We start from the raw sequence: 60,948 nt of genomic DNA on the forward strand, positions 1-60,948 counted from the left end.
TATAATAGGTACCGAAATTGATATATATTTTACTAAACAGGAGCCACAGGAAACAAGAGGAGGATTGCCATTTTCAAATATTTAATCAAGTTTGACTGGTTTTAATAATGACACGTATATAAATAAAATTTCATGAAAAGTTCTGCGCGTGGCTAAGCGTGCGCATGCGGGCCAATGGCCCGATCACTTTTTATCTATTAATCATCTAGAAACAAACAAAATGATCAGTTCAGGAACAGCTACAGTGACATTTGCTTGATCAAATAATCTAATAGCTACTTAGTTTTCGTAGATAATACGGTTCCGTCATACTTTCTTATGTATATAATTATTCTAAGGTTGGTCAGTAACACTCTGACAAAAGATACAATGTTTTCATTAATTAATACCATCGCTTGAAAGTCAAAACAAAACAATTACTCTAGTTTCTTGAAAAAGACACTACATACAAAACACCTTTGATATTTTATTAAATTTATCTGTCATTTTTTTAAGTTAAAAACAACTTAAAATTGCTTACATTTTGCAAATAAAAAGTGTATTTTTATCGAAATTTTGCGAAAACTAGCAAGGGTGCAATTTACTCGACAAACCTCATCATCGGAAAATCGTCGGCAAGTTCCTGATTGGCTGTTAAAAGGAAAAATTTACGAAGCCAGCTATCTTTAAAATAGGGAACCGGGGAACGGGGGATAGCTGGGGTTGTCCCCGGTAGCTCAGGTCCCCCGTTTCCCCGTTCCCCCCTTCCCAGTTCGCCCATCCCCCTGCTCCTCTGTTAAATTTGCCTGTGCCTGTGGAACCAGCAGTGCGTGCAAAGGTTTTTCAAAAAATAGTTTCTCTTGCATGATTGCATCAGACTTATTCTAATCCCGAAAAATAGTGTTACATTGCGTAACCCCCGTACGTGGTGTTACTTTAAATCCAACTATGGAGATATTAAATTTTGTAACACCCTATTACACCCCCATGCAGAATCCCCTAGAAGTGGTATTAAAAAAACACCACGAAAGCATAAAAGAAAAATTATGCAATTTAAAAATATAGAAGCTCACAACTAATTGGTTCGTTAATTGCACCAAAAAAAAAGTTCTCTTCTTATAAGTCTATCAGACAACAACCACTTTGAAAACGCCAACGCGCGTGTGAAACTATTTACAAGTTCGTTGTTTATCTTGAGTTAGCACCAGGAGGCCAGAAAAAAACCTTTCACCTCTTGACAGGAAATCTGGTCGGGACCAAGGCACTAATTAGCTAGCTGCCCGCACAGCAAAGTTGTGAAAAGTTAATTCGACAGGAAACCGAATCCATGAATGCACCAAAAAAACTTTGAACTGTCTACATGCTCTCACCACAGTTCTTTCACTGACAATGCCACCGATGAACTGCTACGCTCTTTTATACCTTGAATAGCTTCAGCCGGAAACGCCCCGAGGAAATACTTTCTGACGTATAATGAATACGCCTACCTACTATACATCCTAGCGTAGGACAATATTAAGAAAATCGTAAGTTGCAAAACTAACGTTAGAATTGATTTTTGATAGAGTTTGACCAAGCTATCGCACGATTTAATTCACAGCTTTAGTTTCATACTTCTATCAGTGCAGGACTTGAAGTAGGGGCCGGAAGCTAGACGTTTTCACACAGGGATACTTTCTAAAAGGAAAAATTTTAATGTGTAGAAAAGTTTCCTTTCATGAATAATCATATCTTATTAACTTTGAAAACTGGTTCGCGTATATGAATTGTTTTATTGAAAATTATCCCTTGATATATATGATTATTCCTTGTGAGAATTGATTCAATCTTTCTTTAAATTTATCTTTATGCATTGATCTAATAAGTAATAAATGAAGTTTTCGTTTGTATAATAATAAGATAATAATAGTAAGAATGGTTTATTAGCACATGTTCTTGCAATAAACATGTTGTAAAATCAGTGCAGTCACTGCAGGCTGTGACATGTTCGTGATTAATTGTTTTGTTATGCACTGCTTTAATTAGGCTCAAAGGTGAAAATATGCGATTGTGACTAACATTTTTTATCAGCCTCGTATGTGCTCATTTTTTCACCATTTGGTATTAAAAGCATGTCAAAGCAAGCCTGATCTTTCCGAATGTGAAAAAATTTCGTTCATAGACTGAGTAATTAACGTACAATGGCGTGTTGAAGTTGGATTGCCTTTTTTTTATACACCCTGTATATATAGATAAATACCGCCAATCGCCTTTCATTTGACAGGGCCTAAGTTCCAGGAAATCACGGCGCTATTATTTAATAATGCATGATATGTGTCGCAGATGAAATACATAAGTAGGGTAACAACCGCGTAAGAAGAATGCTTCCTGCTTGAACAAGATGTAATATGCTCCCGTTCAAGCTGCTTGAAATGGAAATGTCCCGGTCACTTTACTTGAGCAATTTGCATCCTAGTATTACCCTTGAGGATTTGATAATATACTTTCAATCGAAACACTCTGGCGGCGATGACGTGGATTCCGATGCTTGCAAAATAGAAGGCAACCGAGCAATCGTTGTGTTTGAGACAAGAGAACGTAAGTAGCCGATTAGAGATTGATATTTATGCAGTTTTCACTGTAGGTATTATTTCATCGTAGCTTTTTTAAATGTGATTCTAAAATACGTCCATGATAATGCAAAGTTTAGGCACAGCTTTATGACGCAATAAAAATGCAATTTCAATATCAAAATATTACGATAGGTGCATGTATATGTTACATTAGCTAAGTAGATGAGAATCATAGCATAATAATGCCTAACACGCGAATTCCAAAATGAATTTATTGTTAGTGTTTGGTACTTGGTAGTGATTTTCATGCTTGAATTTAAAAAGTACTTTCACTTTGCATGCATGAGATGTTTTGATGAGGGAGCAGTGTTAGCACTGAGCAGGTGGTCGCTGCTTAAAGAAAAGAAAAAATGCCTTTATAATTTAATAAATCGCTTTGAAATTGAAGCTAAAAAACCCTAGCTTCGGAAGCTCAAAAAGCAGAGCAAAAAAGCTCCAAGAGCCGCTGGATGACAAGCGAAATTTAAATTCAAAAGATGCTTGGCAACTCTAAACAAATCCAAGCCGTGATGCAGATTAAAGAAGCGTAGCCTTCTGGCCTTCAAATCTTGCTTCATATCTCTCTATATATGTCATTCCTTCATTTTATCCGATCTTGGTATAGTTGCTCGAGATTAAAAAAAAATTCATTGAGAAAAGAGTGAATTTTACTCAACTTTCACTTTCGAAAATTATGCACATCATAAATGTATAAATTCCAATATAACCAAGGAGCAGCGTGGCAGCGTCTTCAAACAACTTAGCATCAAATGTGGTATAACAACTGCCTAACGCTTGAAAACACTTCTCGACGTTTCGACCTGAGGGCCTTCGTCATGAGAGTTAGTATGATCATACTAGTAACTAGTATGATCATACTAACTCTCCTGACGAAGGCCCTCAGGTCGAAACGTCGAGAACTGTTTTGTCTATTTAGAAGTATAGGCCGCCAAACGATTGCAATATATTTTATTTAGTAAAAATGCTTTATTAGATACAACGTGAGCGAATATCTAATTATTTTTTACTTTCAAAATAAGTAGAAAACCAAAGAAGTGAACAATAAAATGGCCACAAAATACGTGGCAATACTGGCTGAGCTTGACTATAATAACACAACATGACGTCATTATGTATCTGATTACTAATTACTTTCGTTATCATTCGGGTTGTTACCAAATTTGGAAATTGTATGCTGTTTAGCGAGAAATTGAGTGCATCCGACTTCCGGGAAAAAAGAATAGACAACTTTTATTTTTGAAGCGATTCCAAATACTGTAAGAAACAAATTGAAAAAAATGTAATCTGCTCACTTTACATGAATATATTAGCCTGGACGATTTGATTATGTATTTTCTATCCACAAAGTCAGATGGCGGAGACGTAGATAAGAAGGCTTGCAAATTGGTTGACGACAAAGCAACTGTTGTATTGTCGTAGCTTGTTGTAGCAGTGTTAGCACTGAGCAGGTAGTGGCGGCTTAAAGAAGAGAAAAAATGCCTTTATAGTTTAATAAATTGCCTTGAAAGCTAAAAAATTAATGCTTGGCAACTCCAAACAAATCCATGCAGATTAAAGAAGCTTCGCCTTCTGGCCTTCATATTTTTCTATATGCCATTCCTTCATATCATCCTATCTTGGTATAGTTGCTCGAGATTAAAAAAATTCATTGAATAAAGAGTGAATTTTACTCAACTTTCACTTTCGAAAATTATGCACATCATAAATATAATATGCAATTATTGGATGAGGTTTTTGTGATATGCAGAGTTATCAAGGTCGAGGTAACACTGCATGAAAAACCGCGTATTCACAGGTGAATACGTGCGAATATGAGTTCGAATATGGTCCATATTCACACGTATTCACAGATATTCACTGTGAATATCCTCGGAATATTGGGGGTATTCCGATGTGAATACCTGTGAATAAAACACACCGCGTATTCTGACCTAGAATACCTTCGAATACTCTGTGAATATTTTTCAAGACCTAGTATTCACACTTCGGCATAGAAAATGTGATTGTACGCATGAATACGGGATAATCAACGAGTTATATTGTGTAAATATTGCAGGAAATGCGTTTATATACCACGGAATAGGCAAAGGTTGTTTCAGTTCAATGCCGGTGTCAACTAGCTGTTATCCAGCATTTCTTCTCATCAGTCATCACGGTCAGAAATTGAAATTGCACTTGATTTGTTTAGGCGAAAGACAATAAAGACAATAAATGTTACCAAACGCACGATGATTTTTATTTGATTAATTTTTTTGCTGCCGCAGGGATGTCGAGTATCGTATATCCTCAGTCGATGAGCGCTGAGTAGCCTCGTAAGTCGTAAAAAAGCTGTATAAAAAGAGAAATATCCATCAATTTCTTTAATTACTTGTGTAAAAGAAGTTATATATAAAAAAATACTTTTATTTTTGCTTGGATACGTAAACACATGGGTAGAAAGTTGATGATTCTGTATCGTCAAAAGCATCCGTAATATATACAGTTCAGTGTTGGGAAATCGTAGGAAATTTCCTTTGGGAAATTTCCTCTTCGACATGTTAGTGACAATTTTTGCGCCAAGGAATTGCGGCGAAATTGCGAATAAATGGCGAAATTCGGAGGTCGTATAACAATAACAAATAAATGTCTTTAAATGATTCCTCGCAAAAGTTGTCCAGTTCCCTTTGTTTACAAAACGATAACATGGCACAAATGTCAATTGGTTTCAACCAGGGCGCTTATATATAAATGCGTGGTTTCAACAGAAGTTCAAGCTGTTCAACTTTGAATTGTTAAAGATGTTCGCGATGCCCCAAAATAATTCTTGTGGCGGCGCTAAAATCAGGTAAGTTATTTAATAATAACAAGAGTTATGTCATACTATAGTCCTGAAACAACACAACACAACAACAATAGATGCGAGGCCAACGCTTTTACGGCTGGGCTCATCACTTTTTTTGTTTTTATTAATATAAATAGATTACGATTGTGTTTATTGTAGCTAATTTGTACACAGCTAACTGTACCTGCTTGTAAATAAATAAATTGTATGATGGTTTTCATCAATCCTACCTCCATCACACACTAATTATAGTAGGTACAAATGTTTGCCATTTCAAAGCCATACTCAATACAAACAAAATTTAAAAGTTTGCCAATACTGAAAAGGGACATTACTTTCTTACCTACCACAAATATTCAGAAAGCTGCTGTAATCATAACTTTAACATAACATAACCCTTAGATAGACGTTTCAAGATGCATTGAAATGAGGTGCATTGGTGCATTTCATGAGGGTTTTTTATATTTTAGGCAAAATTTATATATTATAGATATATATTGTTATATAATTGTCACAGAATAGCTAATGATTGATTGCCAAAAGATTGAAATCTTAACAATCAGCTGCCCAAAGACAGAAGTCTTAACAGCTTAGAAATCAAAGCCAGACTGTGTTTTTTAGTTATATATAATACATATTTTTTAACAAAATAATGGCCTATATTTTTCCTTTTAGCATATATGAATTATATTTACACTAATATTTACCACAGAGTAGCTATTGAACTGGTTGCCAAAAGATAGGAATCTTAACAACCAGCTGCCCAAAGACAGAAATCTTAACAGCTTAGAAGTTCATGCTAGACTGTGTTTTTAAGTGAAGCCTTTTAACATTGCCCTCATCATAATTTATAACTGAGACTGTTTACTGATTTGTTTGCAATTACTTTTCCGTACATAAATTATAATCACAATACTTAAAGAATATACCATTAAAGTGTAGATGAGTTTACTACAGCTTCTCGATGTTTGCATACTAGGAGTAGCTATGTGTATATACAGCTTTAAGTTCATGGAAGAATTTGTTTCCATTTTTACCCTAATTGACCGGTAGCTTCCAAATTATATGAATGGTGTGTACATTGTACATTGTACATATACATTCTCCTAGGAATATTATAATTTCATTACACTGCATAAATTCTATGCACAACAATAAAAACAAATGGCATGCAACATCAGCTTTTACCATTATCATTAACCTTTCGGATAATAATCTATTATAGCTTAAGAAAGTTTGCTATGTATTTTGTTCAATAATTGCTTTAAGGTGGTTTTAATTGTTTTTAGCCATCAGGGGTTGCAATATTGAGAAAATTCCTAAAAGAGTTGGCCTTAACTTTGCTAAAGATGAAGAGGATTTTTCACCCAGTGAAAGAAGTTCCTGATTCATTATCTGCTCACCTATAGTTTTTAATATCTTACCAAGTGAAAAAACATCACTTGCTTTGCTCAACAATTTACTATTAAGTATCATTTCTGACATACTCCAGGAGCAATGTTTCATATATACTAAAACAACATTGCTTATAAATTAACAAAGATTGAAAATCATAACAGCTTAGTAGAAGTTCATGATAGGCTGTGTTTTTGCTACATATTTTTGAACAATTTGTGATGTTCCAATAATATTTTATAAAATGTGAAATGTTGTAACCCATCACATGTACATGATCTGTTAAGGACTGTATAAAATTTAAATAATTGACTGAAATCTTAGTATTGCATTTGATCAACCTTGATAAAACACATTAACTGTGGATAAACCTACCATTGCAATGTGTATGACTGCTATGCAAATTAACATGGCAACCTAAAGATTATGCATGTTTGTTCATATTGATATTTTCCTTAATGGACAGACTTGAGGGACAATAAATGCCTAAACATTCGCACAGGCTGCGAACGCATAACCCATTAACCTCTTATCACCAGTTAATTTGTTAATAAAATGTTGAGATTACTCCCAACATGGTCATAGGGTATAGTCTATAGGCCGGCTATTGAATTCAACTGCACGATATTTAGTCACTCACCGAAGAGGTCCCTTACGCACAAACAGTATATGCGTTTTCGGTTTTGAACAATAAAAAATCCTTGAAATACGGTTAATATTCGTTATCATTTTACACGTATTACGAACATAAGGTGCTGTGGAAATCGCGTCATGCAATCTCATTTCTATTTCGCGCATTTTCTTCATCAGACTTCGTGGGAATCGTAGCATACAAATACTCGCCGGCATGCTCTTTAACTGCGACCAGAGTTTCCAGACTTTACCAAGCCCTTGGCATCCTTCACTCTCTTCCCTTATTTATAAGCGCCAAAAAGATTTCTTACAGCCACAAACGCACGATCTCCTCGTTCAATGTTTATTAAACTCGAAAGCGCGCTTTTTGGTTTTTGCGCCAAATTATTTATAAAATTCCACTTCAATTTTTCAGCATTCAAAATAAAGTTTAAAAATGTCAGCTGATGAATTTATTTTGTGGAAACACGGATTAAGTGAGAAGTGAGATATTCCAAGTGTGAATATTGGTCAGAATACGCGGCATATTCACGGCGTATCCACACTTAGAATACTGAAGAATACGATGCCGTATTCACACTAATATTCCATGTCGGAATACGCTTGCAATATGTGTTTTATTCACACCCGTATTCACATGTGAATACCTTGGAATACGGCGCTTTTCATGCAGTGAAGCGAGATAACGCTTACCAAGACCTTGATAACTCTGCAATCTGCATATCACAAAAACCGAATTCAATAATTGTTTTATTATACATTTGAAGAATAGTAAACATAGTATCAACGAATGAAAAACCTTATTTATTAGCAACATCCAAAAATACATCAATTATTAATACATAAATACATTCAAATGAATACCGCTTGTTAACCACCGCGGGCTCACTTGCAGATAACTCAGTTATCTGCTAGCAGATAACTGAATTTTGCGTGATTGCGCGATTTATCTGTCAACTATTAGCCAATCAAATTACATTGACTACCATAATGTAATAACAGTGATTATATGCTTGCCCGTAACCGAAGTAGATTCAGGTTTGCTTCTGCTAAAAAGGAAAGGTTATCCATATATAAATATATAAATAAAAAATATATCGAAATAAAAATATTTTAATGTATAGGTTGAAGAAGAATGATTCGCAGCCTTGCACATACAGCTTATTGCAGCGAAATTATAAATTCATGTCATTTAGGGTGCTCCTAAAATGAGAAGGATAAATTTGTGACGTAATTACCGGATAGTTCTTTGTAAAAGAAATTAAAGCCTTTTTAGATTTGAAGTTTGACGCTTAAAATTGCCTAATGGAAGCGCAACATTTTGTCCAGTGCAAGTCGACTGGTAGTTGCACAGAACAAGCTAATTTTCAGTGCCTGTTAGTGTTACACTGAGCGATGGTGGAGGTTTTAGCTTGCATAATTATATATTACTGTTCTTTTCTGCCTATTTTTTTCTGCTAGTTAAGCCGTCGCAATTGTTAGCGTTACATTTTCGTGGATGAGATCTAGATCATGAGGAACACTTTCTAATTTTTTTGTTCTTTATCATAGCTTTGCTTCGTGTTTTACAAAAAGATCACACAATTAAAAATCACAGATTAGAAATATCTCATGAGCCGGCTGAAGCGAAGAAGCCAGAAGCCAAAGAGGATGAGGTCAGTTATAAAAAATTAAAACTGAACAATTATAATTGATTATAAATCTATTTATTTTAATGTGCAATTTACTTCAAAATTTTATTTAAATGTGGTTGTTGTGGCTTATAATTATAATATATCCTATATTGCTTGATTATATTAACCTGCGCAGCATGAATGTATATATAGGCTATTTGTACAGCTAGATATCAAACTGGGTGACGGATTTTTAGCTCATCTCAGTCATTTTTAACGTCCCACTTTAATTTTACCTACTTCACTATCAGAGTTGCAAAAAGAGTTCAACCTTCCTCCGGTAGGATTTCAAGTTTTGAAAACCTTCCTCAAAATGACGTTACGTCACTGAGTCAAGTGGCAACCAGCATAAAGAAATATGTGGTTTTTTGGTACATGCATGTGATCAATTAGAGTGTTCAACTTTGAACGTTCCTCACAAATATCATTCAAAGCAAACCTTCCTCCGGGTGGTACCCGCGTACCCGCAGCTTTTTTGCAACTCTGTTCACTATTCTAAATTTATGGTCACAGAATGTTCAACCTAGCGATAAAAAAAATGGTGAAGCTCGCACAATTATTGTCAGTGGTTTTGACTCTGGTACCAAAGATGAAACTTTGGAAATGTTCTTTGAAAGCGAGAGACGTTCTGGTGGAGGGGATATAGAGAAGCTAGAGAGATGCAAACCTAATGAAGTTCATATTACATTCAAGAGTAGTGAAGGTAGGAATCCAAATTTTCATATACTTTTTGAATAGACGTGCATCTCCCAATAGTTCGAACTATGCAAGATTAGGCCTATATTTCTTTTGAGGTTGTTTTCACAACAACTTCAAATAGAAACCGTTCAAGCTTTGTGTGTCATTCATTGTATAACCTTTATACATGATCTTTTACATATTTTTGCAAAAGAAATAATAATTTCGTAAATATTTTGGTTTTGGTCTAGGTTTTTTAAAACAGAGTTTGTAAATTGAATTATATTGCTATTTATAAAATAACATATTTATAACGAGATACTTTTCAGATTATCAAAGTTATTTTTACCTCAGAAGAATGACTTTTTAAAGCTGCATTATTACTGAATTCGTTGAATCATTATCAAATCCAAAATCTTCCCATTTCAGTATACGCTGTGAATTCTGTTGAAAATATTCAAAGTGTTGAAAAAATGATAAACATGTTCCCATATTTATGAAATTGAAATTATAATTTATACGTATACGCATTTTGTGAAATATTTACAAAACGACAGTTGTGCGATGACGTTGTTTGACAGAAAACTCATTTTTTGTCTCAACCAATGACGAACTTATAGTAGTTCCTAATCTATACCTAAGGCTTTTGGTGGCGTATGCACATAACGTAGTAGACCATGAAGCGAGGCTCATTGCATAATGGCCGACAACTTCAGATTCGCATTTGCACCACCGTAGGTGAAAATACCCGAAGGGAATTAGACACAATTAGTACCTTTGCTAAAGCTTCACGCCTGTTCGGGATTATAACAATAGGTACGCAGCGCGTACATGTGACTACCGCTTTGTCTTTGTCATCTGAGTGGTATCATAGATTTAGCTGGCAGAATAGCTTGACCTGTTTGTCTTGCATTTGGAGTTCGAAGTCGCACCCTTCAGTTTTTTCACCTTTTTTCAAAGGTGACAGGCACCTTTTTTCAAAGGTGACAGGTTGTGGATGTAGCCAATTACGGCCGGATTATTTTTTTGCGAAGCCATGAATACCGTCTGATTAAACTGATTCACTGAATCAGCACGGTAAACAGGGTGTGACTTTTTATACTAAAGCGCGTAGTTGACACTACTGTAGTCCAAATCCATTAAAATCCTTTGTCAGTCAGAGAAGAATACAATGGATCAGTGAGGATCGGCATATTATTATCACTATTCATTGCTGATGATTAATGAAGGGGCTCATTCTTTCCCAAATGAGCAGGCTATTTTACTCACCATGCCAATAACTACCACATTCATTGATCATATTCAATGATGACAGTAAAGTTAATGCTGATGAATGACGATGCGTGACGATGTATAAAATAATTGGGATCACGTTCAGACCTCTTCGGTCGAAGCATAATTTTAGGTAGAATGACACACCCTTTTATTTTGCGTTCCTGCCTGTACTTATGTTTACAGAAACTGATTGTGCATGTGAGCTATATGCTAAAGTTTCAGCAGACAGCATTCACATCTACAAATATTACATGTTACTATTAAAGTAAAGAAATTGAATTTGGTTTTGCAACGCATCCGCCGTATTGATTAACTCCAAATTTCATAAAATATGAGCGATTAGCCGTTTTCACATCAGAAGACGAACAAATCGTCTATAGACAAACAAATCGCCTGCTGTCGGCGGTCTGCAGGTGTCGTCTATATACCGCATGTAGCTGTTTTCACACTAGAAGACCGTATGTGGCGTTTATTACACTTGAGTAAGACGTGCAAAGTTCAAACAGTTCAAAAATGTAAGCAAAACAACGTACATATGGAAAAGTTATGTTGATGCTAAAAAAATTTGCATTTGAATTGCATATTTGATTACATATTTTCGCTTACGCGGTAGTCACAAAAATTGTGGAAAAGTAAACAGATGTAAATTCATATTGCGTTTCATACGAATGTATTTCTTCCACCATTTCATAGTTGCGGAGCGCGTTTTAAAGAAAGAAAATCTGAAAATTTCCAAGGATCGTTTACAACTTAGAGGAAAGCAACCGGAATTGACTCCCCAAATGGAAGAGGTCAGTGAAAAATTGTTGACTCCAATTTATTAGAAGGCAATCGAGTGTATTCCATTGTTATGCCAATATGCTCCGCTCCATTATCTTCTATTTAGTCTGGGAACGTTAACGATGAAGCTCATCCTAGTGAAAATCGAACAGTTGTTGTTAGTGGCTTTGGCGCCGATACTAAAGACGAAGATTTGGAAATGTTTTTTGAATGTCCCAAACGATCTAGTGGAGGGGATATAGAGAAGCTAGAAAGATCTCAACCAGATGTTGCTTATATAACTTTTAAGGATACTGAAGGTTAGATTTCAATCTATATAATATGCATATCTTCTGAAAACTAGCGTGCACCTTCCCTCCAATTAGTTCAAACTAGGTTATGCCGATGTCCAAAAAACTCCTTTTGATTCAAAATAGCTTTTTATCGAGTAAAGTTATCGAAATGAAACAACTTTTATTAGTTAAACACTATCTTACGGCTTATTTGTTCCTCTTGGAGGAATTGCCGTATCATGCGCAGGGTGGATCCAGAGCAAAAATTGACAGTATCATGGACACCTTGAGCACTGAAGGTGGAACCGAGCGCCGAAGGCGCGAGACACCTAGAGGGGTCCGGGGGCACGCCCCCTCCAACGAAAATTTGGAGAAAAAGAACCTCTCAAAAACTGCAGTTTGCCGCAATCTGGGCGTCGAATGTTAATAAATAGACATTAAAATGACCAACCCTCCTCCTTTCTCATCCGGGTTTTCTTTCTCATGCTAAGCTTTACTCAACTGAAACACGCACTATAAACAATGGACACTTAACGAACTGTTGCATGATGTTATACCACTACAAATCAGTAAGTTAGGATGATGTCCAAATTTTCTTAAATGCGAGCAATACTTCTGTAATTAAATGCTGCGATTTTGCATAAATTAGACACATTTATAAGTAGGGTATTAACTTTGGACACTATTGATGTTGATTTTTCAGGTAAAATGCAATTGTAATATCAAAATCTCAGTTCTCATTCCCTCTATATCTAATGAAATTTATTTCATTCTAATGGCTATGCAGTTATCATTGTTAAGTAGTTTTTTATTTCTATACGCGAGGTAGGAGATCTTTACAAGGTTTTGACTATTGTTTCTAAATGTTCGTTTCTTGATCAGCTTTTGCTTCAAGTCTTCGTCGTTACTGTCGTGTCTTCTTTGTCTGTTCTTATCTTGTTGCGTTTCTCAACGTTTCATATGATTGTACTCCGTTGTTCCACTGAAGTTTCTGGTGTTGTGCACGCCCTTTTATAGTAAAAGTTGAGGGGCATCTGCTCACGTCATCAACGAGAGTGGGCTGATCTTTGTCCAGCCAATCAGCGTTGTAAGTTAGAAATGTAAGTTGGCGTTAGGAGCTCGCCCCAGCTCTCATATCTTGTTTATTCAAGGCGTTGTCGCACTAGTCAAGATGGTCTTTTGCTTAATCGATCAATACTTAAAAGTGTTAACAACATAAGATATTTATCATCAACAGCTAGTAAAATTTACAAACAATACCACCGTGAACAATATCTTTCAACATAAAGATATGCACACTTACTTTTATGGAATTAAACTTTTGATGACGTAATACTTAAATTGCTACTGCCTACAACATGTCGTTGCGACAGTTAAACCTGGCAACGACATAGGGCTGTTGATCCAGATGCGCACGTTCTGACAGGGTGATCGATTTTTTTTCCCTTACTACCTTATTCGATCCTACGAAATGTCATGCATGAAAGGAAAAGTAATTAATGATTGCGAATGGCCGAAAATTATATTTACTCTGTGTTCTTTGTGGCAAAAATTAATTATTAATCAACGTCATTTTCAGGTGATATTTCCTATTTTACAACTATTTTCATATGCATATAACTGAACACAATAAAGCCTTGCGTAACATTATCAATCAAATCGGCTACCTTTTTTGAGACACCCGGTATATATACAGATTTTAACCTTGTGTTCACATCAACTTGATATAGAAACACAGGTGTAGCACGATCGAGCCTGTTCTCAGGTGTGTAGCTCAGGGAGATAGAAATCATGGAACTGGTCCCCTCTATTTTTCGTTCAGACCAATTGTCTCGCCACACCTTGTTTATTACATGTAGCGAGAAACAAAATTTAACATATTCTTTGTCTCACAAAAAATGAGAAATGCGACTGACTTTTTCCAAGAGTCTGCCCAATTTAATCGCGAGCAAACAGAATAAAGAGTCTCATATGATATAAAAGCGTCATGTGAATTTTATAAAAAAATGGGGTGTTTTATCTTATCTACAAACGAATTTCATCCATGCACTTAATTATGCAACACTAAAAATATTGTATTTTCTTGCATTTCATATGAGATAAAAGAGGCATCTGCCACAGATGCACCCATGCAGCTATACGGCAAGAAAATGCCTTTGTCGTACTTTTTCTGGATACCATTTTGATGTGTTTTAATTCACGTGCTCTTTCAACCATGTACAACATACGAATATCATACGAATATATTTCTTCTACAATTTTCTAGTGGTGGAAAGAGTTCTACGGCGAGATAATCTAGAACTTTTTGGTTATCGTTTGCAACTTAATAAAGGTCTATCTGAAAAGGTCAGTGAGATATTGTCAAATCCTTTACCAGCTGATAGTTTCAGTAAATATATAATTATTTATTCCGAAAAAAAATACAAATTTTAAATCTGTATATTCCTAATCTATCGATTCATCCTCAGCGGAAGTAAATCTTATCTGGATTATATACGCGGTTTACAATTAACGCAATATCTTGTAAATATCTGCTGAAGATGAATCGATGGATTCGAAATTATACAGATACAGACCATTTTCGGAATGACTTTAAGTCTTATTGCATTGCAATTTTTTCAAATGCCTGCTTAATACAACACTAGAAATACACCTAACGAGCATCACTTCAGCTATACTCTGTAAGACTGCTGTTATCCATTGTCGCATTTTTTGCACGTGTATACGCACGTAAAAATTTAAACCCATTTAAATAATACTTATGAAATCTGCCATTGAATAGATGCGTAAGGTGGAATTCTGTTGATTCTGTTGTGTATTTTCTGGCATAAAGTTTATCATATAACAACTTAGAAGGTTTTAAACTGTTACGTGCCGTGCGTGTACATACGTGCATGCGCAATAAACGCCACAGTGGAAAGCGGCCTAGAGGCTGCAAACTTTGAACTTAATAAATCTATTTATCCATCTTTTACGAAAATCGCACCGTCCCTTCCCATCGTTCTAGCACTCATGGTTCAAAACTGTGGTTCTATTTAGGCTAAGGACGAAGAGACTCTTCCTAGTGAAATTCGAACAATTATTGTCAGTGGCTTTGGCAACGATGTCAAAGACGACTCTTTAGAAATGTTTTTTGAAAGTCATAAACGATCTGGCGGAGGGGATATTGAGAAGTTGGAAAGATGTAAACCTGATGTAGTCTATATCACTTTTAAGAGTGCTGAAGGTTAAGGTTCAATTTGTGTGTATATGTATATTACCCATAAACGTTTCCCTCCAGAAAAATCTACACCATAATTATTTTTTAAGCTTTCATATTGATCGTTTATATAGAAAGTAGTGCATACCTAGATATTTTAGGGATTTGACAACAAATTTATTTGCCAAGAAACGAAAACATACCAAAGAAATTACATTATAAACAATTGGCAGGGGGGCAAAATTTCGAGAATAAAAATTTCGGGCAAAGGTCAGCCGAAAATTCGGGCAAACTGAAAAATAGTTACACAGCTAAAATTTTTAAATCCGAATTTTATAATATATATCACAGTCATATGTGTATTCAATTTGGCCTTTGCCAAGTTTATGGTTACAAATCTGAAAGTTCGAGCACATTGTATAGTTCAAAAAAGAGGAAACCCATATAGACGACGAGGCAGAGCTCTCACTTATAAGTAGACAGATTTAGAAATGGAAAAAATTTCCGTGTTTCTATTCAGTTTTCGAGACACGTGGGTGTTTGGGGGAAAGGAAGTAAGCACTAGGAAAAAGAGCATGCAAGGCCCAACGCTCTCTACGCTCGCCCTATTTCGAGTTTCACGTTATTTCGCGTTCCTTCAAAATCTCACAAATGTTTCCAAAACTGCATAGAACAACTGAATAACGGTACGTTAGACGATTTTAGGATGAACATTAAAGCATTCCCATACATGATATAAAGCAATTTCAATTCATTTGTGTTATTACTCTCTTAGTGGCTGAAAGAATTTTAAATCGAGATAATCTGGAAATATCTGGTTATCGTTTGCAACTTGCGAGAAAGCGAACGGAATTAAGTCCTTTACTGAAAAAGGTTAGCGGAATAAAGGAAACCTTTCATAAAGAGTAAACGAATTAAAAAAGTAAAGTAAAGCAGCATATCTTCTTTAAATTTAAAATTCAGCATGAAGAGGAGGAAGCTTATCTTGGTGAAGTTCGTACAGTTGTTGTCAATGGTATTAGCGAAATAAAGGACGAAGTTTTGGAAATGTTCTTTGAAAGCAACAAACGGTCTGGTGGAGGGGAGATAGAGAAGCTAGAAAGATGCGGACCTAATGTTGCTCATATCACATTTAAGACTGCTGAAGGTTAGATTTCGATTTTTTTAAACAGAATGTTGTCTTAATTAACCCTAACGTGTGGTGTTTCCAGTGGCGTAGCTTGCCCGACAATTTAGTCCCGCTATGCTAATATTTTGGTGTTCATTGACTGTGAAAGCAATGACTTTCTAAAGAAAAGAATAACAATAACATAAAATTTGCATAGCATGACTAAATCGTCAGGCTGGCTATGCCACTGGGTGTTCCACATTATTCTTATGTATAACAGTGCTGTGTTTCACGTCTCAATCTTATTGGGATTTTTTATATAATCGATATTTTTCACCAATAGTTCTTATATTGTTATACGCAATCAATCAGTTTTCACGAGTACCAAACTTCTTCATTTTCTTCTTTAAGTTGGGTTGAAAAAACTAATTTTTGCTTATTCACCGCCAATTTAAACATGAAATGTTTATAATTATCGGGCAATACTTTAATAGTGAAAATCCGTAAAAGCAGCTTTTAGAAAGGTCGAAAAAGCTTTTTGATTGCCCCTGTAAGAAATGTTGTTTTCATTACCTACGCGAACACTAGGCGTATTTTAAACAATTGTCCTAATTTTGATTCAGCGAATCATAATTCTAAATGCCCGCATTTCTTCAAACTATATATAGATTACGTCAAATTACATTTATTCAGAATAATCACCTATGTGAAAGGCTACTGTGAAATGCAGTTCATCAGTTTATTTATGTAACAGGAGTCATCAATTGACTATATTTCACTGCATTTTTTTCACTCAAAATCGCCATTATAGAAATTTTATGTTCGCTATAATTGGAAATAGTACCGTGGCGCGGTGCGAGTGTACTAATGCCGCTGCTAGATTTATTACACCCGGGTATTGTGACAGAACATAGCGGAATCCAAAGTTGCTCAAATTCTATGTCATGGACGGTGGACGTTTGGGTTGGTTTTGTTAGTCATACGCATGCGCGAAATATTGAACAAGCAAAAACTGTTAATCAGCAACGTCCTCATAGACTAAGGAGGAATGTTTGTGTTTAATTGAAAGCGTCAGCAAATTATTTAACTGTAACTTCCGAACTATTGTGAAAAATATTTCACAAAGTAAAATGAGCACATTTTTTTCTTTATGAGCAAACTTGTCGATGATTTTTAAAACTGAGCGATTAAAGGAGTGATAAATAATCTGTATAAGCTACAAAGTCTTTTAAACTGGTAGGTGTCTATTGAAAGGTGGTAGGTGTCCAAAAAAAGATGGAGTTTATTTGTAAGCTATATATTAAGCTTGATGTGTTATTTGCAAAAAAAAACTGACTAGAAAGAGCTGTCACACCAATGCTTTACCTTGAAAGAAGCTTTTTTAAAGTTTAAATTTGAATTTTAATAAAACAAATGTTAATTTTAAGCTTTTAAAGTCAACTGCAAATTTTTGCAGCATCTTCGAACAATAGTCAATAACATAAATTTTGACGTTTTCTCCCTGAAGATTTTGTACTGTTTTGACGTTTTGAAGGTTGAATCTTTAACCATTACTAAGGGGCCAATTACATGGAGTCTTTTCAGCCCGGCTTACACGGCTTAAAATTCAGCCCGGTATTGTTGTGAAATGCCAATAGAGTGGTCTGTATATATCATCCGTTTTCATGATGACAAAGAGAGGCGTAACATAAAACTACCGAAGTTTTCATCGAAATTTTGCGAAATGACAATTATGCATTGACGTTTGAAAATACAAAGTTTTGTCTCGACCAATCAAGAGCTTAGTATTTCACACTGGCGCATGCGCATAACGTAGAAGACCGTCCATGACTTGAGGCCCATTGTATAATAGCGGTAAAATCATATGTAATTTAAAGGTAAAATCAAAATTGCTGCCATTTTACCTCGAGGAGTGGAGGCCTGGATCATAACATGATCATGTTCCGCCATCTTGGCTTCAAATTTTTCGGAATTGCGGCTAAATTTCCCTGTGCGTTTGATTTCGAATAATTATCAGTTATCGACTCATTTGAGTTATGTCATAACATAAGCTTAGATTTCGCTAGCTCAGGAAATTGGTTGTTTGGATTAAATCGGCGAGGAGTTACTGCATGCGCATGGCTTGTATTTCTGGTAATATTCAAATAATTGCCAATAATTTCAGTGGTTGGCAGATCATTCCACAATGTTACAGCAGGAAACTAATACTTTTCTTAAAATTTGTTCTTGGCTTAGGAATTTGAAAATTAATTTCGTTACGTAATTTATGAGCCTGATTTTTGTCATAGGTTCATTGTGATTTTTGTTTCTTATATTATACATAAACGTTTTTATTTTCATTCATTTTGCCAATGGTTGCCACCCAAGGACTGTTAGGATTTCACTCGGCCTGGTTTCATACGATTTACTATGGATATAGTGTGGAAATAGTACGGGTTTAGCCTATTTCCATAATATGGATTTTGAAAATAGATTCCAGTGTTTTCATGATCGTTTTTTAGTGGCATCGCGGGTGTTGGAGCAAGCGGATAAGATGAAGCTTGACGGCTATATTTTGCAAGTAGAAGAAAAACAACCGGAGTTGTTTCTACCAGTAGACAGGAAAAAAATATATGTGGAAAACCTTAACCCAAAGACGACCGAAGACAGCTTGCGCAATTACATAGAATTGAGAGCAAAGGCAGACGTGTGTGAAATAGAGTTTGGTGAAAACAGAAATGCCTTGTTGACTTTCAATATAACCCCAGGTAATACTGATACCGAAGGTTGGCCAACACGTGAAGCCAAATATCACGTACACTGAAGCCCTGTCAGGTGTCATTTTTGTTTTAATTTGAAAATGGGTATAGATTTAAAAACCTGAATTTTTAAAACTGTATTGAGCATCCCTAATGTTCTGATCGGCACTCTTTATAGATTTCAAGAACTTTTCCCTAAATAACAGGAGGTTAGAAGGAGCAGAATTGAAATTTTCCAATCCTCCTGTTTGTAACAGCGTTCTTGTCACTGGACTAACCAAGAAGACCACGAAAGACACAATTGAGATGTTCTTTGAGAACGAAAGGAATGGTGGAGGTAAAATATATGGGGATATCATATACCAAAAAGACAAAGGAATAGCAGTTGTTTCATTTTGTAATCCTCGAGGTAAAGTTAATATGTTTTGGTTTATAGATCATATTATTATATCATTTTTTTGGTCGAGAGCGAATCACGTGAGTGAAACAATTATATATAAAAACAAAAACACGTGCCGGACACGAGGTTGTGTTATTATTAAAATAACAACTTTCAATCACGTGCAACGGTTTGTCCATTGGTCTTTTATGATTTATGAACACATATTATCTTGTCGTTTGGTTTTTCTTTGCAAGTGGTCAAAGATACCTCCGAGTCCTCAGGTCCGAGACCTCAGAAAAGGTTAACACTTATTTCCTGCGACCGAAGGAAACATGTGCTGCACGTGATTAAAGTTGTTATTTCCCGTGGGAAATGAGACATCAAAATCTCGTCTCTCTCCCGCGTGATTTGCTCTATTCGAACACCAAACGTTTACAAGTGGTATATGATAATATAATAATGTTAATAATGTTAATTGTGTAAATTTTAGCACTAAATGTCGATTGCATGCAAATCTGACAGTGTGATATATTCGTTGTAGCTCACAAGTAGATCTGCTGCATGTGCTTAGTTTCAAGTTGCTCTATGTGTAGTACATACATACACACATACATACATCGCCTTTATTTACGGCGAACCAATCAGTAAAATCACATCTAAAGCCAGCAAATTTCTCTAGACCTATATATTCAGGATGTATACCTCATTTACTTAAAATTATCAACTCTAATAAAGCCGCAGGTCTTGATGGCATTCCTTTCGTTGACAAAAATATTCAGCCTAACTCTCTTCCGGGGAATTTATCCAGACGATTGGAAAATTGCTAAGGTCTTCAAAAACGCGGCAAGGAATGATTTACACAATTATCGTCCAATATCAATTTGAGAACTTAATCCATTTATAATCTTCCAAATTTGCTTTGGGTCTTTCTTAGCAACATCAATTTTCTTCCTCGAGTCTTTCTTAGCAACATTTAGCCTGTTTAATAGTGAAGAAATAGAAAATATTTTCCGTGTTTCTATACAGTTATAGAAGCACGCATGTTTTTTATTTCTTTTATAATATAACTCAATAAAAAGATTTTGTACAAATATTATAATTCGATTCAATTACAGATTCTCATTACATCGCTTCGCCTGTCAAGTTCGGCGGAAAAATTCCCGTGTTTCTATACAGTTATAGAGACACGCCTCTCGACCAATCAGCACGCGCGTACTATAAATGTTATACTTTAACATTATTTACTTCATTGCGAGCATTTTTGTATTGTCCCCAGTAAATAGTACTTCGTGTCTTATTATACTGCTTTTTCAAATAGTCCCTTGCTCTCATTCTTTTGACAACCGCAGAGGTTATCCATAGAGACTTCTTTTTGCATACGCTTCTTCTTAAGAGGTATATGCTTATCTTGGACTTGTGTAAGGTTAGTTAACCATTGAGTTGGTTAAGTCGTTCAAAATGTATTTTTGTTGAAATGCTTGAATTGTCGTTTATTTACAAACCCGGTGCGATTTATTTTGAACTATCATTAAATCTGACTTAAGTTCAATTAATTAAAGAAAATTTCATGTGCAGAAATACCTTAGTTAGTAACATGTACAACCAGCATTTTCGACTAGCATGATGTACTGATGCGTGTGTTGGTACAAACGCGTTCGTATTAGTTAATGATCATAAATCCATTTTGGGTCTCTAAATCATTAATTTAGAATCTTGGATATTGTATTGAACTGATCTGTTAAATGAATTTATCTTGTAGTTGTGCAGACCTTACGGACAAAAGAACAAAAATTGGATGATTCTGTACTATCTTTGCGACCGTACTATTCGTTCATGGAAACGGTTAAAGAAACAACCACGAAGACAGTAAAGTTGAGTACCGATGTTGTAGATCATGTTCTTAAGAACTGCAATGAGGAATTTCGAAAATTATTTGGTGCTGATATCCTTCGAACCTTCAAGGAAATTACAGGAGAGTTGACAGTGTCAGCCGATGTTGCTAATGAAATTGAAAAATACATCACACAATTCGCGGTGAAAGATATAGTAATCTGCGCTAAACTATTAGAAAAATCAAACGAAGAATTGGGAATGAAAATAGCTAACGTGCAAGAAAAAAGGATTACAGTTGTACTAGACGAGGAACAACTTCAGATAAAACTTATCGGAAAGAAGGAGGTGGTATATGAGATCTACGAGCAATTCAAACACGACATTACCGAAATGGAGAAAAGGTTGGAAGTTGTTACGGAACAAATTAATTTACCTGGCCCTAAACTAGAACTGCTCTTACTTCATGGTGTTGGAGAAATGTTAGAGAATGATTTTCAAGTAGAAGTAAAAACAGAACCGCTAAGGTCGCTAGTGACACTGAAAGGAAAACAAAATCAAGTTTCTCTGGCTTCAAAAGAAGTATACATGAAGGTTATGCAAATACATGAAGATAATATTGATATTAATGCGATGAAGGTGCGCTTTCTGCGATCAGGTGGAATTGATGTGTTGAATAATGAAATGAAGAGAATCGGATTGAAGGGATTGATTTCGCTGGATTCAAAATTGACCAAAGCCAAGATTCTTGTTTTCGATAAAGCAGATATTGAAAATATTCATTCGTTCGTGAACAGCATCATGTTTGAAAAACAGTACCAGCTCGATGACGACAGCCTCACCCTTCTTCGAAGCAACAAGTGGAAAGAATTTCAAGAAAATATAACGACAAATAAATCTGTTGTACTGTGCACTGATGAAACGAGCCCAAATGAAATTACGCTGATCGGCGAGAAGAAAGAGGTCAAGGAGACTTATGAATCGTTGCAAAAATTCATGAAACAAAATACCATTGTAAAACACGATATTGAATTAGACAAAGGATATGCAGGTTATCTGTCAAAGTATTGTACAGGAGATCTCAATGAAGTCGAAAAAAAGCTAGAAGATCTCTCGGTGCGGGTAGTTTTGGAAGATGAAGGAGTAATAAATATAGTTGGTACGAAAGACGGGGTTGAAGAAGCAAAGAGACAGTTGAATGAAATCGTATCAAACATAGAAAAAGGCACGATCATTTTCGATAGACCACGCATGCAAGATTACCTTAAATCGGAAGCTGGGAAAATCTTTATTAGTGGAATACAAACAAGACATAAATGCTTCACAGTTCTAAAAAACGATGATGAGGAAGAATATTTTGCGGTTCCTTTATCGCGACCAGTTTCCGAATTGCTTTGCAGTCATGACACCCAAGAAAAGATCACATTAAAAGTGTACAAGGGGGACATCACCGCGCATTGCTGTGATGTCATCGTCAATGCTGCTAATGGTGATTTAAATCATATCGGTGGACTGGCCAAGAGTATCACAGTTGCTGGAGGAAAAGAGATCCAAGAAGAGTGTGACGCTTACGTGAAAGCAGAAGGAAGGTTATATGAAGGTGAATGTTTCAGTGGAAGTCCTGGAAAGTTGCCGTGTAAGCGTATTATCCATGCGGTGGGTCCCCGGTGGGATGCAAGAAATCCTGAAAAAACATGTAGAACATTAAGTTTTACATGCACTAAGGTTCTCGAGGAAGCAAGAGGCTATCGATCAATTGCTTTTCCCGCAATCGGAAGTGGTATTTATGAAATTCCAAAAGAGATTTGCGCTGACTTAATGATTGATGCTGCTGAGAAGTTTAGTAAGACAAGCAATAAATCGAACCTGAAAGAGATCCACTTTGTCGATAATGATGAAGAGAGCTGTCGAGCGTTTGTTAGGAAATTTCGTGAAAAATTCGGTACACGCTCTTCTATCATAAAGACAAATGAAAGGGTTGTTGGTACACGAAGTAGGGTCGCTCTGTCAGCAACGAAGTCTATGATTCAAGAGAATGAACGAGAAGAACCAGATATCGCATCTGAGTTGTTGCCAAAACAAAAGAATGACAATTTCATTATCACTAAGAGCAACATGAAAATTTTTGTTGCAGTAGGAGATTTGTCCACATACAAGGTAATGCATGCACACAACTGTTTTCAAAATAGAAATTTCAAAGTAGGCTTAAGTGGTGTTTTATTTTTATATTTTAATTTGTGCCCTGAAGTACAGTACTGTCCAGAAATAACCTAACACTGCGGTTGTGGTTAGGTTGCGGTTAGGTTGCGGTTAGGTTGCGGTTAGGTTGCGGTTCGGTTGCGGTCGACCGATAGAAACACTAGACGAGCACATGAGAAAAAATACGATCGCGGTTGCCGTTCGCTTACGAACGGAATGTTATGAACATCTGAGAACGACAACACAATAATCATATGGAAAAATCTGAAGAAATGTCTGTCAGACAAAGTTAGGCCGAGGTTAAACCTCCGTCTCACCGCTGTTTGACCTCAGTCTGACCTCAGTTCAACCGAGGTTTGACCTAGCTTAACCGCGGTTTTTGTTACGTTATTTCTGGACAGTACTGTATACGCAACAACTTAGTTTATAAAATACTAAATTGTAGTGACTTATAGACAATACTGTAGTTTTTACATAACCCCGAAATTAGCCTAAATGTTCTGTTGCTACAATATACAGAAGCATGTATATTAGCAGAAAGGAAGCACATCGCGAGGGCTGCTTTCTCCGTAGCATCAAAAGTATTTTGCACGGTGAAATTACTTCCTATCAGTCCTACGCTAAAATTACTTACATTACATATGCTAAAAATGCATACATTTCTCTTACATAGGCCGACGTATTAGTCAACACAACAGGGGAAAATCTCAACCTTGATTCTAACCCGTGTAGCAGGGCACTTAGTAATGAGGCGGGTCCAACACTACAAGCCGAATGTAGAAAGATAGGAAAACTGAAGCTTGGCGAGGTGGCAGTTACCAAGGCAGGAAACTTGCTCTGTGATGAAGTTTATCACTCAGTGTGCGTGCAGTGGGGTGAAGGACAGGGAGAAGAGGTACGTCTTATGCATCAACACGAGTTATTTAAATTTAAGGTGATATGAAGTTGTGTTTGAAAGGACACTAATTATTGGCAACTAATTATAAATTCTACCTTTAACTTTACAAGTTTCTATTTCCAATAAGGTTATATATTCTTCCCATGATTTATAACGATCAATTATAAAAATCAATATAAACAATTGATGACAACGTCTGTGGACAATAGTCTGCTTTCTTTTGTTTTCCAATGAAAGTCGACTCACTAAATTGATCAAACATCTTAAGCAATTTAACGCCGAACGGGACGGGTTGGGCATTTTTCTTTCTCTATGTTAATTTTGACTGAAAAAAGTGCCACTATACACAGTTTGAATAAAACGTTTATATAGGTACATAATTTATGTCACCGTCGCAGGCACAGCATGAAAAAAGTGCACGAACATATTCCCGATCCGTATGCATTCTGTGGGCATATAGTATAATATTGTATACCTATAATAAGTACCTAGATTTATGTAAATAGATTTAAGTAGCTACTGTATTATTGGACCAGGAACTGGTCCCTAACCGCTGCAAATCTTGTTGTTGTTGTTGTTGTTGTTGTTGTTAGGGGGCGACGCTCTTTAAAAAAACCCCAAGGCTCTAGCATTACTTGTTTGATCGGAATGAAACTTGGCACAATTATTCTAAGCAATATTCCGCATCGATTGACGGAATTCGAATTTTTACTTTTGACCTTTGAAGCAAGTTACAAGCAATTCTTGATATATTTGCAGCCAATAATATACACATATCATTAATATTCAGCCTATATATGTATAAGAAAACGCAAACGATTAGAAATACATTGTCCTCTCTATTGTTGTAAATACAATGCAGTTCAGAAACTCGGTCACGCAGTTCCTGGTCCACTATAGTACGATCGTACTTGTATGATAAACAAGTATATTGTTTTCTTAATGCTTAGTACTAACTTTCGCCGAGTGTATAAATTTAAATTATATCTACAAATTGCCTATTTTTATAGGTATTGCGTTCCATTATCAAGAATTGCTTGAAAAAGTGCCACTCAAGTGGAAAGACCTCGATTGCTTTTCCAGCTATTGGTACAGGAATATTAGGTTTTCCGCATGATGTAGCCGCGAAGATTTTCTTCGAAGAAACCAAAGAATTCGAACAGAGTGTCTCAAACTGTAGTATAAAAGAAGTCAGTTTCGTCGTTTACTCCCAAGACGCCAAGTCAATTGAAGCATTTAAGAATGCGTTAAAGAAGCAGACAGAGTGGGACAGCAGTGGAATTGTGACTCCTGTTCCTGTTCCTGTTCCTACTCCGCGCAAAAGAGGAATAATAAAGCGAACTCTAAAATCGAAATCAACGAGCATAAGTAAACCTTCACAGTTAGAAAGACCAAGCGACGACGAAAACGAAGAAGAAGAGCCTTCAGTATTAAAAAGAGCCTGGAATTATTTATGGAAATCGGAATCAACAACAAAGGAGAAATCTGCAATCACCACCAAAAAACTTCTGCTAGACATTTACGCGAAAGACGAAAACACAGTTAAGCGTGCAAAAGAAGATATTATGAAGATTATGGAGTCCCAAAAAAAGAAAGAAAGCATTGAGGACGACATTATTGGGAAGTTATCACAGCAGGAAATCTCTGACATAAAATATCTGGGTGAAAGGGCCGAAGTAAGAATAACGGTCAACAAAGAACTTAACCGTATTCTTGTGGCTGGGCACAGTGATGACGTTTCGAAAATGAATTTTGAAATTATGCGAATTTTGACCGGAATTCGTGACGCAGAGAAGGAGAAGGAGAAAGCTGCTCTGCAAGATGAAGTTGCTGAGATGGTTTCTCAAGGAGTGCAGTGGTACTCTGTTGATCCAACAAGTGATGATCTCGAAGAATATGACAAGCATACAAATGCCATGATTGAAAAGGCGTACAGCAAACAGGAAAAATCGGTTATTTTCTTTGATGATGAAAAATACGAAATTGTTTTCAAGCAAATGCAAGAAACTAACTTGGCTAAAAACGAAACGAAAAAAGTTATAAGGAAGGATCTTAAAGGTATTTAATAAAGAACTTATATATTTATGATCCTGATTCGTGCTATAAAAAACGACAGGCTACCAAATTAGAATTCCGAACCCTTGTCTGAAAAAAATGTCACATTTTATTAACTCAGCGCAAGCCAAAAGAAACATGTAAATGTGTATTTCTCGAAGGTAATTTGATGCCATTCATATTCTCTTGCAGTAACAGTCCCTGAGTATTGGGATCCTCAACCATGTGACGCAAGTGGGAAGGAAATTGGTGTTCATCTTGTTTGTCTTGACCCCAACAATCCAAGCCACAAAGACGAATACAAAAAAGTTTACGATCTTTTTGATAAAACCGCAGCTAATCAAAATATTGTACAAATTGACAGAATCCAGAATCCATCATTGTACAAGCTATACTTTATAAAGAAGCGAAGCTTAGATGAAAAAAATGGCAGTAACGAGATGTTATTGTTTCATGGGACGAAAGGTGACAAATTGAACGAAATAAACGAAAGCGGTCTGAACAGGAATTATGCTGGGATTAATGGTAAGTTCTTAACACACTCTAAAACAATTTGACTTCAACTGCTTTTAAACAACTGAATGTGGGCTGATTTAATTACCATTTTTGGGATATTGCTACTTGACCCCATCTCCTGCGCGAATTGGTATTTGGCGATACGCCGCAGAAATCTTTAAAATTTCAATCAATAGACCTTTTTCATAATGACGTCAAACGCGGAAAGTCTGATCTTACACGAAGTTTGATTAGCTCGATAGTTTTGTGGAGCCAATCAAATTCCGTGTATCATCAGACTTTCCGCGTTTGACGTCATTATAAGAAAGGTCTATTGATTCAAATAAAATGTATGGATAATAAAAACACAAAGTTTTTTCAAAAGATATGTGCTAATCAAAATTAGTTAAAAAGTCCCAAAAGTACAATTGCAGTACAATTCATGATTTTGAACAGAATAAACTAAATAGCCATAATATATTTGCATACAAACTAGCGGAACTAAAAAAAGTACAGAAAGGTAAACAAAAATATCGGCAAAAGTACAAAATATTGGAAAAAAGTACACCAGGAGTGTGTTTTGACAAGAAACATTGCCTGCATTTACCTGCATTTGCCTGCATTGTAAACTCCGTAAAAATATCCGGCACATCTGAACACGGGCTCATTAACCTCTACCGTGTTTCGAAGTTGTCAAAACGATGCTAAATTTAGAAACTGTATTCCTCACGGTCAACCATTGAACTGTAAACAAACTGGAACGATAACTCGAAACATTTAACGAAAATTGAAGCCAGTACTTTTTATACTTTTTGGGACTTGTGAGCTGAAATACTTGACGCCAAATGTCGAGGCGTATATAAAATTAAAGTTATTAAAAAGTTATTTTACTTTATATCTTTTATTTTATAAACTTTTCATGTTAAAAAGTTACAATGAACTACATATGCATAAACTACAAATGAACTACACACATGCAATGGCTGAAACCACAGAGATATTGTCTCCAATAACGCAGGGTTCCACAACTTACTTACAAATAGACAGACACAAACATACACATATAAGCAACTTAACAAATTTATTGGACTTTCTCGATACATGAAGAAACAGTAACAACTTAATATCAAGTGAAATGATTTAATGGAACCGAAGTCAAGATTTGTAACTGTTAATTGAATTAAATTGGTTAGAGAAGAAAATCACGGATCAGTCATGTATCGAGAAAGTGCCATAAATTGCAATGTTAGCAGCAGGGTCTTGTTGAAATGATCCGTAATGGCCGAGTTGTGACATTTCACACAAACAGACTTGAAAGTTTTAGAAATTTCGTATAGAAATTTCGAGACTTTAGCTTAGAGGAAAATATCTAAAAAATAGTTGAAAATTAATTTCCCGTTTTTTTTCGGTTGGTAATTGTTTTTGGTTTGTAGTATACATATATATAACTAGCCAATCGCCATTCAGGATACAAAAATTGCGTATTTAATAATATGTTGTAGTTTATAAAAAAGGGAGGATATTATTGAAGTTCAATAACTTAGCTATATCTTGTAATATCCCTCCTGCTACGCGTTGGTTGATTTTTTTACCACCGGTATAAAAAATTAAAAGTTATTGTATTTGGTCTTGCAGGACAGTTGATGCTTGCACTTTATGCAATATGTCCCAATAGCAGTAGCGTAGGGTAGCCAGCCCGACAATTTAGTTAGCATTACTAAATCGTCAGGCTAATAGATGTCAGAAAAGCGCCTCAAAAATTTTAAGATTTTATCATGCTAATAATGAATATTTTTTCTGTACTTTAGGAACTGCTTTTGGTAAGGGAGTATATTTTGCAAGGGATGCTTCGATGTCTTCCGGTTATACACAACCAGACCAGACGTCAGGCAAAAAGTACATGTACTTGGCGAGGGTGGCAGTCGGGCAATTCACAAAAGGTGAACAGTCTTTGTTGGTACCGCCACCGAAAGCAGGTAAAGGCAATGAATCTTACGATTCTGTGGTCAATGAAGTTACAAACCCAACAATATATGTTATGTTTTACGATAACCAATATTATCCAGAATATTTAATCACCTTTACTTAGATATTTGATAGAGAAAATGTTCAAGTTTAACTTTGAGATCATTATGCATGTATCTCATCCAGAGATCAAATTGAAACCCAGGTTGGTTCTGCCTCGGTTATTTTAAATTCATGTCAGCTTATATAAAATCCACGATTTTTCATCATATTTGACCTTATACGTGTGATGTTCGGGCACCGAAATTTTGCTACACAATATCTGCGTTTATCAACTTTATACCAAACCTGGAGAAAACATTGATGGGGTCACAATTGGCAAAAATTTTAAAAAAATCTTTGGGTTGAAAACTATGGTATGCCTTAGTCATGTCGCTACAATGGTTAGCGCCGACAGGTAGCTATCGGCTACAGTACTGTCCAGAAATAACCTAACACATGCGGTTGCGGTTCGTTTGGGGTTATAGGTTACGGTTCGGTTGCGGTCGATAGAAACTGCCTAGGGGAAAAATACCTTCGCACCTTTATTAAACTTCCGAATCAACGGAATGTTACGAACAGCTGAGAAGGACAACACAGTAACCAAATCGAAAAAATCTTAAGAAATGTCTGTCACCTCGGCTCAACCGCGATCAAACCGAGCTTTGAACTAGGTTAACGGTGGTTTTTATTATGTTATTTCTGGACAGTACTGTATTAATCGGTTTGTTTTGAATTCGCTTTTGGAAAAATAATTTTTCGTATTTCCACTTTCATCGAATAATTCGAATCAACGAAATTGAATTCTATCAGTTGTAATTCTAATTTTGATTAATAGTTGACTTGAACGTTTCTTCTATTTCAAAATTTTTGTATTTTCGTCGCATCCCATATATTATTGCGGCTGCCGATTATATATGCATGATTCTATTTATACCTTATATTTAATACTATAGTCTATATAATCAAAATAAACTCCGAAGCACGCAGGCTTAGAATAAAAAAAAATATATAAAAACTGCCTTAGCATTAAACTGCCTAACCATTGTTTTTAAATAAAAAGTGATTATTGAAATTCCGCCGTCGCATTGTTTTGAAATTCTCGGACAAGTTTTGCGAGAAGAAATATACATAAACAACCTCCCCCCAATTATCGTCTTGCCGCGTTAATGGGTCTATTTACCCATTGAATGGGTGAAATGACAGCTTCGATGAATGTTTGGTATTATTGTAAAGCAAGCTTTTTTATTTTGCGACATTGAAACACTGAAAAGATTGAAACATTTAACTCAACACAAGTGAATAAAACACACTACACACACTGATACTGTTACTATATGTGCAGTTTGTTCAACAAAATCTGTCAAATCTGTTCTGCTAATGCGTGGACGCTAAATTGCAAGAAAATTTTGCCTGCATGTTAAGCCTTGAGTAATCTTTTCTTATACTTTGGAATTCTATTCGAGGATTTTTTCTAAGCCTGTGCCGTTGGATGAGTACTGCACTTTATATATAACTTCAAATTTAATTTTATTTACTAAATCAAATAAATGTCGCAGGTGTTTTCCTTTTCCCTGTCATGGAATTTAATCCGAGGATGTGTAAGAATAAATCAATCTGAATAGCTCCTATATCGACATTTCTGTGCATAACCTCTTGCCTCTGCCTTGTCGTCAGTTGACTACATCTTTTTTCTATTTAAGAGGAAAGAATTCCCTAGGAATAGGCAAAACTCCTGTGACACCGAAAAGTTTGATATGATATAGAAAATGTAAAACATGGCCTTTTTAAGATTAACAAACGTTGTAAGATGATGTTTTATTAAGGAAACAGGTCAAGTTGAAAGCGCTGAACAACTCGAAAAATCGGTAGATTAAACGGCACAACCTACCCTATTGAAATTATCAAAACAATGATTAAATGTCTAATCATTTTGTCGAGGTTTTTTCAATTCTAATTTAGACTTCTTCCTAGCATTTAAAAAGACTCTTGTTACCCACAATCAGTTATCTCTGACAATTGACGAACAATGATAATTCCCGACACTACAAATTAATACCTCATGTATCATCAAATAATTGTTTGTTATTATAGAGGCCGTGTCAAAATTATAATCTAATTGAGTTGTATTCCAACCTTTGCATATTATATGTAATCATAGATTAGATTGTACTAGAGGTCAAGCATGGAATAAATAATTGTCTTGTTTAAGTGTGTGGAATTTTCTTTTAGACAATTCTAGGAAGCGATTAGTAAAATCAAGGGTCTTTTTAAGACTTTTTTGCATGCATGGGGCACGTTAAACCACTGTTGGAAATAATTACGCCAATGTGAATATAATTTCACATATGCAGGTTTCGCCTTTACTGGGACACCCCGTGTTATACTGACTTATACACCAAATAGATATTGGTTTACGTTTACCATATATGACGGTATCTTCCCGAATTCCAACACAGTTTGCCATTTAGCCAACGTACATTTGATTCAATTTCTCATCTAGATGCGATTAACAAGGAGGGATTTCGTTTTAAAATAATCAGCATATTTGTTTATATTTTTTAGGCAAAGCCAATCAGAATGCCTAAATTTTTAATGCTTCATGTAAAATGATATATATTGTACTTTTTATCAAATTTGTGCATTCTGATTGGGTTACCGAAAATGTGAACAAACATGCTGATTGCATGGTCTAAAACGAAATTTCCCCTTGTTGATCCGATTACATAAGATTCTTATAACCATGATGGGTCGAGACTTTGAAATTGTATGTATTAATTATTTTCCTTAGGGAAAAAAGCTAGAGTGAGCAAGTATTCTATTTTATTCTGTGAAAAAGCTTTAGTATAGATCAGGTCACCCATCGGTATGAATGAACAATTAAAGCCATGATCGAATTTGCTAATTTGGAGGAGAAAGATTATTGAGGTATTCATTCCAGACTAAGCATAGATCGTTGATATTTCTGGGCAATACTGAAACTGAATCTGGAGTACAATTAAGATGGTGGCTAGGTGGAAAGTCAACGTTTTCCATACCGATATAGGGTTAACCGTTAGCGACAATCATGTCGTTGATATGTTATTCCGGATAAACAGTCTTAACCTATTACCATACCTTAAATTGCGGTTATGTTCGTCCGCCCCTGACGGTGCATGGTATTAGGTAATTAAGGCGTGCATCAAGCTGTCTCATTCTATCAAAAATTTTTAAACACAGAGCATCACGTCTTGCGCTTATAATGCCAAACATTTGGCTTGATTTAGAGCTGCATCATAACATGATGTGGGATAGATAATCCATATCGTTCGCTTTTGGACCCGTTCAATTTTGTGAGACAAATTATCTGATGGTTAATCATGAATGGCATATACCGGACAACAGTACTCAAGTAACTGAAGTAAGGATCTAATGAGTTCAAAGCCACTCTTAGCAAATGGTCACGGTTCGGTTGCGGTCAACCGATAGAAACCGCAGACGAATGCATGCAAGACAAAAAATGCGATCGCGGTTGCCTTTCGCTTTCGAACGGAATGTTATGAACAGCTAAGAAGGACAACACGGTATGCATGTCGAAAACATCTTAAGAAATGTCTGTCAGACTGAGTTTGGCCGAGGTTAGACCTCCGTCTCACCGCGGTTCGATCTCGGTCTGACCTCGGTTCAACCGCGATCAGACCGTGGTTTGACCTTGGACAGTACAGCAACTAAACTCGTGTATGAACCTATTAACTGACCTTGACCTAGACCAACTTCAAACTCGTTTCAGGTAAAAATTGAAAATCTTCTTTCGTAAGTACACTATTAAAAAAATTGCCTCTGACACGTCAAAAACTTGACCGTACGTACGCACCTTAAAACGTACGTGCCTTACAACATATCTTAACTTAATATACCCGCCATGCATATATATCTTTAACGTGTGATTCTCTAGATGACGCGAAGCACAGCGTGAGACCACTAATTCTGCACGGATGTTTATTATATCTTGATACCCTGAATGCAAGTGCGCGAATTCTCCAAGAAACTTCGAGATACCAGCAGTTTTAATTTAAGAAAACATTACATCTTGACGATAAGATATCTAATCGGGAAGTTTGAAAGTGACCAGGCATCAACTTATGAAATTGAAACCGCTGGGGGATCAGCAAGCGGCAATAATAACTATCTTAATACCACTTCTAGAATATCTCAAAATGCTAACAAGTTCGGCAGTAAGCTTCTGCTTAATTTTGTTTAAATATGTTTAAAATATTGTTGATATTACTTATTGTTGTAATATTAATATAATTATAGAATTAATTAGTTATCTTGTTCGGGCACCTATGGCGAGGAGCCCTGCATATAGTGCGAGGGACTCCCTATTGACTATATATAAACAGTGGCCATGTTTGTGTTGGCCAATTTTTTTACATGCTATTGAGTTGAACTTTGTACGGATGTAGCTAAAATTATAACACTAACTGAATAAAGTACTCATCAAGCTTTTTCGTTTTATGTTTTAATACAAAACCTCCGTCCACCCTTCGAATATATCATCAAGGTCCATGATTATTTTCACAAAGCCACAAGGTGGTATAGTTGTGATGTAATAAATTATATCGTTTAAAATCCTTCCACTTTATCATATAAAATCGTACACTAACTAGATTAGCTGTAATCAACTGCTGCTAAGTATTTTCTGTTATTTGTTTTTGGAAATAAGAACTCGCTCGAAGTCTCAGAATCGAGACCAGATCTTAGCCTTTCAGGCAGAGAGAAGGAATTGTTTCTATTTTCATTAAATAAATGCATACTGTACTAAAAAACGGCAAATCGAAAAACTCTCAATCGGCACCATGGTATGTAAATCGCCAAACCACGGATTCAGCAGTTATCGATCGATTTGCCGTCGTGAATTTTAGAGGTATGTCAATGCCCCAATGTAAACTCTCGTTCACCTAATCGCCTCGCTTCCATGTTTACTTGTAACAACTTGGCAACGGACACGTAAAGGTTGTATATAAATGTAAATTCTCACGGTATGTTAAAATTCAATTTATATTCTTGTTCATCATTGAGAGAGACGTGAAACTGGGCTGTGTTTCTTTGATCATTTATTCATTGGTAAGCTTCAACAGCATGCACACACGAGACATACATGAGCAAACATTGCACACGAAAATTTGTAAATTTGTTAAAATTGTTAAAGCTATTGGTGTTCAGAAAACTCAAAATATTGCAACATTTCTTTTCTTTAATCGTTTTAGAGTATTTCTTTTTGAGCATGCCTCGACATTGACCTACTCACTCAACATGGCATTCTCCCTGGGTCTTACACCATTTCTCCATAAACGATCCTGATACAAATTTAACAACAATTGAAAAAAGCACATGTATTTTAGAGTCTATGTCAACTAGTAGTAATAGTACCCATGCATATTATGAAATGCGAAAAACACTGCTGATGTCCAGTTTTTATTTCTACTTCTATTTTAGACCTTTAAAGGGTGTTTATGAATATGCTGTCATTCTGTACTTGATCCTCTCTTTCCTAATCCAAACAACAGGCATGCCATGTGTAGGTGTAACAGGATTTAGAACCATCGCAATTGTGCCGACCTTCCGAGCAACCCTGTCCTCGAATTCCCTCGAAGAATTTTTCACACTTGCACTCTTTGTCCCTTTCACATGAAGATGTACCGGCTGAACAAAAGAAGCAGAATTACATTGTTGCCTGTATTTACACTGGATTGAATGTATACCACCAATTCTGCAGCGCGCTATATACCACCAATTCTGCAGCGTGACTTTGCGACACTTGTTAAATTATTCAAAAACAGATCATAGATGGTGTAGTGCCGGCATGCACACTTAGCGGGCCTAGCTGTTATTTAAGCCTCGCCCGTTTGTTCGTCATTAATGATTGAAAAAAAATTGTGCCATTTTGCAGCTATATAAAGCTGCCTATTCTGACATAAGAAAAGGTATGTCAATAGCGACTTCAAAGTTGGGTGTTTTTATTATGTTGTTTTTATGAAAATTTTAATACTGTTGCATGTTACAATTACATATTCCTGAGAATTATAAAATGACTTGAATTTCTGGTATAAATCGAGGATTTAGATCCCTCTAATCTCCATATTTATCGTAAAATCAGAACATGTGAACAAACTAGGATATGTGAACAAACTAGGACACTGGAAACAAACTATTATAGCTAGTGTACCTCGCTAAAGCAATCAATATCGACGTACCTTGGTCGTAAAATCTGAACGACTTGTCCCAAGTTCTCGCTGAGGCGAACACCACCACCACCAACACCAGGAAAGAAGCTATTTCAACTTTCATTCTCCCTTTCTTTTTGCCTGTAATCAATAAAGCATATAACCTTTGGGAAAGATGTAGAGAGTTAGATGTAGGCTTGGTAGTAAATTGTACTTTAATATAACAAAGTATATGACCAATTTAACGCACGCAGTAAAATTCCATCAGTGTAATTCAGGGCGCTAAGCGCTTTGGTGTAATTTCACGAACGAATCGCCCTTCGAAAACCCATGGCTATAAATGCATTATATTGACACATGCATTAATTGAATTACGACATACTTTGTTCTCCACTGCTAGTTAGTCGCCTTCGGCCAGGTCTTGTGAATGAGACTTCGAGGTGCTGCTTTGCTGTTTTGTGTCTTCGACGATGATAATTCGACGCATGAAAAGGTAATAAAGCAGAACGGTACCGCCTATCGCCCCCTTGACCAGATAAACAATCACTTGCAATGCGGCGTCTCGACTCCTCTCAAGCATGTCACGATCCGGCCTCCCGCTCACACAGCATGAATGGGAATTTGAACTTAGCAATAATAAAATACGACGATGTTTGTTACAAGAACTAGCTATATTAGAATTTTATGATAAAAGCAGTCAGATAAAAATGCGAGCTTTTGCATTTGCTCCTGCATTTAAATCTAGAATCATGCACGTATGGCCGATCGCCAAATAGTTTTGACGGGGAAAAAATTGATGAATTATTCCGCGGATTTATATGCACGGCATGCGAGGTAAGGCCTGCTCATTGTGAGGGTTTCTTGCCGATCGATCTTGCGGGCAGCTGCGTCACTACCTTCAGGGGTCTAAAACAATGATCAGTTTCGCAAACAATGCGGCTTTCCATTTGTTTCATCGTGTTTATGTTACTTCAACGCTGCATGTGATGCTGGGAGGTTGAAACTCCAAATCGCTAAATAATATAAAGAAATGTAAATGCTTCTTCTACCTCTACTTCTTCTAGCTCCTACCTCACATGCAGTGCATGCTTCCGCCTATACTATGCGGAGATTTTAAATAAATGAAATCGTTATATTGATCGCTCTTAAAATATTAGTTCCCAACTCTTGCTCCAAAATTTCCAAAACCATGCACACTGTATTATTATTACTATTCACGAATATTTTGAGAGGGTAAACGTATATTACAATTTACACAGGTTATCAACGCGTACCCTAGCTCCTCTCACATAATATTAATCCAATAATATAAGTTTTAAACCACGCCAAATCTAATATGTATAATAATAGTCTTTCAATAACTTGAAATGTCAAGCGCCAGATCGCCTTGACGTTGTAGATTTTATAGCATCCGACATAACTTTACTCTGCACGTGGTCGGTATTTTTGAAAGTCCAACCAATCTTTGTACCACTCATTGGATATTAATCGACCAGCCGAAGCGTTAAGGCGCAAAGCCCTAAGCAAGCATTATAATTATCTCTTCACAGGTATTGAGTCCCTCATAGAGCCAAAACAGGCATTATATAATATAGCCTTATTATAGGGATTGATTTTTTTGCGACGTGTTGCAGCGATAACAAGAAACCCGCACAACAGACAGCCCTTAACTCCCATGCGCATGTGCCTATCAGTAGGATGATAGGATGCTTAGCTTCGAGTTTTATAGAAAATAATTTATCAGTGACCATTGCTTGCCTGAGCATGCTTCGTGGGATTCCTCAAAGTGATTTTCCTAACTGGGCATGTTCATTATCTGCAAAAAAAATTATGTTATAGCTGTTCTTCGTAGTTTTACTGGGCTATTAGTATTATATTTATATTTATATTACGATTACGATTACCGCCTGCATGGTTCATCAATTGCAAATAAGCTGCCTAATGTTCAGCTGTGTCTGATATTTTATCGATGTTATCGATGTTTCATCGATGTTTTTTATCGCAATGGCAAATTTTCTTTCATAATTATCTATGATAAGAGTAAAAGATCAGTAAATTATTTCATTGTGAAATGTATAAAATAGAAATATGGTACATGGAAAATATGGGAAGTAATCATAATTATTTACAGACAAGATTGAAATCTCACCATGAAATTGCGGCAGAAATTGAATATATATATAGGCGCTTTCCAAAAAGGTCTTATTTTGTATTGAAATTCAGTATGTGTTAGGAATAAAGGGATGAAACTGCATTTTCCGGGCTAGAGAAGTGTAATGATGTAAATAATGGTAAACTTGATGCAATGCATGCTCTTGAAACACTCTGAAAAATACCAGTAATCTGTCTGTAATGACATTTAACAAGACTATAGTCTTGCCGTTTTTACCGTATAAAGGAAACCGCGCTCTAGGTAAACAGGCCACAACATCCAGTTTGCAATTTCATCTAGAAAACTTTGTGGCAAACTAATATTGATGAAGCCGTTAGTCTCAATTGCGGGTCTTGTAGCCGAAGAAAGTTTATAAATGAAAGCAGAAGATTAATTTTGTAGGCACTCCAAAAACAACGCAGGTTAGCTTAAAACGACGGCTATTTTTAAAAGAGGAATGAGGAGTTAGCGAATCGATAAATATACACTCCCACCCAACTATGCTTCTAGCTACGACCCTGTTGCTCGAGTACGCTTAGAATGCATACATTCACAAATACTTGATAGAGCACACGGCAGTACGCATTCTAAAACGCACCAATTTTGCATCTGTTGTTAACGTAACGTGTCGTATGGCAAAACGCAGTCCTCATACCCGCAGCTGCATGATGTTAAGCACTAAGAAGCTGGAAGTTGAACAATGGACGCCAATATAAGGTTAAATATCAGGTTCAGTCACATGCGACCACGTTTTATTCCCACTCATGATCAAAATTTAGATTGGCCGCGTTTGAGAATAAGTAATACAAATGATATAATTTTTTTGTAAAAATTATCACATAGGATTCTTTCGAAGATTTTCGTAAGGATCTCATTTTTACTATAGTGAGCTGTATAAAATTATATGGTGGTAATGCATGGAATATAGCTGAAGCTTGAAGGTAAATCAATTATTAATTATGTTCTTATTCACTGCGTTCAACCGAACATAAAACATTTTCTCCCTAAATTATCTTAATAAACAAGATCACAGAAGTTAGAGCTGGTATTCACAGTGAATCCAAACAGATCGATTTAATGTTATCCAAAAAATGGATAAAACTACGCAATATATTTACACCGAGTCACATACAACTATTAGCTACATATTGAATCTCCCCTCCTGAGATTCATTAGCTACATGTTGAGTCTCTCCTCCAGATTAAGGCTAAATGTATTTACAGATTATATATTCCTTCATAAGGCTAGTTCCACATTGGAAAAATCTACTTTGGTTCGGAACGGACAGGAAAATTTCCTTTGTCGGTGAGTTCTCATGCAGGCGGCGTTTTAGCTTCCTCCGCAGGCGGCGTTTATACAAAGGAAACTTTCCTGTCCTGTCCGATCCAAAGGAGAATTTTCCTGAGTGGAAACTAGCCTATAGGAGGAGCCAGAATGACAGCGTTGCCGTACCATAAACACGAGGAAACAAAACGAAAGTCAAATTGTTTGCGAAGCAATTGCATGGCTGGCTAGATTTTGTGCGACGTGTTCCATGTTCAGATGATGAGATGAAATTTGTCACGGCGACGTGTTGTAGTGACCTTGCTGCCCGCAAGATATATAGATGTATTTTGCAAGTAATTAATTAATTATATGAATCTCCTGATCTATATATGATAAGAGCTCGTACTTGAATATTCGTAACTAATTCAGTCTTTCACATCTAGCAAAAGAAGAGAACAGAACAATAAAATCGCAGTAAAAATTGCAAGTGTACACAGGCGTCTATTTACGGATTCACCTAGAAAACTTTGTGGTGAGCAATGTTTTTGTACGGCTGTTTGTTATTTTTCCTCATTAGCGGAAACTTCTCCTTTTCTCTATAATCTGTAGACCGTTACCCTGAACAATATAGTCTCCGGAGTTCGCATTGTTTTGAGAACTTCTAAAGACGGTAGATATTAACGAGCTGTCTAATGCTCAGCTGTGCCTGATATTTTATCGAGTTTACAAACTGGAAATTATCGTGTAGTGGTAAATTTACTTCGAGAAATTTACACCCCCCATGCATTGCAAGCGTTATAGCTATTACTCGTTCTTTTACAGTTACCGGCAGTTTATAATAGGATCTGCGTGATCAGAACAAGAACAATTATATTATTGCAAACGCGTTTCGACCATTCTAAGTACAAAATTTGCGTTTTGCGTGTACAAAAAATGGTAAAATGACAAATAAAGCAGTTGAACACAGAATCTATGGATATTCTCTTGATCGCGAAACGAATCCATTGAACATGATGCATGTATGACAGGATATTATCATAATATCATGATACTTGCCTTTGTCTGAACTGACAGGGATCGTTTGAAATTTAATAGACCTTTTCCATTTTATCTTTCAAGCGCGCAATGCGTCATGGTAGTTGATTATCAAGGTCAATTTGATTTGTGATTTCGCCATGTTCAGGAGTGATTTAGTTGAGTGATTTAGTTTGAACAAAAAAGCAAAAAGAATCGGCAAGGTTTTCTTAAAAACAAAATCACTTCTACGCAGAGCGATAGCGCAACTCAAAGTTGCTTGACAATCAACTACCGTCACGGATTGCGCGCTTGAAAGCTAAAAGGGGGATAAAGGTCTATTAAGGTGGCTAGATAAAGTATATTTAGTCCTGCTCTTGCCCGTGGAAACAACATTAATAGCCTCGCGATATTTGTCTAGTTTCATTTTCAAACGCACTGCCAAAACCAGCGAGAAACATAAACATAAATCAAAGATACTGGCAAAGACCTACGATCCGCAATAGCGTTAATGGCAAGAACACTTGCAACCCAGAAGGTCGTTATTGGAGCAGATCAGACAACCCGCTTAGAGGCCTTCTCAGCGTGTCCCTTAATACCTCGATCTAGACACGAACCCTGGCGTCAGACCGATTGGGAGAGGTTCTATGACGGATCATTGGAAAATCAATTGTCTTTGCCTCAAGCCACAAATTATGGATAGCGCAGGAGACTTACAGCTATGTGCAGGAAAACAATCAGGCTGCGAGGCTGCTGTTCACGGTATGTCAGAGGTTTTGTGTAGAAGAAGAAATAGATGTTGTGTTACTGGTGGACCCCACCTATGCGTTCAATTCCATCAACCGGAAGGTCATGTTACATAACGTTCAGTTCATTTGTCCCGCAATGGCTGTTTATACGTTCAATTGTTATGTAACAGCTTCGAGATTGTTCGTGCAAGGTGGTAAAGAAATTGCATCAGCGGAAGATACAACGCAAACTGATCCGTTAGCCTTGCCGTTATACGCCGTCGCCATCACTCCACTCATGCTCATGATTAAATCTGATGAAGCTAGTGATGTAAGGCATGTTGCGTACGCCGATGACTTAGTGGTGCAGGTAACCTGATGCAACTGCGTGCCTGGTAGGAGAAGATTGCCGTGCATGGTCCGAGTCTTAGTTACTACCTGCGAGCTGATAAATCCTGGTTGATTGTGAAGCCACACCTGGAACAGACTGCCATTGAGATCTTCGCTGGAACTAATGTACGAATTTCAAGTAATAAGTATATCAGTTCTTTAGTTAGTAAATGGTGCCAGCAACCTCATGTTTTGAGTGAAATTGCCAAATTCCAAACCCCAAGCAGCATACACGGCGTTTGTCTCAGGTTGTCGGCACAGATTTACTTACCACATTCGTGCCGTTCCAGGTATCAAGGCCGCGATGCAGCTTGTTGTCGACAACATCAACCTGAAGCTCCTTTCTGCGCTTCTCGATAACCGTAGCTTGTCTATCCATGAGCGAAAATACGGACAATTGGTTTCGCTTCCAGCTCGTACGGGAGGTCTGGGTATTCCGATCTTCAACGACATCTGTGATGAAGAGCATTTGAACTCCAAGTAGAATCACCCACCAGAATGGTACACCATCAGAAGAACATGCACTGCAAAAAAAGTGTTTTTGAATTCGAGTAAAATTACTCAAAAAGTTGAGTAAAACGTTATTTTTACTCAATTCATGCGTAGATTTACGCGAATACCGAGGGGTTCCACTCAAAATTTTGAGTAAAGTGTTTACGCAAATGTTTGAGTAAATTGTTTTGAGTAACTTTGGATGATATACTCAACAAGCCGAGTAAATATACTCACATTGAGTAAAATAACTCAATTTTACGATAAAACTTGATAATTTACTCAAACATTGAGTAAACTGATTATTTGCAATTACATTTTACTCAAGGTCTGAGTAAAATGAATGCTTCAGTTTAACGGTTTTACTCAAGTATTGAGTAAAATTACTCAACATGATCATTTGCTGGTAATTTTACACACTTCACGAGTAAAAGAGTAAAGTGAATAATTTGCGTAGTGGAAGCACTGCGAATGTATGAATTTTAGTCTTTGGTAACTGATAAGTCGCAGAGTCTGTTGTGCGTTAGAATCTGTTGAATAATCTGCGCTGGACGTTAAAAGCCAAAAAGATGGAAAAATCAATTGACGGGTTAAAAGAGTAGTTGGTGGAAATGGGTTTTGAGGATTATATTGTGCGCAATTTGAAGGTAAATATACATATAACTGCAGGGTTAACCTTTGGCCGATCCGTTCATTGACTTCATTCCGCTGTTTACATGTTTTATCCTCGGTTTTATTTGTTTCTATATGTTGGTTTCTTCGGCTAAACGCCGCATGGCACTAACTGCAGAGATTCGACGAATGCAGTCTTTCAATAGATGTTTTTGCGGAAGGGCATATACAGTTCGTGTATTACAAATCCGCCAATATTCTGAAATCAAATGTTTGATTTTGGCGCGCAAAAATAACGGTATCCGGTCAATTAAATAAAATATTTACATGTTTATATAGAGCGCTCTTAGTGCTCTTATTCATGCTTTTTATTGCAAGAATATATGCCAGGGTATTTTGATATTGAAATTATTAATGTATCAGTGTGACAGTGTTTTTTTCACCAGAAAATCTGTAACTTCAACAACCCTGTCTTCTGTTTATTTTGTCATATTTTAAATTTAATATTACACAATATATTACACAGAGTTTATACTATTGTCTATTGGCCAGTTTATAATGTTAATTGTTGACTAATAAACATGGTAAACACTTTGCCATTTTCAAATGGCAAAGTGTTTACCATTGATTTTGAGACTTGTCATGAGTACATGCTATATCTACTATCTATGTAGTGAATATCATAGGCTATTAGAGCCCACTGTTCATGAACAGATGACTGCCATATTTTGAAGATTCTATAAATGTTACTGCCTTTCTGGTTTCTTCGAAAGAAAATAATGCAACTATTTTACCACAATGAATAAACCTGCAAAGGATTTAGCCATAAATGCTTTACTTTAAAAATTTAGAAAACAAAATTGGAAATGTTTTGATATATACCTTACTGACAGGGGCCCTGGAAAAAGTGATTTCAACAAAAGGGAATGAAATTTTTGAAAATGCTGGAAGAGAGTGCTGGAAATGGCATTCAGGAATCAGGAAATTGGAATGAGGTTAGCTCACTGCATTTGTAACTGATTACTGATAGAAAAGTGCGTTTCATATTTGTAAATTCTCAATTTGCTCACCTCAATATCAGATTATCACCTTGAATTAACAAAATCCTGGATTGTATAATTCAAAGGTTTTTGAAACCACATAAACTGGACCAATGTATTAATAATATTATATTCTTCTGAAAGTCATGCATCAATTTATATACAACAATAATTGGTGTGTTATCGTGAATTCATTATTGACTAGTTTAATATTATAAGTAGTTTTTTTACTGGGTATGCCTTGAGTCTGTCCAAACAGTGCTGTTTAACAGCTTCAGTGCAATGTGGTCAACGCCGCCTTTTGCCTTTATCTCTTCCTGGTGGAACTTGTAAAAGATCCGCCAGTTGTCGAGGACTGTTAAGGCAGTGCTTCATTGCATATACTATATACATTTATACTATTATAAGTAGTTTTTTTTCTGGGTATGCCTTGAGCCTGTACGAGCAGTGCTGTTTAACTGCTTAAGTGCAAGGTGGTCAACGCCGCCTTTTGCCTTTATCTCTTCCTGGTGGAACTCGTAAAAGATCCGCCAGTTGTCGAGGACTGTTAAGGCAGTGCTTCATTGCATATACTATATACATTTATATTATAAGTAGTTTTTTTTACTGGGTATGCGTTGAGCCTGTACGAGCAGTGCTGTGTAACAGCTTCAGTGCAAGGTGGTCAACGCCGCCTTTTGCCTTTATCTCTTCCTGGTGGAACTTGTAAAAGATCCGCCAGTTGTCGAGGACTGTTAAGGCAGTGCTTCATTGCATATACTATATGCATTTATATTATAAGTAGTTTTTTTTACTGGGTATGCCTTGAGCCTGTACGAGCAGTGCTGTAACAGCTTAAGTGCAAGGTGGTCAACGCCGCCTTTTGCCTTTATCTCTTCCTGGTGGAACTTGTAAAAGATCTGCCAGTTGTCGAGGACTGTTAAGGCAGTGCTTCATTGCATATACTATATACATGTTTTTTTTTCTGGGTATGCCTTGAGCCTGTACGAGCAGTGCTGTTTAACAGCTTCAGTGCAAGGTGGTCAACGCCGCCTTCTGCCTTTATCTCTTCCTGGTGGAACTTGTAAAAGATCCGCCAGTTGTTGAGGACTGTTAAGGCAGTGCTTCATTGCATATACTATACACATTTACATTATAAGTAGCTTTTTTTACTGGGTATGCCTTGAGCCTGTACAAGCAGTGCTGTTTAACAGCTTCAGTGCAAGGTGGTCAACGCCGCCTTTTGCCTTTATCTCTTCCTGGTGGAACTTGTAAAAGATCCGCCAGTTGTCGAGGACTGTTAAGGCAGTGCTTGAAGGCATATGCTATATACATTTATTAGGGGTGACATATTGTGTTTTTGGGCAAGGTTGCTAGGTGTGTCATCATAAATGCATTATCGACTAGATTGATGTTATAGTTTCTTTGTTCTTTAGCCTTGAACCTGTATTAGTGCAACCAGGTGTCAAGGACTGTCAGGCTTCAATGCATTTACTATACATATTTATGTTGTCTCGCATTGGTTTGTCCTCGTTCATAATTCAGTGGTTTGCTGGCGACATGCGTGCTTTTGCTGGTTGTTGGCAAAGAGAGGAAGCATAATATCTGGCCAGGGCCATTATCTAAGGCATGCATGTATTAATGTCACACGAAGCGACAAACGTGAGCATAATAATCCGTTGTGCTTTTTATAGTTGAACGGACTGAAGTCGCATTGTCTACCTTCGTACCATTTATCAATGTAAGTTTTCCGTTGAATCATTTACATTTGAACAGCAGTCTTAGGTGTGTAATCTTAGCTTCACTTTTACAGTGCCTATATTTAATGAATTGTGTATCTTTTGTTTTATGTAGGAAAATGAAGATATTGAGAAGATGATTAAGAAAAGCTATAAACACTATGACCGCATGACCCTAACATGCATAATGATAAATATATACGCATGATTCTTAAACGTACATTACCGTATTTTATAAATTATAAATTTATGCAATATAAAATTGTTTCACTCGTGGTTGCGTGTAATTTCTTTACTTAAATCCGAATTTTTTCCTAATCTGTTTGGTCGACTCACTTTACTCGCATTTTTAGTAAATTTACTCAAAAGTATGTGTTACTGTGGACGCATTCACTTTACTCTAGTATTTGAGTAAATCTACTCAAGCAGAATGAGTAAATTTACGCAAAAGTATGTGTTACTGTGGACGCATTCACTTTACTCAAGTATTTGAGTAAATCTACTCATATTTGAGTAAATCTACTCAAGCAGAATGAGTAAATTTACGCAAAAGTATGTGTTACTGTGGACGCATTGTTTTACTCAATTTTTTGAGTAAATCTACGCAAAGTTTTTTTGCAGTGTGGAGATTCCATCCACGATCTTCGCCGTGAGATCGCAAAACATCGTGAAGCTAGGAACTCGTTGCTGCTACAGAACTTGAGATCGAGCATGAGTGAAGAGCAGATTCGAGCAAATGACCTCGCCCAGTTGAAAGGATCCTCAGGTTGGCTAACAGCTCTGCCACTTGCTGATGAGGGCTACATCCTGACGAAGCGCGAGTTCTTTGATGCAATCTACATGTGTTATCGATGGCCTTTGAAACGCCTTCCATCTTTCTGCGTTTGTGGAAAATCGTTCCCGGTCGGTAATGCCCTGTCGTGCCTGAAAGGAGGCTCTATCCATATAATGCGATCTGTGATCTACTCGCTACTGCTACCGATAACGCTGCTTACGATGTTTCAATTGGCCCTTGCTCCTTTGACTGGCTCCTTTGACTGTTTCAATTGTTCCTGCCCTTGCTCCTTTGATTTTCCATCCAGTGCTAATTCAGCCGATGACGCCAGAGTTGACATTGATGCGAGAGGTTTCTGGTAGAGAGGTGAAAAGGCATTTTTTGATGTAAGGGTGTTTAACCCATACACCTCAACTCATCGACGCCAGACGTTGAGCAGCTCGTTTAAAGCCAACGAAAGGGAAAAGAAGAGACATTACTACCAATGGATTGTTGAAGTCGGGCATGGCTCCTTCACACCGGTCGTCTTCAACGCCTTTGGCGGATGCGGAAGAGAGACTCAACACTTTCTCTCTGTAGAACTGTAGAACTTCCAATATAACCAGGGAGCAGCGTGGCAGCGTCTTTAAACAACTTAGCATCAAATGTGGTATAGCAACTGCCTAAAATAGACAAAACACTTCTCGGCGTATCGACCTGAGGGCCTTCGTCAGAAGAGTTAGTAACTCTAACTCTCCTGACGAAGGCCCTCAAGTGGAACGTCGACAAGTGTTTTGTAACCCTAACTCATCTGAAGAGTTAGTAACTCTAACTCTCCTGAACAATTTGGTAACTCTAACTCTCCTGACAAAGGCCCTCAAGTCGAAACGTCGAGAAGTGTCTTGTCTATTTTAGGCAGTTGCTATACCACATTTGATGCTAAGTCTGTAGAGCTGTTATACTTATAGCCATATAGGCCGTATTCTGTGGCCGATTATCGTTCAGTTTCGTTGCCCCCCTTCGGGCACTACTTGAAAACACGATAGAAAATTAGGATAAATTATAGAAAATCTAAATTCACTTGTTTTCACCTTCACAAACCTGCAGTTTTCGAGCATTTCATCTTCGAAAAATCAGTGAATTTGCATGTTTTGCAATACACCAACGCCATTTTGATTCAGGAAATGTCTCCAATTCTTGGTGTAATTTACGACATATATAGCAGATTCAGCAGTTTTATACCGGTATTTACATGAAGTTTCCCGCATTTTTTCTGTGCAAGTAGGTTTCAACAAGGAAGCTTTGAGTAGAGTTTTACGAGGTTTTTCGCAAATTTTCATAGTTTTTCTAAACTAAATTAGTCAGAGAAGAATTAGACAACAATTAATCGGAAAAACATCCGCCAATTAGCGAATTTTTTATAGCATTCTGCTCTTGGAATTTACAAATAAATAAAAACAACTTTATTTACACGCATCAAAATCACACGAGCGTTTTGTTTCTAGTCAATTTATATAAAATAATTACTACACAATTCTTTTCAAGCAAACCCTTTGTTTTGTGATTTGCAACGTACAACTACTGTACATATTAAAATATTGAACACACCATTGTGGAAGAATTACGAGCGCCTTATAATTTTAAAACACAAATAAAATGTTGAACTCAACGCTTTTAATCGGACAGCTAATACCACAATTCATCATCGACGTCATCTCCGAAATCCAGATTAGATCCTGATCCTTCGAGTTCATCATCGTCATCAGATTGAGCCAGGCCATAACTGCTATCATCATCATTACCATCTTCAACTACTGCATTCTGGCAATCACACGAACATAGGTCGGTGCACTTTAAGTCAGCCTTTTTGCAGGAATAACGCATGGTCGAGCATCCAGTCTTGCACTTGCACTCAACACACTCAATTAAAGATCGCGGAGCGGGTGGGCGTGTCATCCAAGTTATTTCCAGCTCTTTATCGTCAATCGTCCAGCCATTGCCAACCAGTGATGGAAGATCGACTTTTGCACTTAAACACTGATACCATGATGCTGCTTGATTGCTAATGCCATTACTGACCGGTAAAAGCATGAAAGCCTGGTAAACAAAGAGCAACATCCACGCCCAAGAATTTCGAGATAATTGCTACAAATACGCAACGACGTTTATCTCCTGTGCCAGTCAAAAAGAAAATCTCTTTCTGCATCTGTTGTTGCATGGCAATCGCAGGTATAAGAACATCTGTATCAGGGATTTTGATAATAACTTTATCGTACGTTGCTGCTGCGTGGTTAGCATGTAGAATTAAACGAGTGTCTGCTTCTTCGTGGTTGCTATAAAGCGAAGACACCTCATTACTTGTAACACTATCGTTCGGGGAATCACCGGGATATAAAACACAGCATCTTTCTTTAGCAGTTACGTACATAATTAGTTGAAATGGAACACCACCGGTAGGAGTTACATGACCTCCAGCGTTCACATAAGAAAGATATGAGGGATTCCTTGTTTTCACCGTATCTTAAACACCTTTCCCACTGTTTTGGAACACTCTAAACTTTCTGGAATCCTTTTTCACTTTTCAGCTCTTCGTTGTCTCTCTGCATTCTTTATGCTCAACTAAGGATACCTGTCTGCAACAATCTAATCGTTTGGAATTATACTTTCGTGCTAGCGTGATGAGGTTTTTAAAAGAGCATCATCGCCAATTGTTTTCCATTTTCCATTTTCCTGCCATAGCATCTACAATCAGTGCATTGTTGTTAAATGCACTCAACAAATTCGTTTTTAGTGGATTGATGATAATAAGATAAAGGCGTTGGTGATTAACTTTGTCAAAAAACTGAGATGTTTTAAATAGTTTTGTTGAGAAAACGTGTGTATTATAAAAGTAGTTAATATAAAACAAAGGTTATGCTGGAAAGGAATTGTGTAGTAATTATTTTATATAACTTGACTAGAAACAAAACGCTCGTGGATGATTTTGATGCGTATAAACAGAATTGGCGGATGTTTTTCCGATTAATTGTTGTCTAAGTCTTCTCTGACTAATTTAGTTTTGAAAAACTATGAAAATTTGCGAAAAACCTCGTAAAACTCCACTCAAAGCTTCCTTGTTGAAACCTGCTTGCACAGCAAAAATGGAGGAAACTTCATTTAAATACCGGTATAAAACTGCTGAATCTGCTATATATGTCGTAAATTACACCAAGTATCCAACACATTTCCTGAATCAAAATAGCGTCGGTGTATTGCAAAACATGCAAATTCACTGATTTTTCGAAGATGAACTGCTCGAAAACTGCAGGTTTGTGAAGGTGAAAACAAGTGAATTTAGACTTTCTATAATTTATCCTAATTTTCTATCGTGTTTTCAAGTAGTCCCCGAAGGGGGGCAACGAAAATCGTTTTCTAAGCGACTACGCTCCGTTTTGCAAGGAAACAGCGTTAGCCTATAACCATACCTTAAATTGCGGTTATGTTGGCCCGCCCGTGACGGCGCATGGTATTAAGTAATTAAGGCGTGCATCTGGCTGTCTCATTCTATCAAAAGTTTTCAAACACAGAGCATCACGTTTTGCGCTTATAATGCCAAACATTTGGCTTGATTAAGAGCTGCATCATAACTTGATGTTGGATAGATTATCCGCATTGTCCGCTTTTGGACCCGTTCAATTTTGTGAGAGGAGTTGATGGTTGACGCCCCTCGTGGAAATCAGCTATATATAAATATGCTGTCGAGGCTAGAGTGGGTAAATAAAGTTTTTAATAATAATAATAATAATGGTTAATAATGATGAATGGTATATACCGGACAACAGTACTCAAGTAAGGATCTAACGAGTGCAAATTATACGTACTCTTAGCAAATGAATCGATAAAACTCCACAACGCTTTCGGTTAGGTTACGGTTTGGTCGCGGTTTGGTTTCGGTCGACCGATAGAAATCGCAGATGAATGCATACAAGACAAAAAATGCGATCGCGGTTGCCTTTCGTTTCCGAACGGAATGTTATGAACAGCTAAGAAGCACAACACGATATTCATGTCGAAAACATCTTAAGAAATGTCTGTCAGACCGAATTTGGCCGAAGTTAGACCTCCGTCTCACCAAGGTTCGACCTCGGTTTGACCTCGGTTCAACCGCGATCAGACCGTGGTTTGACCTTGGACAGTACAGCAACTAAACTCGTGTATGAACCTATTAACTGACCTTGACCTAGACCAACTTCAAACTCGTTTCAGGTAAAAATTAAAAATCTTCTTTCGTAAGTACACTATTAAAAAAATAGGTATGCAATGCATACATGTGGGTAGCTTTCAAAGCATTGCCAAAGATTTTCAAGTTTTGTTCAATGTCCAATGACAGGCCGCAATAATGGCGGGGAAATCAACTGCATGATGCTTAGTTTTACGTTCTAATGCCATAGGCAAAGGCAAAAATGAGCTAGTTTGCTAGTTGGATACAGTTATAACACAGTAGGCATAAGAATAATCAATAAAATACCAATGATATACCATTTCTGCGAATAATTTATCTGCAAGTTTAGGCCAGTTTACACCAATCAGGCTGAAAAAAATTCGGCTCTACCCAGTCTCTTTCGTAGATAAACAAACTCGGCGGACAGACATGCATCATCGCTCATCGTGTTTTGCGTGTAACATAGTGGCTAGCCCGCGAACGGGCTACCCACAAAAATTGCCTCTGACACGTCAAAAACCCGACCGTACGTACGCACTTTAAAACGTACGTGCCTTAAAACATAACTTAATATACCGGCCTTATATATCTTTAACGTATGATTCTCTAGATGACGCGAGCGTAGCGCGACACCACTAATTCTGCACGGATATTTAATATACATTGATACCCTGAATGCAAGTGCGCGAATTCTCCAAGAAACTCCGAGATACCAGCAGTTTTAATTTAAGAAAACATTACATCTTGACGATGAGATATCCAATCGGGAAGTTTGAAAGTGACCAGGCATTAAATTATGAGGTTCACTCAAATTCTTTTCATATTATAGTATAAAAGCCGGGGTATTCAAGTTTGCGTGTACCGCGCGTGGAAACTACGCGAACAATCAACTTTTTCTGTGCTTGTCAACAAACTGAACGCAAAATTCCAAATTTGGTACGAAAGCAAGTTTTAGGGCATACCCCCAAACGGCTGGGGGATCAGCAAGCGGCATAATAACTGTCTTAATACCACTTCTAGAATATCTCAGAATGCTACAAGTTCGGCAGTAAGCTTCTGCTAAATTGTGTTTAAATATGTTTAAAATGTTGTTGATATTACTTATCGTTGTATATAATATTAATATAATTATAGAAATAATTATTTATCTTGTTTGGGCACCTATGGCGAGGAGCCCTGCATGCATAGTGCAAGAGACTCCCCATTGACTATAATTTATATAAACAGTGGCCATGTTTGTATTGGCCAATTTTTTTTACATGCTATTGAGTTGAACTTTGTACGGATGTAGCTAAAATCATAACACTAACTGATTAAAGTACTCATCAAGCTTTTTTGTTTTATGTTTTAATACAAAACCTCCGTCCACCCTTCGAATATATCATCAAGGTCCATGATTATTTTCACATAGCCACAAGGGGTATGGTTGTGATGTGATAACTGATTATATCGTTTAAAATCCTTCCACTTTATCATATAAAATCGTGCACTAACTAGATTAGCCATAATCAACTGCTGCTAATTTTCTGTTATTTGTTTTTAGAAATGAAGAACTTGTTCGAAGTCTTAGAATCGAGACCAGATGTTAGGCTTTCAGGCAGAGAGAAGGAATTGTTTCTATTTTCATTAAATAAATGCATACTGTACTAAAAAACGGCAAAGTCGAAAAACTCGCAATCGGCACCATATTACCATCGCCAAACCACGGATTCGGCAGTTATCGATCGATTTGCCGTCGTGAATTTTAGAAGTATGTTAATGCCCCAATGTAAACTCTCGTTCACCCAATCGCCTCGCTTCCATGTTTACTTGTTACAACTTGGCAACGGACACGTAAAGGTTGTATATAAATGTAAATTCTCACGGTATGTTAAAATTCAATTTATATTCTTGTTCATCATTGACAGAGACGTGAAACTGGGCTATGTTTCTTTTATTATTTATTCGTTGATTAGCTTCATGCAACAGTCACGCATGCACACACGAGACATACATGAGCAAACATTGCACACGAAAATTTGTAAATTTGTTAAAATTGTTAAAGCTATTGATATTCAGAAAACTCAAAATATTGCAATATTTCTTTTATCAGCTATTTGAAACGCAGTGAATCGTTTTACAGTATCTCTTTTTAAGCATGCCTCGACATCGACCTACTCACTCAACATTGCATCCTCCCTGGGTCTTACACTATTTCTCTATAAACGGTCATGATACAAATTTAACCACAATTGAAAAAAGCACATGTATTTTAGAGTCAATGAAAACTAGTAGTAATAGTACCCATGCATATTATGATATGCGAGAAACACTGCTGATGTCCAGTTTTTATTTCTTCTTTTATTTTAGACCTTTAAAGGGTGTTTACGAATATGCTATCATTCGGCACTTGATCCTCTCTTTCCTAATCCAAACAACAGGCATGCCATGGGTGGTTCATGTAACAGGATCGAGAGTCATCGCAATTGTGGCGACCTTCCGAACAACCCTCTCCTGGAATTCCCTCGAGGTATTTTTCACACTTGCACTCTTCGTCGTTTTCACATTGAGATATATCGGCTGAACAAAAGAGGCAGAATTACAATGTTGCCCGTATTTACATTCGCGATGGAATATATGCTACCTAACCACCATATATACCACCTACTAAGCCGTCCAAGAAACATCATGCGAAGCAAATGGAATGAAACCTTGCAATATTTCTAGTATTTGTTCCTATTAGCAACTATAGTCTATAAGAAGACAGGAACTCTCACCTGCTGAATCTTCAAATTTATTTTCCTCATTATTTTTTACTTCAGATTCAATTTTCGATGGCTCATCTCTCTCCGATTCAGCTTCTTCCTCGTCCAAGCAGCAGGCATGCCATTGGTGGTTCATGTTACAGGTTCGAGAATCATCGCAATTGTGACGACCTTCCGAGCAACCCTGTCCTTCAATTCCCTCGAAGTATTTTTCACACTCGCAATAATCTTCGCCTTCACGTTCACATTGAGATATATCGCCTGAACAAACGAAGCAGAATTAGCTACATTGTTGCCCGTATTTGCATTCGAGATGGAATATATATATATATATATATACCACTAATTCTGTAGCGCGCTATACTTCCTGCTAGAAGCAAACAAACTATAGAACGTAGCCATATAGTCAGCAAGTGCTTAAGCGTGGCCTTGCATGCATGCTTGAGTGTTTTGAAGAAGGCATGTCAGCACATTTTAACAAGTGCTCAGGTTTAATCGACGATTTACTCGAAGATTCTACGATTTATCACGTTAAGGTTTCTGATATTTGTAATGACGTATTTTTTATAGAATAGTGTAATGTTGTATAACACGAAGTGTCAGTTAAGTTTATAACTTCGCTTTAAATTATTTTACGGATCAATTTCAGCAATTTGTGCATGTAGACCGCAATGTGATGCCATTTTTTGTTCACGTGTGCATGTCTTAGTTATCACATGTCTTAGTGTGTGATTCACGTGTGCATGTCTTAGTTATCACATGTCTTAGTGTGTGATTCACGTGTGCATGTCTTAATTTTCACATTGTCTCTGCCCTCCCATGCAAGTATGCATGAAGAATTTATACCATGATAAGCCTATAATTATACGCTTTAGCATGTGACTTTGCGACACTAGTTAAATGATTCAAAAACAAATCATAGATGATGCTGTAATGCATGCGCACTTAGCGGGCCTGTTACTTAAGCCTCGCCCTTTTGTTCGCCATTAATCACTGAACAAAAATTGTGCCATTTTGCAGCTAAAGCCGCCTATTGTGACATGAAAAAGGCATGCCAATAGCGAGTTCAAAGTTGGGCGTTGTTATAATGTTATCAGGTAAACGATTTCCAATAAAATTTTAATACTGTTGCATATTATAATTACATATTCGATTAATTTCCTTGAATTTCCGGTGTAAAACGAGGATTTAGATCTCTCCAATCTCCATATTTATCGTAAAATCAGAACATGTGAACAAACTAGGTCACTGGAAACAAAGTAATATATAGTGTACCTCGCTAAAGCAATGAATATCGACATACCTTGGTCGTAAAATCTGAACAACCTGTCCCAAGTTCTCGCTGAGGCGAGCACCACCAACAACAACACAAGGAAAGAAGCTATTTCAACTTTCATTCTCCCTTTCTTTTTGCCTATAATCAATAAAGAGAGCATAATATTATAACCCTTTCATCCCTTTGGCAAAATTTACACTGGTTAGATGTAGCTTTTAGGCTCGGTAGTGTATTGTACTCTAAAATATATGACCAATTTAACGCATGCAGTAGAATACCATCAGTGTAATTTCAGGAAGGAAACGCTCTTCGAAAACCCATGTATTTATCATGTATATAAATGTTTTATATTAACGCTATGAATTACGACTTACTTTGTTCTCCACTGCTAGCTAGTTAGTCGCCTTCGGCTGATTCTTGTGAATGAGACTGCAAGGTGCTGTTTTGCTGTTTTGTGTCCTCCGTACGATAATTCGACGCATGAGAAGGTAATAAAGCTGAACGGTACCGCCTATCGCCCCCTTGACCGGATGCGTAATCACTTGCAAAGCGATGTCTTGACTCCTCTCAAGCATGTCACGATCCCTCCCGCTCACACAGCATGAATGGGAATTTGAACTTAACAATAATAAAATAGGACGATGTCTGTTGCAAAAACTAGCTATATTATAATTTTATGATAAAAAAGAGTCGAGCTTTTGCATTTGCTCCGGCATTTTAAATCTAGAATCATGCACGTATGGCCGACCGCCAAATAGTTTTGACAGGGGAAAAAATTGATTAATTATTCCGCGGAATTATATGCACGGCAAGCGAGGTAAGGCCTGCTCATTGTGCGGGTTTCTTGCCCATCTTGCGGGCAGCTGGGCCTTACCTCACATGCAGTGCATGCTTCCGCCTATACTATGCGGAGATTTTAAGTAAATGAAATCGTTATATTGATCACTCTTAAAATATTAGTTCGCGACTCTTGCTCCAAAATTTCCAAAACCATGGACACTGTATTATTATTACTATTCGCGAATATTTTGAGAAGGTAAACGTATATTACAATTTAAACAGGTTATCAACGCGTACCCTAGCTCCTCTTACATAATATTAATCCAATAATATAGGTTTTAAACCACACCAAATCTATTTATAATAGTCTTTCATTAACTTGAAATGTCAAGCGCCAGATCGCCTTGACGTTGTAGATTTTATAGCATCCGACATAACTTTACTCTGCACGCGGTCGGTATTTTTGAAAGTCCAACCAATCTTTGTGCCAGTCATTGGATATTAATCGACCAGCGGAAGCGTTAAGGCGCGAAGCCCTAAGCAAGCATTATAATTATCTCTTCACAGGTATTGAGTCCCTCATAGAGCCAAAACAAGCATTATATAATATAGCCTTATTGGGATAAATTTTTGTGCGACGTGTTGCAGCGATAACAAGAAACCCGCACAACAGACAGCCCTTAACTCCCATGCACATGTGCCTATCAGTAGGATGATAGGATGCTTAGCTTCGAGTTTTATAGAAAATAATTTATCAGTGACCATTGCTTGCCTGAGCAATGCTTCGTAGGATTCCTCAAAGTGATTTTCCTATAACTGGGCATGTTCATTATCTGCGAAAAAAAAATTGTGTTATAGCTGTTCTTCGTAGTTTTACTGGGCTATTAGTATTATATTTATATTTATATTACGATTACCGCCTGCATGGTTCATCAATTGCAAATAAGCTGCCTAATGTTCAGCTGTGTCTGATATTTTATCGATGTTATCGATGTTTCATCGATGTTTTTTATCGTAATGGCAAATTTTCTTTCATAATTATCTATGATAAGAGTAAAAGATCAGTAAATTATTTCATTGTGAAATGTATAAAATAGAAATATGGTACATGGAAAATATGGGAAGTAATCATAATTATTTACAGACAAGATTGAAATCTCACCATGAAATTGCGGCAGAAATTGCATATATATGGGCGCTTTCCAAAAAGGTCTTATTTTGTATTGAAATTCAGTATGTGTTAGAAATAAAGGGGTGAAACTGCATTTTCCGGGCTAGGGAAGTGTAATGATGTAAATAATGATAAACTTGATGCAATGCATCCTCTTGAAACACTCCAAAAAATACCAGTAATCTGTCTGTAGTGACATTCAACAAGACAGGCCGTTTTTACCGTATCAGGAAACCGCTCTAGGTAAACAGGCCACAATATCCAGTTTGCAATTTCACCTAGAAACTTTGTGGCAAACTAATATTGATGAAGCCGTTAGTCTCACTGATTGCGGGTCTTGTAGCCGAAGAAAGTTTATAAGTGAAAGCAGAAGATTAATTTTGTAGGCACTCCAAAAACAACGCAGGTTAGCTTAAAACGACTGCTATTTTTAAAAGAGGAATGCCCGAGAAGTTGTGGAATCGGTAAATATGAGACGAATATATGAATATACACTCCCACCCAACTATGCTTCTAGCTACGGCCCTGTTGCTCGAGTACGCTTAGAATGCATATATTCGCATGCAAATACTTGATAGAGTACGCGGCAGTACGCATAATAAAACGCACCAATTTTACATCTGTTGTTAACGTAACGTGTCGTATGGCAGAAAGCAGTCCTCATGTACCCGCAGCTGCAGCCTGCATGAAGAAACTGAAAGTTGAACAATGGACGCCAATATCACATTCAGTCACATGCGACCACGTTTTATTTCCATTCATGATCAAAATTTAGATTAGCCGCGTGGGAGAATAAGTAATACAAATTATATAATTTTTTTGTAAAAATTATCACATAGGATTCTAAGGTTCTCATTCTTACTATAAATAGTGAGCAGTATAAAATTATATGGCGGTAATGCCGGGAATAAGTGAAGGTAAATCAATTATTAATTATGTTCTTATTCACTGCGTTTAACCGAACATAAAACATTTTCTGCTTAAATCATCTTAATAAACAAGATTACAGAAGTTATAGCTGGTATTCTCAGTGAATCCAAACAGATCGATTTAATGTTATCCAAGACTGAATGGATATAAATTAACTACGTAATATTTACACCGAGTCTCATACAACTATTAGCTACAGTTATATTGAATCTCCCCTCCTATAGATTACAGCTAAATGTATTTACAGATTTAAACAATGTGTAATGTCTAACCAATCCGAAGCGTTAAAGCGCGAAGCGCCAAGCAAGCATTATATTCCTTCATAGGAATTGCCAAAATGACAGCGTTGCCGTTTCCCTTGTCGCGGCGACGTGTTGCAGCAATTTTTCATCTAGTCTGCACCGGCCTTTTGACCCCTATCTGTAGTGACCCAGCTGCCCGCAAGAAACCCGCACGAAAGGCAGCCCCTACCTCGCATGGAGTGCATGCTTCCGCCTATTGTAATATGATTTTTCTGTCCAGCTTTTGGCAATCAAAGCGCAATCCAGAAACAGCGCCAACCAGATAAGTGTGCTTTCCGAGGATTGATAAGTGCGCCTCTCGGATAAAAGAATGCTTAGTTTCGAGTTATTATTATAGACAAGAATTCATTAGCAATCATTGCCTGCCTGAGTAATGCTTTGTAGGACTCCTTAAAGTGATTTTTCTAACTGGGCATGTTTTTTATCTGCGAGAATAGCCAAAGAATCCTCCCCAATGGCTCTTCATTTGATAGATGTATTCTACGAGTAATTAATTAATTATATGAATCTCCTGATCTATGATAAGAGCTCGTACTTGAATATTCGTAACTAATTCAGTCGTTCACATCTGTCAAAAGAAGAGAATCGAACCATAAAATCGCAGTAAAAATTGCAAGTGTAAACAGGCGTCTATTCACGGATTCACCTAGAAAACTTTGTGGTGACTAATGTTTTTGTACGGCTGTTTGTTATTTTTCCTCATTAGCGGAAACTTCTCCTTTTCTCTATAATCTGTAGACCGTTACCCTGAGCAATATAGTTTCCGGAATTCGCATTGTTTTGAGAACTTCTGAAGACGATAGATATTAATGAGCTGTCTAACGTTTATCTGTGTCTGATATTTTATCGAGTTTACAAACTGGAAATTACCGTGTAGTGGTAAATTTCTTTCGAGAAATTTACACCCCCCATGCACTGCAAGCGTTATAGCTGTAATCGTTCTTTTACAGTTACCGGCGATTTATATTATAGGGTCTGATCAGAACAAGAACAATTAAATTATTGCAAACATGTTTCGACCCCTCTAAGTACAAAATTTGCGTTTTGCGTATACAAAACTGGGAAAATGACAGATAAAGCAGTTGAACACAGAATCTATGGATATTCTCTTGATCGCGAAACGAAAGACATGAACATCATGCATGAATGTAAAATATTATCATAATATCGATGATGATACTTGCCTTTGTCTGAACTGACAGGGATCGTTTGAAATTTAATAGATCTTTCCCACTTTAGCTTTCAAGCGCAATAATGCGTCACGATAGTTGATTATCAAGGTCAATTTGATTTGTGATTTCGCCATGTTCAGGAGTGATTTAGTTTGAACAAAAAAGCAAAAAGATCGGCAAGGTTTTCTTACAAACAAAATCACTTCTACGCAGAGCGATATTGCAACTCAAAGTTGCTTGACAATCAACTACCGTCACGCATTGCGCGCTTGAAAGCTAAAAGGGGGATAAAAGTCTATTAAGGTGGCTGGAGAAAGTTTCTCGAAATTTTTGGATGCATATTTTAAGATGGTATATTAAGGTGGCTAGATAAAGTATATTTAGTTGCACTCTTGCGCGTGGAAACAACATTAATAACCTCGCGATATTTGTCTAGTTTTATTTTCGAACACACTGCCAAAACCAGCGAGAAACATAAACATAAATCATAGATACTGGCAAAGACCTACGATGCGCAATAGCGTTAATGGCAAGAACACTTGCAACCCAGAAGGTCGTTATTGGAGCAGATCAGACCACCAGCTTAGAGGCCTTCTTAGCGTCTCGCTTAATACCTCTGGACAAGAACCCTGGCGTCAGACCGATTGGGATTGGAGAGGTTCTACGACGGATAAATGGAAAATCATATGTCTTTGCCATCAAACCACAAATCATGGAATGGATAGCGCAGGAGACTTACAGCTATGTGCAGGACAACAATCAGGCTGCGAGGCTGCTGTTCACGCCATGTCGAAGATTTTTGAAGAAGAAGAAACAGACGCTGTCTTACTGGTAGACGCCACCAATGCGTTCAATTCCATCAACCGGAAGGTCATGTTACATAACATTCAGTACATTTGTCCCGCAATGGCTGTTTATACGTTCAATTGTTATGTAACAGGTTTGAGATTGTTTGTGCAAGGTGGTAAAGAAATTGCATCAGCGGAAGGTACCACGCAAGATGATCCGTGAGCCTTGCCGTTATACGCCGTCGCAATTACTCCACTCCTGCTCATGATTAAATCTGATGAAGCCAGTGATGTAAGGCATGTTGCGTACGCGGATGGCCTTAGTGGTGCAGGTAACCTGATGCAACTACGTGCCTGGTGGGAGAAGATTGCCGTGCATGGTCCGAGTTTCAGTTACTACCCGCGAGCTTATAAATCCTGGTTGATTGTGAAGCCACACCTGCAGCAGACTGCCATTGAGATCTTCGCTGGAACTAATGTACGAATTTCAACTGGAGGGAATAAGTTCCTTGGAGGATATCTCGGATGACGGAAAAGATAAGTATATTAGTTTTTTAGTTGGTAAATGGTGCCAGCAACTTCACGTTTTGAGTGAAATTGCCAAATTCCAACCCCAAGCAGCATACACGGCGTCTGTCTCAGGTTTTCGGCACAGATTTACTTACCCGTGCCGTTCCAGGTATCAAGACCGCGACGCAGCTTGTTGACGACACCATCAACCTGAAGCTCCTTCCTGCGCTCCTCGATAACCGTAGCTTGTCCATCCATGAGCGACAATTGGTTTCGCTTCCTGCTCTTATGGGAGGTCTGGGTATTCCGATCTTCAACGACATCTGTGATGAAGAGCATTTGAACTCCACAACCATCTGTCATGTTTTCACAAGTAGAGTCATCCACCAGAATGGTACACCATCAGCAGAACATGGAGATTCCATCCACGATCTTCGTCGTGAGATTGCAAAACATCGTCAAACTAGGAACTCGTTGTTTTTACAGAACTCGAGATCGAGCATGAGTGAAGAGCAGATTCGAGTAAATGACCTCGCCCAGTTGAAAGGATCCTCAGCTTGGCTAACAGCTCTGCCACTAGCTGATGAGAGCTACCTCCTGACCAGTCGTTAGATCTTTTATACAATCTACATGCGTTATCGATGGCCTTTGAAACGCCTTCCATCTTTCTGCGCTTGTTGAAAATCGTTCACGTTGGATCATGCCCTGTCGTGCCTGAAAGGATGCTTTATCCATCGAAGACATAATGAGATCTGTGATCTACTCGCTACTGCTTTCAATGACGTATCTTACGATGTTTCAATTGTTCCTGCATGCGCTTGCTCCTTTGACCAGCGAAGTTCTTCCATCCAGTGCTAATTCAGCCGATGACGCCAGAGTTGACATTGATGCGAAAGGTTTCTGGTAGAGAGGTGAAAAGGCATTTTTTGATATAAGGGTGTTTAACCCATGCGCCTCAACACATCGACGCCAGACTTTGAGCAGCTCGTTTAAAGCAAACGAACGGGAAAAGAAGCGACATTCCTACCAACGGATTGTTGAAGTCGGGCATGGCTTCTTCACACCGGTCAACGTCTTCAGCGCCTTTGGCGGATGCGGAAGAGAGACCCAACACTTTCTCTCCTTCCTTGGTGCGAAGCTGGCTGACAAGAAGAATCATTCTCTATCTATGGTGGTTAGCTGGTTACGACGAAATATCGTCTTTGGTTTGCTTAGAGCTCGCGTAGTGTGTGTTCGTGGCAGTCGAAGTTGGACGCTGCGTCCATCTCATTGGCAAATGACATTACTTTGTCTGAATGGAACGCGAACATTAGCGAGACTAGTTAAGTTGTTTTTGTAAAAAGTCTGTAGAACTTCCAATATAACCAGGGAGCCACGTGGCAGCGTCTTCAAACAACTTAGCATCAAATGTGGTATAACAACTGCCTAAAATAGACAAAACACTTCTCAACGTTTCGATTTGAGAGCCTTCGAATTCGTCAGGAGAGTTAGAGTTACTCACTCTCCACCGTTGCTGACGTCATATAGGTCCTCGCGTTGATGAAAATTATCGCAGGCTCGGATACTTGTTTTGGTTTGTGGGCGGGTTTAAGGCCCTGTCACACTGTTGCGTATGATAGAAACGTATGAGTCGCGTATAAAGATCATTTCATTCATTTTTATACGCACGAAAAAGT

At 37.2% G+C, this 60,948-nt stretch overlaps 2 protein-coding genes and 2 long non-coding RNA genes across 4 annotated transcripts; 2 read left to right on the top strand and 2 right to left on the bottom strand.

The window, feature by feature from the left end:
* Positions 1-15,185: 15,185 nt before the first annotated feature.
* On the top strand, positions 15,186-29,111 carry LOC114517197 (protein mono-ADP-ribosyltransferase PARP14-like). Its single transcript, XM_028536856.1, has 10 exons — positions 15,186-15,344; positions 16,093-16,190; positions 16,281-16,464; positions 18,927-19,172; positions 19,342-19,572; positions 21,305-23,532; positions 24,248-24,469; positions 25,483-26,530; positions 26,720-27,052; positions 28,831-29,111. The coding sequence occupies exons 1-10, from the start codon at positions 15,245-15,247 to the stop codon at positions 29,109-29,111; spliced, it is 4,971 nt and encodes a 1,656-aa protein (XP_028392657.1). The 5' UTR covers positions 15,186-15,244.
* A 5,275-nt stretch (positions 29,112-34,386) lies between these two features.
* LOC114516968 lies at positions 34,387-35,691 on the bottom strand. The gene is made up of 3 exons (XR_003686338.1): positions 35,615-35,691; positions 35,263-35,373; positions 34,387-34,711 (listed from the first exon to the last, which is right to left on the bottom strand). It is a non-coding gene; the product is annotated as an uncharacterized LOC114516968 (long non-coding RNA).
* A 5,646-nt stretch (positions 35,692-41,337) lies between these two features.
* Positions 41,338-44,955, top strand: LOC114516966. Its single transcript, XR_003686337.1, has 4 exons — positions 41,338-41,921; positions 42,780-42,881; positions 44,600-44,646; positions 44,760-44,955. It is a non-coding gene; the product is annotated as an uncharacterized LOC114516966 (long non-coding RNA).
* A 6,864-nt stretch (positions 44,956-51,819) lies between these two features.
* On the bottom strand, positions 51,820-54,248 carry LOC114516964. The gene is made up of 4 exons (XM_028536590.1): positions 53,994-54,248; positions 53,647-53,757; positions 52,356-52,604; positions 51,820-52,158 (listed from the first exon to the last, which is right to left on the bottom strand). Exons 2-4 carry the CDS (start codon positions 53,738-53,740, stop codon positions 52,004-52,006), a joined length of 498 nt encoding a protein of 165 aa, XP_028392391.1. The 5' UTR covers positions 53,741-53,757; positions 53,994-54,248; the 3' UTR covers positions 51,820-52,003.
* Positions 54,249-60,948: the final 6,700 nt, after the last annotated feature.

Source organism: Dendronephthya gigantea, unplaced genomic scaffold, assembly GCF_004324835.1.
Source record: "Dendronephthya gigantea isolate DGI-Jeju-01 unplaced genomic scaffold, DenGig_1.0 000007F, whole genome shotgun sequence".
NCBI classification, from domain to species: Eukaryota; Metazoa; Cnidaria; class Anthozoa; order Malacalcyonacea; family Nephtheidae; genus Dendronephthya; species Dendronephthya gigantea.

Coding starts and splice junctions, on each gene's coding strand:
- LOC114517197 (XM_028536856.1), top strand. CDS start 15,245: ATGTTTTTTGAAAGTCATAAACGATCTGGCGGAGGGGATATTGAGAAG. Junction 19,573..21,304: donor TTCATTTTGTAATCCTCGAG/GTAAAGTTAATA, acceptor TTTATCTTGTAG/TTGTGCAGACCTTACGGACA. Junction 27,053..28,830: donor GAATTATGCTGGGATTAATG/GTAAGTTCTTAA, acceptor TCTGTACTTTAG/GAACTGCTTTTGGTAAGGGA.
- LOC114516964 (XM_028536590.1), bottom strand. CDS start 53,740: ATGAAAGTTGAAATAGCTTCTTTCCTTGTGTTGTTGTTGGTGGTGCTC. Junction 52,605..53,646: donor GTTCAGATTTTACGACCAAG/GTATGTCGATAT, acceptor TCGTTTGTTCAG/GCGATATATCTCAATGTGAA. Junction 52,159..52,355: donor TAAATTTGAAGATTCAGCAG/GTGAGAGTTCCT, acceptor TCTTTTGTTCAG/CCGATATATCTCAATGTGAA.